Raw genomic sequence first — 53,577 nt, 5'->3', positions numbered from 1 at the left:
TAGTTGTGGATGGTTGGAATATATCAAATGAGAGGGTGGTGGATGCCAAAAACATTGTAAGCTTCAAAACAACATATGATAAAGCTTATAGGGGAAGACAAGACATCATGAGTGCAGTTCTCATCCTGCAACTACACTTAGATAATTACAGATACGGCACAATAATGTATTTTTTAAATAAACTAAATTTACTATGTTCTTTGGCAGCCAAAAACAAATACTCCCATCAATGGTAGTTAGGACAACATATATAATCTACTAAATAGTGCAAGTGTGATTTCTTTTGTCACAGCTGAGAATTAGTTACAAGATTCATTTGTCTCAACTAGCCAGTACATAATTTGGAAAACATATTAATGCCAGATGAAATCTGTAGTAAAAAAGTGAAACTCATACTTTGCACAGGTGACCTCCAAGTGTTTATTAAAAACAAAATACAGTACACTATGTGCCAAAAATATAATGTTTTATATTATTTACAACTTATACATTACCTCTTTGATCACAGTACTGTATGTTCACAGTTATTTAAATATATAATTAATTTTGTCTTGGAAAGGCTGCCTGTGTATGTATATATGTTTATACATATGTTTATAGGCTTATATAGAGATCTGCCCCCAGGATTGTTGAGGATCTGCCCCCAGGATTGTTGAGGATCTGCCCCCAACTCCACAACAGTTGACTAACTCCTGGGTACCAATTTACTGCTAGGTGAACTATGGTGCATTTTGTGAAAGGAAACGTGTCCAACCATTTCTACCCCACCCGGGATTCGAACATGCAATTCCTGATTGCGAGTTGAGAACGAACAAGTGAAATAACATGTGTACATGCACATACAAGGCAGAATACTGAATTGGCAGGGGGGGTATTCTTAACCCTTAAACTGCTAAGATCACTCTCAAGAGATAGATGACTGGTGGTGCTCCTGTCATCTGTAGAAGATTTAATGTGCCTCATAATATCCAAAATTCCCAAAGATTCTTTCCTGACAGCCTTAGTTGCCTTTCTGGGCACTATTACAAACACAGGCATCAATCATCCATTTATTGATGCCTATAATAGGTGCTATTGACACTGCAAAATTTCAAGGGTTTTTATGGACCAAGATGATATTTGTGATTAGAAATCTAATAGTTCACTTGAAAATTAATTCTCAGAATTTAACATTTTCAAAATTTCTTTACCTCACTACGACCAAATGTAAATGACTAGAATTTTGTTTCCAGATATCAAACAAAAATGTTTTATATAGAAAGGAAAAATAATTTTCATATTTTTTTTTTTTGCACACACAAGGAAATCAACCTAAAATAGGTACAGGTATTAGGTTTATGGGTTAAGAAATTAAATCTGCCAGAGATACATACTGTATCACCAACTTTATGAAATAAGTACAGTACGTACAGTATTAATTTATAGCAAATAAATATCCAGCTGGTCTATTATTCAGTGACAGCAAAAATTTTCATCATAAGTTTCACAATAATTAAACTCTACTGACGAACAAATGGACGGGGAACAAACATTTCACGACATCAAGAAACTTGAGTGAGAGATTCAGCCCAATGGTCATCATCCTCATCTTCCAACTTCTGATAGCAGCCGCGCTTCAACCTCACCAGGTCCCCCCACAAGAGTGCGCAGTTACACCTAGGGCAGAATCCATCCAAGGGGAGCAGCATCCCAGGGGTCTCCTTCTCTAGCATGTGGCTTGCAAGACATTGGATGTGGGCGACCAGTGGACACGAAGGAGACAGACATCTGGGAAATTTAATTTCAAATGTTTCAAGTATTTTTGCATGCTTATAATTACTGTATCTTCATTTAATTTCTAATCACATGTGTCTATAAGAAAACTCAAGACAACCAGCATATTGTGCTTCAATGTGATACAGCTAACCTATTCTTCTACTTGTGGCAATGCTGAAGGAGGTTTCAAATACAAAACACTGCTGTTTTACAGCAGTAGTGTACAGTCCCTTGGCTCCTCGGGACTGAACAGCTTCATTCTGTCTGACCTTCTGCATGACCACTTTAGCTCAAGTTCACCTGGTTTTGCAAATGGATTCTTGGAGGGTGTCCTTGGACCTCAAGAGCACATGCCGGCAGGTTCCTACTCATCCGAGTTAATGAGACTGCATAAGGTTTGTTGTGGGACTTAATGTTTCAAAGTTCTGCCCTTAGACTTGAATATGGCTCCTTGGATATCTACCAAGTTTGCACAGGTGGTTGTGACCTGGCTACATATTTTTGGAGGTCACACTATGGCCTATGTTTATGGCTGGCTGGTTAGGTTTCCCAGCCAGTCCATGTGTCGTCACCTCAGGGATCTTGCCAGGTTCGTTTTCTTTGTGAACTGGCAAAAGTCCCAGTTGGTTCCATCGCAAGATTGTACCTGATTATGTCTGATTTGGGATTCCTGGTTGACATTCCTTTTCCTGCTTCCTGTGGCTCTGCTCCACAGCAGCACTGTCATCGTCTGGTATTGGATCATTCTCGGACGAGTTATCAGTTGGTCAAGCAGATGTGGTATCTGCTTGACCAACCGATAAGGCTAAGGTTTGGCTCTGGGTACTGTTCTGGTTCATCAAGTTATGCCTGTTTTCCCCTGCTGCTTGAACCATTATATTTGGGTCCTTCCCACCCTTCATTGGGTCTTGCATCACTGGCTTCCTCTTCAGGCTTCCCGAGGCTTGGTTCCATAGGACTATCCTCCACCTCCTTGTGTGAGCAGCGTAGCCTGAAGAGGAAGAGGAGGCAGGTGAAGCAAGAGCCAATGAAGGGTGGGAAGGACCCAAATGTAATGGCTTCAGGAGCAGGGAAACTGGCAGAACTGGAGGAATTAGAACAGCACCCAGAACCAAACCCTACCAATGGGGTTATACGATATCTACTTGACCAACTAACAACTCATCCAGGGGTGATCCAACACCAGATGGTGACACAGCTGCTGGCAGAGAAGAGCTGCAGGAGGCAGGGAAAGGGATGCCAACCAGGAAACCTAAACCAGACATAACAAGGTCCAAACTTGGGATGGAACATGGGATTTAGGGTCCCGGTAGTACAGTTGGGTTTGTTCTCGACGCACAATCAAGAATACTGGGTTCGAATCCCAGGCAGGACAGAAATGGTTGGGCACATTTCCTTTCGCCTAGTGGTAAGTAGGTACTCAGGAGTTAGTTAGCGTGTTGTGGGGTTGTATACTGGGTGGGGTTAGTAATTCGACCTTTGGACCTCAATATAAGCTTAACGTGTATGAATACACTCTGGCAGCCTGTCCCCCAACACAATGAATTATTTACCCAGCTGGGACTTCCACCAGTTCACCAAGAAAACAAACCAGGCAAGATCCCTGGGCAGCTGTCACAGACTGGCTGGGGAACCAAACCAGCCAGCCATCAAGACAGGCCATGGTATGACCACCCAAAATATGAAGCCAGATCACACCACCTGCACAAACTTGGAGAATATCCAAGGAGCCATATTCAAGCCAAAGTGCAGAACCTTGAAACAGTAAGCCTGGCATCCCACAACAAACCCTAACTAGTCTTATTAACTCAAATGAATAGGAACCTGCCAGTATGTGTTCTTGAGGTCCAGGGACACCATCCAGGAATGCATTTGCAAAACCAGGTGAACTGGAGCTAAAGTGGTCATGCAGAAGGTCAGACAGGGAATGAAACTATTCAGTCCCGAGAGGCCGAGATTGTACAGTAGATCTGCCAAGTTCCATTTGGGAATCGGGAAAAACTGAGACACCAACTGAAGAAATGAGTTCAACCATGTTGCAATGAACATGTGGTGCTGAAGGGTGGAATCAATCCAACATTCCTGAACCTAACAGAGTAAGGAGTAGACCAACCTCACAGAAGACCCTGGAAGATGATCCAGTAAACTCATGAGCCATGGAAACAGGCAAAACAGGCCAGAAGTCCCCTCACAGCACTGTCAAAAGGGTGAATAACAAAAGGGCCTGCATAAAGACCCACGAGCAGAGCAACTCTCCTGCAACATATAACTGCAACATATAACTGCTCACTGCACCAGTGAGCAGAGGATGCAACAGCCAAAGGAAGTTCAAGGATCTGAGAATCCGACTCCATTGGAGGGCTTGAGGTTATCTTGAGATGATTTCAGGGCTTAGCGTCCCCGTGGCCCGGTCATCGACCAGGCCTCCTTTTTATTACACACCCCCCAGGAAGCAGCCCGCAGCAGCTAATTCCCAGGTACCTATTTATTGCTAGGTGAACAGGAGCATCAGGGTGAAAGAAACATTTTGCCCATTTGTCTCCACCTCCACCGGGGATAGAACCCAGAACCTCAGGACTACGAATCCAAAGCGCTGTCCACTCAGCTGTCATGCGCCCCTGACGCAGGCGCAGGGGCTACCCCAGCCAACAGCAGACAGGGGCCTAGACCTTACCAGACTGCCTCCAAGCCAAAGGGACTGAACCTCTCTGCAACAAAACCTAAACGAGAGGCCACACTTGCCGAAATAACCTAAGATACAGCATCCTCAAGAAAGAGATGAGACGAAAGGAGGGAAGCAGACAAAAGTGTTAAGGACCATGCCAAATCTAAAACCCCAAGCCAGCATAGTTTGCTGGCACATGAAACGAGCCACTTTCGCCCAAAAGATGGGGGCAAGCAACTTGGACAGAGCCACTGAAGCTGAAACTGTAAGCAATAACAAAGTGACTACACCGAGAATAGATGCTAGAATGTCCAAAGCCACGAATCTGATTTGAAAACAGCTCCACAACAGCTCAAACACACATGACAGCTGTCAAGTGTGTATGAGCCCTGTGGTTCTTCACAGTAAGGGCTCCAGAGAGCACAGATGGCTGTACACGGAGCTGCCACTTGCCCATGTCCTTGGGGAGCACTGGCGCAAACAAGCAGTCCTCAAGCAGTGCGTAAGGAGCATCACCTAAGAAAATTTGAAAGATAGAACTCATTTCCTGCCAATGAAGCATCCAGGTTAAGCAAAATCCATGCCAAGCCTCCAAGAAGAGAATTGTCAGCCAGCCAGGATGAATCGGGTACCTTTTACCAAAGCCAATAGGCAGAGGCAGACCCAAACTCAAATGAGGCTGAGTCCATCAAGAAAGCAAAGTCTGCCCACTCCACAGAAGGTGAAAATGCAGGATGACAGAAACCTCCAAAAATAAGCAGATTTAGTAGAACTTGATTGCACACAGAAGTGCACCCAAGGGGAAGCAGTTAAGTAATCGAGCTCAAACATCACAGGGGTATAGAAAAAATTCTCCTTGGAACAAAAGAGCCTCATCAGATTGAACCAAAAACCAGGAGTGGTTGAAGAACACCCATGTACCCTCCATGGGCTCCTCCTCAGACCCAGAAGCGAGCCATGATAGCTGTGGGGCAGAGCTGCATTCTGCGCTCAGTGCCTGAAATATGATGGCATTGTCCTAAGGAGAAGGATTCGAGCCAAGTCTTGGTTGTGAAGGCAAGGGCCGTGCATCTTCAGCAGGAAGGAACAACTCAACTGCCTACTACGTTGAATTGGATGGGCCACCCCTAGAGGTGGCCAAACTGCTCCAAAGCTAAACCATGACCTGACTCTAAAACCTCAGACGCTTTGGAGCCGGACCTGCAGGAGAAGGGAAGGTGAAGATGAAATATTGGGTAAACTATGCCAGTAGGAGTAGGAAGAGGAGGGATAGACCAAGTCCAGGTGGAATACATCAACTGTGCTAAATCTGGATCCCTAAATACCCCAGGGGAGCCACATCAGCGGTATCCAATCAAACTATGATGGAAACCATGAATACGAGAAAAATAAGCTTCAAAAAGCTGATTTGAGGCAAGCTCAGCTAACAAAGAGACTCAACGAGCACACACTTCTCAGGACTCGGGTTCAAAGATGTCACAGACTCAACAGCCAGCATGGTTTAAGCAGCCCTCAAACTTGCACGTAGCAAGTGCAGATTTAATGGGTCAATCCATGATGAGCAACACCACAGACCCAGAGGGAAGTTACCAGGGTTTGCACGCAACTAATCAAGCAGGATACCAAGGCACTAGGGATGCTTGCCAAAACACAAGACACCAAACACAATCAACGGATAAACCCGGCTATGGAAAGTATCTATGGCATGCCGTTTGAACAAGCGGGTGCATAACCTAGTCTAGTTGTCTGCATTGCTTCACTTATTTTCTGGATGCTTTCTCCGTGAGGGTGACGGTAACAATTCCCTGCTCTCTACGCCTCAAAGAGCTGCCCAGGTTCTGGCTCTGGTCCCTGATACAGTAGGTCAAACAGGAATCACATGACTGTTGTTAATTCAGTAGTAGAATGTTGTCCCAGTGACAGCTTTAAGAAACCTCCAAATGGCTCCCCCAGGAAGGTATATTGCCACCCAAAAAATGGTACGAAACCCATTGCCTTGTATATTGACTTGTGAACCTCTTGTTGAATCACTTGTGATATAAAAAGATAATTGATATGTATATGTATTTGTGTAAATGATTGTATATATATATACATGTGTATGTAATGTTAACAATTGTGTAACTAGTTTCAAAAGATTGTCACTTGCTCAGCTAAATGAACCATGGGGTTCAGTTCCTGAACTGATTATATGCCTCTGTAACCCTTTCCACCACTGCCCATGGGATAGGTATGGGGTGCATAATAAAGAAAGAATTTGTAAATTGACTCCTGCACTACACTACTATGACACCATTGATATTACTTTTATGAAGCCATTTCATATTTATCATGAAGATTAAAGTATAGTATGTAATTTTTTATTACTAACCTCATTTTATCTGACTGTGTCACCATGCGCTCACAGATAAAACACATTTCATCAATCTGCTGCAGAACCTCGATGATGTCTTTTGAGGCTGTCACCTTAATAGGTTTTACAGGACCATAAGCCACTGGCATGTGCAGTGGTGGCTCCAGCCCTACCTGGAAGTGAAATAAAAATAGCAATGAGGATACCAATAAAATCCACAACAGCCAATGTAGTAAGAGCAGCGGTCGCCAACCACTGGTCCGCGAGAAAATTTTATTTGTGTATTGTATGTACTGCATGGTTAACTGCATAACCAACAAGTCCAACATAGGCGGGCAACTAGACGAAGCCGCTTGCAGAAAATGCACCACCACAGACTCTGCAAACAGCAACGAACAAAAAGGAGACAAAAATCTAAGAGCACCGGCTGTCGGCACGTGAGGTGAGAAGCGAAAAACAGACACACACCGCTTCTTCCAGAATCGGCGCATACAACTTCAACAAGACAGGCTATGCCCAAGCTGCCGAGGCGAGCGCACTGGACACCCAGCTTCTCTACATCCTCCTCGAGCCAGTCCGAAGACAGCTCCAGCAAGGAAAAAGAAGCACAAGACCGAAGCCAAAGGTGCGCAAATCCTCGGCCACCAGGGATGCCAAAATGGAGGGAACCTGCACGTGAAACTGCCCCTGGCCGATATCACAAGGAAGCACAGGGGCGAACAAGAATGCACTGAGGTGCTCAAACTTGCCCCCCAGGTAAACCTGAATGACCGTAGTCAACTCCCGCCATTCAAGGATGCAGGTCTGACAGAATGTATGCCACGCCCCCAACAAAAAGAAAGAACAGTCTGCCAGCCAGGAAGACTCCGGCACCTCGTAACACACCTAGTAAGGAAAAGAGGAGCCAAACTCAAAAGAAGAAGGATCCATTATTGATGCATAATCCGGGTTTTGCAGGAGGTAAGCCGCAAGGGCCTCCCACGGCGGGATGCAGGAAACCGAAAACCTCCGGAAGGAGGGAACCGATGAACCCAAGGGAATCCGGAACCAAACCCTGGGAGGAGTTGAACCCATATCAAACTTGCAGAGGGAGGGGGAATAGGAAACCCCTTCCCCTGTAACAACAAGCCCCGTGCCAAGGGTACCAACAGCCAAGTGGGGTCAAATGGGGACCCAAGCCCTCTCCCCGAATCAAATCCTCCCCAGCCCCAGGATCCTTCACGTCATGACCCAGAGCCGTGCCGTCCTCCAAACCCTCTGTCTACAGAGAACAGGCAGAGTTCAACAAATAAGCAGGGATGAAGGGGGTCCTCTGGTGCGATCCAAAAGCTCAGGCAGGAGGAACAGGCTTGAATGCTTCTGCCGCTGATCCAGAAGGGGCTGTCCCCGAAGCCGCCCAAGTCTTACCACCAAAAAAACCCTGCCTCGACTCCGAAATCCTCAGACGTTTGGGAGCCGGGAGCAAGGGGTGAGGGGAGTGGGATGAACCACAGCAGGGGAAGACAAGGGAGGGAAGTATGAAACCAGTCAAGACGACTAACATCCCCAAGTCCGGGTCACTATAACCCAAACAGGGCAGCCGCGGGGCATCCGGAAAGGCAACCAACCGAGCACATCACTGCAAACTAAATCTCGCATGCAACGCTGAAGCTGCCTGCACCCCGAATATGGACTGGATGGAACTGGAGTACATGCAATGAGCACCACTCGCAAGACTCCTGGTCAAAGGTGTCATCGACCCAACAGGCAGCATGGTGGAGGCAAAGACAGTGAATGTCACCCTGAGACAAGGGGACAGAGCAACCTTAAAACTCACATGAAGCGAGGTGGGACTCGGAGGTTTCCTTCATCGGACCAATGAGCCCAAATGGAGGATTCCAGAGACCTTGGGCTGACTGCTATGGTTAGCAAGGTACTGCTATGGTTAGCAAGGTACTGCTAACCGGTTATCCCAGAGCTACCAAGCAAACAAACTAAAAATTGAACCCCTGCGACGTGCAAGTCATGGGGGAGGGGGGTGCCTGGAGAAAGGCCACCAAAAATACAAGACCTACAAGCCACACAAGGCAGACTCCTCACCAGGCAAACAAAACAAAAAAGAAAAGAAAACCCAGCAAAACCACAACGTCCCCAGGGGAACAGAGCTGGCCGCACTGTGCATATCAGACAGGTGCACAGTACTTTGCGCCCCAGCCAGCGACGATACTACCTCCTACCCAAGGTCAAACAGAGGCAGGAACAACCCCAACTGACCCCAATGGTGGGCATTACCCAAGCAGCAAAAGAAACTTACGGAGGTAGTTCCTGAACGGCTTATGGAAGATAACCCTAAATCGCAAGGGAAGTACTTACAGGGCACCTAAGGAAGGGCACCTAGGGAAGGGGACCCTAGGTGCATTCAGCCCCAGTACTTCAGGAATTACTCCTGACTTGCACATTACCACACAACACCACAAGGCACAGCACTGCTCAAGGATTGGAGCCAGAGTCGATCGACTGCCACCCAACACAACAGCCTCAGAACTGGGGTTAGGTAGCCAGCACAGGAAGTCTGGGACCCCCCCTTCCCCCTCCTTGGGAGGTGGGAGTTGTGCAGACAGCAGCGTGGTGGCTGAGGTGATGTCATGTCTGTTTGCTTATTTTGTGATTGGGGAGTTCTGCTAGCTTGTTCAGCTTTCGGTTATCAATTTTTCACCGGCTGTAGTTTGTTTTGGGATTCCTACCTTTCTGGGTGCCTGATCTGGTGGGTGGCAGATATAGACTGCTTCTAACTACACAGAGCTATCTATAGGCCATTGCTCCTAGTGCCTCTGAGGGGAGGGCCAGGTTCTGGCACTGGTCCCCTCTAGGCTTAGAACTCCATCGATTGACTGTTGCCACAGTCTAATATATACACATCAGCCCGGTATAGCTCCAGGAGAGCTGAAGGGGGTGTCCACAAAAACATTATTTGCCTTAATTTCAAATACTGTACAGTGGTACCTCGGAATACGAGTGTCGTTGTATAAGAGTTTTTCGGAATACGAGCAGGATTTGCTTGGAAGGCGAGGTGTTGATATGCGTACAGGCTGACCTAGCACGTGGTGGCACGGCGATCGCCCATCAGTTTACCAGTGCCTCGTGCCCAGTGACTATCCCGCCTAAATTCTTCACCAGGATTTTCAGTGGTCTGTTGGATTTTTGCCCATTTGACCATAAAAGTTGTTATTATATATCTTACCATGGGTCCCAAGAAAGCCAGTGGTAAGGATCAAGGCAAGAAAGCGCATGTGAGGATGACAATAGAGGAAAAACAAAGAGATCATTCGGAAGCATGAAAATGGTACACATGTTGTTGAACTTTTGCAGGCAGTATAACAAAGTCACGTCAACAATATGCACTATACTTAGCAAGAAAAAAGACATTATGAGTGCTAAAGTGGCAAAAGGCGTAAGAACAATCAAAGACCACAAATACTTGATGAAGTGGAAAAGTTGTTATTAATTTGGATACACAACAAGGAGTTAGCGGGTGATAGTGTTTCAGAGGCCATCATTTGTGAGAAAGCCAGGGTATTGCACGAAGACCTTGTAAAGAAAACCCCTGGAACGAGTGCAGATACGATAGACTTTAAGGCAAGCAGGGGATGGTTTGAAAAATTTAGAAAAAGAAGTGGTATCCATAGTGTTGCGAGGCATGGGGAGGCTGCCACCTCAGACAAACCAGCGGCTGAAAGATTTATTGAAGAATTTAAAGAGTTTGCAGAGGCTGAGGGATACCTATCGCAACAAGTTTTTAATTGTGATGAAACAGGACTGTTCTGGAAAGATTGCCTAAGAGGACATACATTACCAAGGAGGAAAAATCATTGGCCGGACACAAGCCTAAGAAAGATAGGTTTACGCTTGTGCTGTGTTCAAATGCGAGTGGCAGTTTGAAAATTAAACCCTTGCTTGTGTACCATTCTGAAAATCTAAGGGTGTTCAAACAGTATAAAGTGCAGAAAACCCAAATGTGTGTGATGGGGAGGGCTAATAAAAGGGCATGGGTGACTAGGATTTTTTGTTCAGAGTGGGTGAATGAAGTGGTGTGCCCTGCCATAGAAAAATATCTGCAGGAGAAACATTTGCCACTCAAGGCCCTGCTTCTCCTCAACAATGCTCCTGCTCATCCTCCAGGCTTGGAAGATGAATTGTTGCACAGATACAGTAAATTTCTTACAGTAAAGTTCCTTCCTCTTAATACCACTCCTCTAATTCAGCCTATGAACCAGAAAATCCTAGCGAATTTTAAGAAACTTTATGAAAGGGCACTTTTCTGGAAATGTTTTGAAGTGACTGAAGCCACAAAACTCACCCTCAAAGAGTTCTGGAAAGACCATTTTAACATGTGTAGTGCTTTAAACCTCGTTGACAAAGCCTGGCAAGAAGTGACTCAAAGAACCCTGATCTCTGGCTGGAGAAAATTGTGGCCGGAATGTGTGACAGAACTAGACTGAGGGGTTTGAGCCTGTAAATGATGTGCCTATTGTTGAGGAAATTGTTACTCTGGGCCGGCAAATGGGCTTGGAATTGGATAGTGATGATGTGGAAGAATTGGATGGTGATGATGTGGAGGAGTTGTGGAAGAACACAACGAAGAACTGACCACCGAAGAACTCCAAGCCCTTCATAAGGAACAGCAAGAAGACCCACCTGAGGATGTTTCTCCAGTGGAGGAGGATGAGGCAGTACAGAATGTCCCTTCTGCAACCATTAAGAAGTGTTGTCAGATGTGGGAAGAAATGCAAGCTTTTATTGAAAAGACTCACCCAGAGAAAGCTGTAGTAGGGCGTTGCATTAAGCTTTTCAATGACAATGTGATGCCCCACTACAGACACATCTTGCGAAGAAGGGAAAAACAATCTTCCATGGACTGATTTGTGGGAAAATCGAGCAGTGAGCCACAACCAGGACCTAGTGGTATGCAGGCAAAACGTGCCAGAGAATGCACCCCAGAGAGGTCCTCACAGCCTGATGTTATAATGGAAGGGGGATTCCCCTTGCATACAGTAACACCTCTCCTCACCATCTTCCATACGCCTACAGCATTCATCAGCAAGGGTAAGTAATAACTTGAACATAGTTTTGTAGGTTTATTTAGATGAATTAGGTATAAAATTTAGTTTGAAGTGAGGTTTTTGGGTAGTCAGGAACGGATTAATTCATTTCCCATTATTTCTTATGGGGAAATTAGCTTCGGTTTACGTGTTTTCGGAATACGAGCTGTCTCCAGGAACGGATTAAACTCTTAAACCGAGGTACCCCGGTATATGAATTATAGTTTTGAATAATTAAAATGTTGGTTAATTTACTACTACAGTATTAATGTTGATCATAACTTACAGGAAAGTCCCTTGTGTACTCCTGCTTCAACCACCTAATTGTAAGAGGAAGACGAGACCATGGTTTTGTACGCAACATGTGAGAACAGATTTGCAGGCAGAAGTCATACTTATTCTGTTTCCGTGGTTTTTCGCAGACATTTCGTAAGCGACGACTCCTGTAAGGATGCTGCCAAGCCCATTCAAACTGAAAAGTATACACAATTCTTTACTATAATATTACCCATTATAAATGCAATTCAATTTACCATGTAAATATGTATGTTTAATTGAAGTCTCAAGGTCAACAAATTTTTCAATTTTTTTTTAGCATATAGTATATATAATTGCTCACCACCTTTACAAAAACTTTACCATTATAGAAGAGTCAAATTAGCATGTAATTAGTGCAGAACTGTTAGCCAGACCAATCAATAGTGATATGCTCAATCAATAATTTTATCCTCATCATCACTACCCCATTTCATATTTTCTCGGGTTGATGAAGCATCAATCAAGTCATACAAGCCAATAAAATAAACTGGATGAATATAATGAAATGCCATCTTCTAATGGGGTCCCAGTAGCTCCCTGAGCTTAATTCTAGATCAAACAAGTCTTAGCCCAACACATCAAGACTCTGAGACTCAGCTGTCGCCCACTAGGAGCCAGAACAGAATCTGGCTCACTAGAAGCCAGGAGCTCCTCAACCCTACAGCCAGAAGCAAAACCTAGGAGAAAACCACCCCATCACCACACAATGTAAGGTCTAAACTTTATATACCAGTCATTACAACAATACAACAACCTTTCTTTCCAGCTCACTAACCCTCCATCCCCTACACTTTCTTTCATACAAACCATTATATCATTCATAAGGATCCCGCCTAGTACCCTCGGGTTCGTTCTCGACGCACAATCGAGAATTCCGGGTTCAAATCCTGGGCAGGACAGAGATGGTTGGGCATATTTTCTTTCACCTAATGCCTCTGTTCACCTAGTAGTAAATATGTACTCAGGAGTTAGTCAGCTTGATGTGGGGTTGCATCTGGGCAGGGTCAGTAATTCGATCTGGTTGGGGAGACCTCGATAAAAAACCTAACATGGAAGAGGAGTTCTCCAAAGGTCATCTTCGTTCGAGGTGAAGAAAAAGAAATAAATGACTGTAGAATGTATTACACTTATTATAAAACTTACACAACGTTTCGAACCTACATGGTTTATTCTCAAGTGATAAGAAAATACAAGATGTGTTAGATTTATACCAGTAAGGGATCAGGTGAAGACAAGTAGATCTATACAAATGGGACAAGAATAAAGGAAAAGATAAGGCGTAAAAGAAAAAAGGCGAAAATAGGGGACAGAGCACTTACAAAGATTAATTGGGTGTAGTAGGCCTATTATGTTGAGTAGTGTCTTCTATGTTGGCATCTTCATGTTCCGGTTTTGTTCTTACTCTCAAGGTGGGTAGAGTGAATAGTTCCGTAATTTGAGTATTTATGGTAGGTTGTTCTAATTTTATATGGATTGCTTCAAGAATTTGTAATCTTACATCCTGGGTTTTATCTATTTTTCAAGTGTCTTTATTCAACATTTTTCTTGTTAGGGTGATGTCATGAGCTTGTCTCGTGTGATTTTAGGGGGAACCCGATTGAAGATGACAGGTCAAATGCCTCATTAGCTTGGTCGACATCATACCTACGTACTTTGATTGAAGGCTACATCCTTCGTGGGGGCAGATGTACATACAGTATATATACCATGTTTGACTGCTGTAAAGGGTTCTACGTTGACTCTGGACTGTTTTTAATAAGGAGGTCAGTAGTTTTCTTTGTTTTATAGAATATGATTAGGTCTATGTTTTGATTAGGAGTTATACTTTTTCAATGAATGGCTTTTCAATGTTAGGAGTTATATTCAATGAAACATGTTTAAATAAATAAATATTAAATATACATACACATACACACACATTTATTTATTTAGTTGAAAATGACAAAGTTTTAGATTTATGATTCTAGCACACATCTTCTTGATATTCCTTATGTTTTTCTTCAATGAAGCAGGAAGATTAAAAATTAACTCTCCAAAGTTCATTTTTACTTATTATTTGGGTCCGATGCCTAGTGATACGTTTTGTAAGATCTCACCTCACATTCTCAAAGACAAATTCTTCTGTGTTTAATCCTGATTATATCCTCTAGTGGTGAGGTGGTAGGTGCCATGGATGAGACATACATGGGGTATTAAATGAATGGGATATTTAATGAATGTGGTATTAAATGAATGGGATATTAATGGGGTAGTAAAGTAAGAGTGTGACATGCTGGCAGTTTATGCTCTTCTGGCCGCTTCCGTTCCTGCTGCAGGATCATTTGGTCCAGCTTCTGCATTGGCCTGGGGTCTTATATAGCCATGCAGAAAATCCCATGCTTATATCTAGCTTATATAGCTAAAAGCCTATAATAAGTGGGTAAAGTGTAACTGTGTATTAGCTGGTTATTGAATGCTGGTCTAGATTTCTTGATATGCAGCACTTCACTGATGTCTAATCTCCTATTGTCATTGTATCTATCAATTATTTCAGTGTCGCTCGTCAAAATATCCCTGGTGATCGTTGTGTGTGGCAATTATATGTTCCTTATATGTTCCACTAGTTTCGAACATCAACACTCCAACACTTTACCGTCACAATATGCTTATTCCAAGTCCATAAATGCCATGTACACTTTTCAATTTTTTTCACATACCTTCTTTATGAGCTATTTCTATGCAAATATTTGATTTACACACCTGTACTGCTAAAGAACCCCACCTTTGTTGTCACTGATCAATTTCTCAGTAATTCCCCCCACCACGTTTCTGCTATACATTTTACCATAAACACCTAGTAAACAAACACCCAGTTGGCACACACTGTACATGCCTCTATATTTTTATGAAGAACTGTAGGGGTGAATAAAAAAATAAATTTTGGTTATAACAATCTTAGTTCATTCATAGCTAATGTATGGCAGTTTGAGTGCATACTTACACGTAGAGCAGAGATATCATTGGGAAATCCATGGACAATCAACACCATTTCCCTGAAAATAGAATGCTTTTATAATAAAGTGTTAATAAAATAACACAATAATAATTATTTATAATAACTATTTCTTATGCTGCTCCATAATGTTACAGGTGCTTTGTTATTCAAACTACTCTCATTCCAAAGTACAGTACAGGACTGTATATTGAGCCCATCCTCTGGAGTTGTCATCACAAAAAACCAGCGTTGAATGTAATGAAACGTCATTTTCTGGGCGAGTCCCGGAGGCTCCCCGGAGCTATCCAGGCTGAATGGATATGTGTAACTTTCTGGCATCAGTCAATGCATGGAGCTCTTTCCTACCGGGGACCACGAGCCAGAACCTGGCCCCCCTCTAGAGAGGCACGAGGAGCAATGGCCTATAGAGACCCCCAACTCAGTGTCATGGTACACTAATTAACTTTCATCAACAATTTATTGTTTTTTATAACGTACTAAGTATCTGTACGCAATTATATATATATAATATATATATAATAAAAATAATAAATATAATAAAACTATTTACTGTAATTATCCATCAACAAAATACATAACCAACAGAAAAGCCACTTACCATGGGCCCTTATAACTCGTCCTGATAGCTCCCCCAGCTTTACGACCCCGATTGTGCTGTTTGATGCGGCGGTTAGGGTCCCTAGTAAAGCCAATGTATGTAGAACCACGATACTTTGGGTTGATGCAATACAGCAAATATACTCCATAAAAATCCTCCACAACTTCTACCCCTTCAGCCATTCTGAAATAATTATAATATTGCAATAATGATAATCCAGTTCAGTAATACATTAATATCAAAGAACCCATTTAACTAAATTTAAATGAATAAAGTAGCTTACTAAGATCTTTATAAACAGATACACATCACCTTTTATAAGATTTAAATTTATTCCGATATCGATATTGATAATGTCCTGCTTTATCACCCAATAAAAAGATCAATACTTCAATATCAATACTTAATATTTTTTTAAGATATTAGAACTTTTCAAGACAATGCTTTAGAAGACTTGCTCACCTTCACCAGGGTAATTCAACTGAAGTTCAAAATGGAAATGTGCATTTTTACTGGGTAAGAAACTCTTTAAAATTTCAGCATATAGTGTCTATTTAATAATAATAATAATAATTCATTGTTTCAGGGACCAGGAAGCCAGAGTGTATTGATATGTTAGACTTATATCAAGGTCTCCCCCCCTCTCCAAGGTTGAATTACTGACCCCACCCAATTAACATATACACAAGATTGCACAATGTATGAAGTTTAAGAGAAAACTAAGTACTACCTAATAAACTCCATGTAACCTACCTTATCCCTAAATTGTCTACCCATGTCTTGCAATTTTCAAACAATACTGTTTGTTGACCAAGTTGTATAATTGCTGATTTCTGCCATGTTCCCCCCCTTTTTTTCCTTTTTCTTCACAATTTAAACTTTAATCTCAATTAGTATTAAGCTTTGGTCTAAGAGTTTTTTCCCCACACCTTGCCCGAAATGCTATGCGTATTAGTGGCTTTAGGTATTTTATTTACTTGCTCTATCTATAAATACAACATTATGTTTGTAACTCATCTTCTATGCATGTACTTTATCTGAATAAACATTTTGATTTTTGAGTGATTTTGATTTTTGATTTGAAGTAACATAAGTGCTATATAATACTTCTATAAAAATTGTGTAGTATTGGTATATACAACTACAATATATATATATCTTTTCTATATATGGTTTTTTACGAACAGGATTATAAACCCATGGAACTTCCTACCCGCAGAAGCTGTAAATGCCAAAGCTCTGTTAAGTTTTAAAATCCAGCTAGAAAGAATAATCAGGACAAATGGAGGGACCTGTGACAAGCCACTGGACTCCTGTCCTCATCGAGGCCACTAAAATGTTAGTTGCCCTCATGGTAAATTCATGCAACATACCCATCAGGTAAATGACTGTATATTTGAGTCAAATTAGACGGTTATTTACAAATTATAAATATGGTTACACACACAAACTCGGGAACATGTTAACTTCTGGGATGCTAAACTCTCCATCAAAGAAAAATATTATAGGACAGTGAATAAAATTTGCATCTATCATATACTACAAAAATCATACAAAAGAATGAAGCAAAATTCAATATTGCTTCCTCTCTTGCTACATTAATGCTTCATAAATATAACTTAACATATAATCCCTTATGTCTTCACCTCAATGATCTTACCTCAACCCACTTTATAAGGTAGGCACTATAAGCACCATTGAATGATGGCCAATGGAGGAAATCTGTAATTGCAAGAACTCATCTTCGATACAAATTCCATGGAGATTCAAGATAGAAACAACAACTGAGCAGCAGATGCTTCAGCATGTGAGAAGGACAATGTCTGGACTGCTACCTAAGAGACAGTGCCCATCAAAGGGACATCAGAAATGCATTATATGTAGTAGTGAATAATATGTCCCACAATGAGCTAAGAAAGGGGTCAGTCTAATTACCCAAAGCTACCCAAACTTACTCAAAGATACACAAAGCTTCCTAGCATTATGTTAGTAATGAATAAATATGATATATTTATTCATTATAATGTTGGTGCTGAATGTAGAACATGAAAAACATATTTTTACTATGAAAAAGTATCATTTTATAACAAAATTAGACGAAAATAAGAAGCTGACGAAGCCAAAGCAAATCAAAGGTCCAAGCGACAATGTTTCCTGGCATATGAGCGTCCTGTACCTACCTAACCTAACCAACCTACCCAAACATAATCTAACCTAACCTAACTAAACCTAACCTATCCAAACATAACTTAATATAACCTCTAGGCAACAACATATCTTGAATAATTTGTTCATCTTGGATAAGTCACTCCACAATATTGTCGCTTGGATCGTCGACTTCCTATGGTGTCTCATGCCACTTAATTTCGTCTAATTGGGTTATAAATTTATATTATTTTGGAGTAAAAATATGTTTTTTCAAGTTCTGCATTCAACACCAACAATATAGTGAGTAAATACATCATATTTCTTCATTACTTATGTAATGCTAGGAAGCTTTGGGTAGCTTAGGGTAATTAGACGGACCGCTAGGAAAGCACTTTGATAAAAACATCCATTATCAGGGACAGGAAGCTATGCTTAGGCTTATCAATGTGTCCCAGGTCAACTATTGACCCCCCCTCCCCCCCACCAGGTGAAAGAAAATGTGCCCAACCATTTCTGCCCTGCCTCAAGAATTAAACCCACGATCCTCGATAATGTACCGTTGGGGTTAGCAAGATGTCAATCCCATTTCACTTCATACAGAAGCGTTTCAAGACGCCTTGTTTTCAATTGATCAAAACCATATTTCCCTAAATTTATTTGATGACCATCATCTCTCTAGTGGCCTCAGTAGAGACAGGAAGCTGGCAGCTTGTCAAAAGTACCCCTCCCCCATTAGGGTAGGATATATTAGCTATAATTAGGCCGTGTTAGGCTTTACTGGATTAGTATAGGTTGGTTATTAGGTTAAGTTAGACAGGTTTTAGGTTTCACAGGTACATTCAGGTAACATTGGGGAGCCGGTCGGCCAAGCGGACAGCACGCGGGACTTGTGATCCTGTGGTCCTGGGTTCGATCCCAGGCGCCGGCGAGAAACAATGGGCAGTTTCTTTCACCCTATGCCCCTGTTACCTAGCAGTAAAATAGGTACCTGGGTGTTAGTCAGCTGTCACGGGCTGCTTCCTGGGGGTGGAGGCCTGGTCGAGGACCGGGCCGCGGGGACACTAAAAGCCCCGAAATCATCTCAAGATAATCTAAAGATAAGGTTTTAAAATCGCTTGACAAACCGGCTTGTGTACGATGTGACTAGTATCCATTAGTCTGTTCACTTAAGACAGTCAAGCGGGAGACATCTTCCGTCACGCAGGGTGCAGTCGCACCTCCACAGATCTCCAGTATCAGCTCTTGATACTGGTAATGGTTCAAAAGGGCCACCACTTACGGGCTATTCATGCCCTTGCCACCTTTTGGATGTCTTAATCTTCATCAATCAATCAATCGAGACAGTCAATGCCCAGCCGCGTCTGGTACAAGTGACACAATATTCAAAATTAACGCTGCTGTTCTACCTTCTTTCTTCTCTTCTTGTTGATAGTAGGTGCAGTTTGCATGAAGGGTTTGTCCTCCCGATGACTGCACCAGTACTGATGTTGTTGGACGCTTTTATGTTGAAGACGATCGGAGCTACCAAGGTGCTTGTTGCTTTGTGCTGTAGATAGAGGAACGGTGATTAAAACAGAGGTGTGTGTTAGAGGGAGACTTGCCGCACCGTAGGGCGGTGTGTTGTGTTTATGGCGTCAGCTGATCCTTGGTGTTGCGACGAGGTAGTTGTTTTCTGTGTTTAGCTGTTGGTGGCGCCAGGTATAAATGTGGCGCGGGTCAGATGTGACCCAATTTGTTGGTCGATTGGAGATATTTAGCCAGTGCTCTGACTATTTGGTATTTTTCTTGTGACGAGTGGTCACCGCCTCCTAATATATGCTCGATGGTAAAGGGTATTTTAAGTGCGATAAAGACTTGTTTGAAATTTACTCTGGCACTATAATGTCGGAAGCAGTGCAGGAGATAGTGTTCGACTGTTTCAGGCACCTGACAGTGAGTACAGAGTTCGTTGATGTCTGTTCTGTACTTAGAGCTGTGTGCTGCTAGTTTGGTGTGTCCCAGCCTTAATCTGGTCATCGTTACATCAATTTCTCTGCTTTTATATCGGACATGTTTCCAAGTTTCCCATTTCTTTTTAATGGACCCATAGTGCAAAGGTGAGCATAACGTTTTCCAGTTTGTTGCAAAATCCTGGGAGATGGTATCTTTGAAGGCTCCTTTACGTGCAACATGGGGAATTGGATGACGGGTGAGGTGAGGCGTGTCGTGCATTGCTTTGGCTAGTTGGTCTACAAGTTCATTATGGAGAATACCACAATGTGCTGGGACCCATTGGATAGAGGTGTCATAACCGTTCAATTGATGTTTGTGAAGAAGTTGAAGGCATGGGTAGACAATCTCCTTGCATGTTTTCGAAGAGTACGAAATTGCTTGAATCGCGCTCTTGGAGTCACTACAGATTGTATATATCCCAACTGGTAATGTTGTGATGATTTGGAGAGCTTGATACAAGGCATATAATTCCGCTGTGAAAATAGATAGTTGGTTTGGTAACCGCCATCCCTGCTTGAGATGGTATTCCGGTATCCATACAGCGCAAGTGACCGAGGGTACGTTGTTCGTGAAGATGCGAGACCCATCTGTGTAAATCTCTGTGGTATTTGGGTAGCAATTTTTCATTGTTGAGACAAAGACTGAGGCTATGGCTGAGTTTGGTGCAGATTTTGGAATGTTGTCCTCGAGTTGTATTGCTGTATTAGGAGTTGTATAAAGCCAAGGTGGAATGGGGGGAACAGGAGGTTGGGTTTCACAGTTTTGAAGTAGGGAGAGGTCTATATTGAGGTTATTTGTAGCCCGTGTGAGGAAAGGTTGCGAGTGAATGGTTGGGGAGCGGGGGTTATATGGGTTAACTGTTGGGTTAATTTTTGATCTGTATGGGTGTGTCTGGTGAGCAGTGGTGCAGAGTGACAGATAGTTGGCACACATAATGTCTCGTCTGGTGGTTAGGCTTGTGAGGCCTGTTTCCCCGTAAAGTCCGAGGATTGGAGTTGAACGCATTGCGCCACATATAAGTCGCATGGCATTATTTTGTATGACCTCGAGGCTCTGTAGGTTAGTGGGCGCCGCCGACGCATATGCCTGGCAACAATAGTCTAGTTGGCTGCGAATGTAGGTTGTATAGAAACGGAGCAAGATTTTATGGTGTGCTCCCCAGGTGGTGCCAGTGAGGGCTTTAAGTATGGCGAGTCGAGGTTGTGTCGTCTGTTTAAGGTGTTGAATGTGTGCTTTCCAGGTAAGTAAGGGGGAGTCTAAGCGCATGCCAAGATATTTATGTTCTCGTACGTGTTGGATGGGAGTGTTGTGTATTGTGAGGGTGGGTAGATGAAGTAGTCTTTTTTTAGTGAAAATCTGATAGCAGGTTTTGGTAGTACTGACTTGAAGGCCCCATTGTTGTGTCCAATCTATGAGGTGGTCCAGTGCTGTTTGCATTGTAGAGACTGTATTTGGTAGGGCATTGTCTGAATAATACAATGTTAAATCGTCGGCGTACGCCGAGAGGTGAACAGGATGGGTGTTAGGCAAATCTGCTAAGAATGCGGCAAATAGGGTTGGGCTTAGTATGGAGCCTTGTGGGACACCTGTTTGTATTGGGATGCCATCGGAAAACTCGCCTTGTATAAAGACTTTGGAGGTCCGGTTTGTGAGATAGGACTGTAACCATAAAAGTAATCTTCCCTGTACGCCTAAACGTGCAAGCTTTGCGAGGAGGCAAGTATGAGGAATGCTATCAAAAGCTCCTTTGAGGTCTAGGTAGACAACAAGACAATATTTACTGCTTCTGAGAGAGGTGCGGATTTCATGTTCAAGGCAGAGTATTTGATCTAGCGTGGAGCATTGCGGTCGAAATCCAGCTTGGAGTGAAGGTATAATATTGTTATACTCTAGGTACCATTGGAGGCGAGTATGTACTAGCCTTTCCATGACTTTACTGAGGCATGATAGTAGGGAGATAGGTCTGTATGACGCAGGTTGGGATGGGTCTTTTCCTGGTTTAAGGAACGGAAGAATAATGCTGGTCTGCCATTGTGAAGGAATATTTCCGTGAGTCCAGCATAGATTGTAATAGTTTAGAAGAGTGCTGTGTGCAGTCGGTGGAAGATATTTGATGAGCTCATATGGAATTCCATCCTCTCCAGGTGCCTTGCCAAGAGGTAGGCGGTTTAAGGCCAATCGTAGCTCGCTTAAGGTGTACACGTTGTCGACGCCGAGCATGGGCAGCGGTATGGCACGGTCAATTTCTTTTCTGAGAGAGAGTTCTTGGGCATGAAGGAAGGGTGTTGAGAGGGTAACTTTAAGGCATTCAGCGAGAACACTTGCACGCTCCTGAGGTGTTTGACAGAGTGAACCGTTGATCATCAGGGGGAACGAAGGGAATGTTGGGCGACCTTTAATGCTGTTAAAAGTAGCCCAGACTTTCGAGTGCGGCGTTGTGGGTGTGAGGCTATCACAGAATGTTGCCCATGATGCTCGTTTTGCTGATAGTATGGTTTTTTTGGCCGCTGCTGTAGCCCGCCGGAGATTGACCCAGTTCTGTAGGGAGGGTTGACGTCTTTGTTTTTGAATGGCTCGTCGGCGTAAAGCGACTGTTCGTGCACATTCCGCGTTCCACCACGGTTTAAGTGGTTTGTTGGACCTATGTCCTGAAGTTTTCTTAAGCATTTGGGTGGCTGCAGAATTTATGGCCGAGGTGATTGTGGACAGGCGCTTGTTAGGGTCTACTTCATCTGTGTCTGGGAGGCGGACAATATCAGCCCATTTTTTCTTGTCTAGGTACTTTATGTTCCACTTGGGAAGCGTAAGCGGGTGGGTTGGTGGGTGAAAGTTAGTAAATTTTATTATGAGGGGTTTGTGGTCACTACCAATATCTGGTCCAGTATGAAACTGTAGTTCATGTTGAAAGTGTGCAGAGCCAAAGCAGATGTCCAGTGAGGCTTCATAATTGGTTCTGTAGTTAAAGTAGGTTGCAAGGTAGGGCGGCGAAAGAAGAGTATATGGTGTAGTGTCCAAGTAGTTGTACAAATCGGTGCCTGCAGTATTTTGGGTACCTCTACTCCATGTGGGGTGGTTAGCATTGAGATCACCTGTAACAATGATCGGGTGTCGTAATTGGTTAAGATAAAATTCCAGTTCATTTGAGTTTATGGTGCCTCCAGGGTTGTATATACCCAGAAAGGATATGTGTGTACCATTATAAGGTATTAGGCATGCTAGAACTTCTAATTTACCGTTCACAAAATACGTTAGTGTTACAGGTTTACATGTCATATTACTTCGTGTTAGAAGGAAAATACCACCCCCCATACGGTTGGGTCTGTCCAGTCTCTGCATCTGAAAGTTTTTAAATACGGGATTTTGTTTGGGAGTGAGCCAGGATTCGGTGATGAATGCTAAGTCCGGTTTGGATGAGTAGAGGAATTGTTTAAGTTCTGTGAGGGATGTTTTGATGCTTTTTGCGTTCCAAGTCATGAAGGTTAGGGGAGCCATTTAGGATGTTTGGGTTGTGGATGTGTCTGTTTTCTTTGGTGCGCTCATAGTGGTACGAGTTGGATACCTAGATGTGGATGGGGGCTGTGTCTTACTCTTGGTACTGGTGGTTGGGGTTTGTGGCACGTCAGCCTGGGGAGTGGTTTTGGTGAGGCGCGCTAAGGAGGTAATTAGGAGTTTTTCCATCATCTGATCAAACAATGTGTGTCCAGCATTGGTAGCTTTATTTGGGCGGATGTCAGTGTCCGTAACTGTTGATGGGGGGTCTGTTGGGTCAGCCTCAGGGGTGGGTTGTGGTACTTGGGCAAAAAATTTTGTTAGGAGTCGGTCCAGGGTCTTTTCCAGTGCATTTTCGATGCGAGTGACGATCGTTTCAATAAGATCATTTTCGAGGCGAGTGACGAGAGTTTCAACTAAATCAGGATTCAGTTGCGCGTTTTGTGAGAGGTGGTTGGACCCTGGGGTTGCGGGATTGTCGGAGACAGGGATATCCGGTACAAGCGAAGGTTGTGGTTGAGTGTGAGGTAGAGGTTGGTGATGAGCTGAGGAAGGTTTTTTTAATGCGCTGCTGTATAGCAGGTTGGTGGTAGGGGGAACCTTCATTTTCGCTGCTGCTGCTACGTAAGAGGGACATTGTTTAAATGTGATGTCATGCTCGCCACCACAGTTTGAGCAGGTGAGTGTATCCGATGCACAGGTTTGTGTGTAGTGGGAACCAGAGCATTTCCCACATTTTTTTTATTTGATATCTTTAGTGCAGCCCTTCGAGGTATGGTTAAAACCCGTGCATTTAAAACATTGGGTGGGACGCGGAACATACACCTCTAGTTTGTGGAGGAAGCCGTTTAACCAAATCCTATCAGGGGGAACGTAGTCCAGAAAAGTAAGCAGGGCGGTGCCTGTATCACTCAGTTCTCCGTTCGTTCGTCGCATAAATTTTTTTATTTCATAGAGTGGGATGCCATTTGTGTCGAGTTGTGCCTTAATGTCTTCTGCGCTGATGTCTACAACATGCCGGATTACATATTTCACTAATCTGTCTCCTAGTGGTTTATAGCACCTAACTTTGTGACCACAGATGTCAGTAATGTTTGAAATCTCCAGTTCCGCGCTGTGTTTGTGATCCACTGCGATCAGGTTCTTTAGTTTGTTTGGTCTGATATCGTGCACGTCGATTCCGAATTTGTGGGGAATGGCATTATATAGGATGCTTTGTGCCCTACTATTTCGGAAAATATTCTCATTTTCGCCCTCAAAAGCAATGATAAAGGTTTGTAACTCCGAAGAGCTTGGCCTACCTTGGTTGAGCGGTGGGTGTGGATATTGAGGCCGCGTGGCGTCGGCCTCATTTCTGTTTACCTCTGATAAATGGCGGCGCTTTGCCTCCAGTCTGTTTGCCTTACTATGGTGTTTGCTGTCTATGAATTCTCCTTCGGGGTCCTCTTCTATGACCGGGTGACGTTCAGGATTCAATTTTGTGGTATGCAGTAATGGTTTTCCAACATCTTCTAAGGTATCGTCGATGGTTGTACGAGAGACGCCATGTGCGCCTCCAGCCGCCGCCATGACACCGGCCACCTCCGCGGGAGCTCACTCAAAACACACCCAAACACGACCGCGTCCAACACGCAACTCCGCTGTTCTACCTTGTTATTGTTGTTGTTGTAGGCTAGGGGCAGCTACAGCACTAGGACGCACCCTCGCCAATCTTGCATGATCTTTAAATTCACCTGAACACGCGAACCACCGACCATACAGACAGCCAGTCACTCTACCATCTGAGCCACCAACCCCCTACACCTTGACAGTTTGACTACCATTCCTCCCATCCTAAATCCTTATCCTGATCCCTTCCAAGTTGATACTAGACACTTGGTACAGTCGATGGATCGCACACATATCTCTACTATTTCGGACACAAAATTTGTATAAATTTCGTATATATATATAATTGCTCAATATTAAAACCACAATATAGTGTTATTACCAGTTAAAATCTTCGACTTAACAGGCATATAGTTATTAAAAGACGTTTAATGATGTGATAGACATAATCCGGTGTTCGTAAGAACGACGCCCGCCAGTTAGTTTAGTTCATTTATTATGCACCCCATCTTGTGGGCGGTATTGGAAAGGGTTACAGAGGCACATAATGGGCTCAGGGACTGAACCCCACAATTCATTTAGCTAAGCAAGTTACAATCTTGATGAGCTAGTTACAAAATTCAATATAAGTCGTCACATCAACAATGGGTTCGAGATCGACCTCAAGTACAGATTCTAAATTAAGCAACTGCCCGCCAGCGTAAACACTACACATACAATTGCCCACAAACAAGATCGAACGCACGAAACACAATATTGTGACCAGTTTTGGGGGTAAACTCCCATTACATTTATTGTGTGATAGTTATACTTGTATAAATTAATAATTATTAAAGTTAAAGGCCTAAATATGTAATATTAATTAATAAAAACGAAGTCAAAAGCCAAACGCCTGTCTTTACATGTCTTGTGGGTTTTGGGCGCTCTTGTACTTTATTTATTTATATATATACAAGATGTTACATTGGGTTTGTGAGGGTACATAGCATTGTGTTTACATTCTTGTAAAGCCACTAGTACGCACAGTGTTTCGGGCAAGTCCTTAATAAAATAGATAATATTAAGTAGGTAAATTCTAGCAAAATTTATAAAATGTTAACAGGTACATTGTAAAAAAAAAAATGAGAGAGATTAGTAGGTATATTGAAGCACATCGATAGCTCTGATTGATAGCATTGACAGCTTGATTTATAATTTGACAAAGATTAAGAGGCACAATAAAACATATTGATAGCACATGTAAGATGACAGCAATGATCACAATGGTAAAGTTGTTTGGCTTAGGTACATGAGAATTAGGGGATTGTGTAGCACTAGACACAGTACGAGTTTAAAACACTACGTATTCCAATTTCTTTCTTTATTATGCACCCCATACCCATCCCGTGGGCGGTGGTGTAAAGGATTACAGAGGCACATAATCGGTTCAGGAACTGAACCCTCTAGTTCGTTTAGCTAAGCAAATAACAATGTTTGACGCTAGTTACAAAATTATCAATGTTGTATACACATGTACACACCCTCATACATACATGTACATATATATATATATACGTATACACATATACATACACATACATATTTAATCACCCACACAAATACACACATCAATAATCTTTGTGTCACAAGTGACACAAAGAGGTGTCACAAGTGACATTACAAGAGGCTCACAACAGTCACTATACAAGGTACTTAACATCTATAGTGAGTCACACAGTTACTAGTCTTGCTGCACACCCACCCAACTGGGCGGCAGCTTTACAGTCATGTGCATGCATTACCTACAGTAAGCAAATTTTGGATACTTCGCTAAAATTTCGGGCAGCACATCATTATGAATGAAGTACTTAAACATTTCTTGGACACTATTAATGGTGTTATCTCTAAATTCCGCAATTTTTTCACATTCCATTATATAATGACGCAAAGTATGCGAATAGTTCTGCTGACAGAGTTTACATTTAGTCAAATCTACATCAGCAGATGTTACAAACTCCCAGAGGTACTTGTAGCCGAGCCTAAGCCTAGCAGTGGTAACATCTAGAAGTCTGCTAACATTATTGGATGACCCATAGACGTGCGGTTCTTCATGCATAATAGAATGATGATAGATGGAGTAACTGGTGTGAATTTCACTTTGCCTCAAGTCTCCGAAATTTAGTTGATGTTCCTGGGGTATTGCTGCCCTCAGGCTGCTCAAAGGCAGTCCAAGTTGGTAATCAATTCCCTCTTTACGAGCAAAAGTCTTGGCTAGCTCATCAGTTCTGTCATGCATTCGGAGACCAATATGGGAAGGAATCCACAGGAGACAAACTCTGACTCCATCATTGATTATTTCACTATATCTGTGTCTAGCTTCAGAAATAAGCACGTCACAGTTATGCCTTGGGGAGCTGAGGGCAGTCAAGGATGACAAGGAGTCACTTACAATTAGCGTGTCAACTTTGGATTCATATACGCGCTCTAGTGCAAGGATTATGGCAACCAATTCTGTTTGAAGAGTGGAGGCCCAGTTACTTAGACGCGCTCCACACTCATGGGAGATGGAACCATCTCTCCCTGTCACAACAACTGCACTTCCAGCTGCACCATAGGACTGATGCAAGGATCCATCAGTGTAAATAATCTGGGAAAGGGAGCGCTCTCTGACTAAAGCATCAATTTGGCTTAAGGCATTGTACTTTGCTTCTTGTCGAAGCAAGGACTGTTCTTTAATCCTTGCGTATCGATATCACAGTAACCGCAGCAGGAACATGCTGTGATCGTTCAGCGGTGTTAGTCTTACACCGTCCTCTTACAGAAAACGTAACTTTTCGATCGAAGGCGTTACATAATCCCAAAAATTGCCGTACTAGAAAATGGAAGCGGCTGGCGAAAGTGACGTTCTGTCCCATTTTCTGTTTTTGGGGGCCTCTGGCTTAGTCTGTTAGGTTAGGAGAGGACACTTACAGAACCTATAGTAGCTCTTACGGTATAGTAATGCACGGTATGGAGTGTAAGAACCGTTTTCTTGACGTTTTGAAACCTTAGGAGGACGGGCTGGTTAGTCGGGCCAAAGTCCCTTATCTGGCAACACAGAGCAGTGTTCAGGGCGAGGCATTATCGGCTTTCCTCATAATCAACAGTGTTTCATAAGCCTCTACGTTGCATGTAAATAACGCCTTAATAACTTGTTTTATAAATTCACAAAACTATTTCTCGATGCCGAAAAGCAAGAAAGTGTATTTACGATTTTGTGTTCATTAGTTCGTGTGTTCTAGAGAGAAATGTTACCAATAACTGAAGAGTTCCCCCAGTTACCCTTTTGATAAGGTCGCATTCTACGACAAGCGAAATGGTTCGTCATGATTACTTGGCATATGTTGCATACGCATTTTTTATCATGTTAATGAACCTAAATCTCAAATACACTCAGGGGAAGGAGTGACTGAGTGCGAGTCCATAGATCAGGGTGGTGACGCGAACTCCCGAAAGTGCAGGAGCTGCTCGTAAAGTAGAAAAGTGTGGAAAGAGTGGCAGCGAGGGGGGCCAGCGTGCGCATCTGGCACTATCTGGCCCCGTGCTCCTGTGTCAGGTATTAGCGTGCAGCTCCGCCTCCCCTTCACACACACACGCGTAGCTGAGTGCACACGAACATGCACACGCGCGCGTGGTGTGGCATTCCTTTGTGGGTCTAGTGACGGTGCTCTTGTTTATACTATAGTGACGGTGCTCTTGTTTATACTATAGTGACGGTGCTCGTGTTGGTACTATTGTGACTGTTTTTGATGGTACAAAAGTAACTGGACTTGTGACGATACTCGCCCAGAATTCGACTGTGATGACTAATAATTAATATTTTTTACTAAAATATAAATTGATATTTTTACATATTTATATATTATTTCTTTAAAATGTTTATTAATTAGACATTTATAATAGTTTTTGAAAACCTTATGCGTATCCATACAATTATAAACAAGAGCGAAGATATACGCAAGTGAAGTGTGCTTGCTGGACGGTGCTTTGGTGAAAGAATAAGTCTACTCTTTAGTAAAGCGCGGGGATTGTCTCTATCGCTACCACCACCATCATCACTATAACCACCACCACTACAACCACCATCACCACAACCACCATCAAGAGGCTACGAGCAACACACAGGCACCACGACCCAGCAGTGATTGTAAACAGTGAACATGTCGGCCGGACTTGACAACTTTGGCTACCAGAAGGAGGTGAGTGCGTTTTCTGTGTCAGACACACAGGAATGCATCAGTCACTCGACTGAGGTACATCATCCATCCACTAATACACACAGTTATTCAACCAGTCTGTCCATCTTTACAAAATTGCTAACTTCGTCTATCTGTAGACGTGATTCGTCTACAGATAGTCGTCTGTATCGTCTATATGTTAACTACCGTTGTGTAGCGATGCGGGAATTCTGTATTTGATTGAACACTATTGAATTCAATAAACTTCAAGATTTGATATTTGATCGTTGAAGCCTGTTGCCAAAATACGCTCCACAATGTTACATTATGGAGCGTTAATGTAACAATTATGAATTATAATTTTGCGCATGCTAGGCGTTAAGAGGGTCAAACTTGGTATGTTTACCAGTGCTATTTAGTCGTAATGGTTTGGCACTTTCCCCTCCCTTGCTATGTTTATACAAAGGGAACATTCATCTGGTTATCACTTATCCCAGCTCTTGTTTATTCTTGAGAAAGGAACTTGCGAAGAAGCTATATGAGGCTTATGCATTTTATGAATCATTTAAGAGTATCAACAGACCGGCCACATCTGTGTCGGCGAGTTTGTAATGTACGGTATTGAGTGCTTGTACGGTATTGAGTGCATGCACGGTATTGAGTGCATGTACGGTATTGAGTGCATGTACGGTATTGAGTGAAGTTAATTGAGTTTGCTTCTTACCAAATGTGCGGCGTTGTTGTGATTTTTTTCCCAACCCAAATTGGCGGTGAATACTGTAATCCAGTATAGATCTGATTCGCCACTACGATATACCCCCCAGCTGGGCATGGTCTTTGCCCATTACCTTGGGGTATTCTCGCTTCTAGGGCACGTGAGCGCCCAACACACTCGCCTCTAGGATAAGTTCCTGGGAAGACTAACTGTTCACGACAACTTGGAAGGTTCGGTTTTCTAAGCAGTTTTCAATTAAATGAACAAGATTCCTGCCTATACACACCAGACGGTTGTATCACTGCTGTAATTAACTCATTCATTCCGCTCTTATTTAATGCGCTTAAATACCATTGATGTATCTATCAATGGTATAATTATTTAAAGTATCAATGGTATAATTATTTAAAGTATCAATGGTATAATTATTCAAATTCTCTTAATGATAAAGTAATTTAACCTTGCACATGTGATGCAATAATTGATAAGATGTTATCATGATATGGATGTACCCTCTTAATTGTTGCTTCACAGTTGCTGGTTGTAATCTTCCTGTTGCCTCACTGTTGTAGGCTTTAATTCCTCTGTTGCCTCACAGTTGTAGGCTTTAATTCCCCTGTTGCCTCACAGTTATAGGCTTTAATTCCTCTGTTGCCACACAGTTGTAGGCTTTAATTCCCTTGTTGCCTCCAAGTTGTTGGCTATAACCCATCCTGTTGCCACCACAGCTGGTGGCTGTAATCCTCCTGTTGCCTCACAGTTGCTGGCTGTAATCCTCCTGTTGCTGGTTGTAATCTTCTCTGCTGTCTCACAGTAGTTGGCTGCGACTATTGTGTCGTATCGTACACCAGCTGTTACATAACACATGTACACGACAATTTATGACCCTGTATACGACCATCGGCGACCGTGTCCACCTCGTAGGCCCCTCCGAGCCAGGCAGGACGCAAGAAGACGCAGAGCGGCTTGTGTCAGGACGGCGCCGCGCCAGCGTTGCGTCATGCTACTGCGCTAACCTTGTCCCGCTGATAAGGCTGTCATATGAAAGACAGCTTGGCGAAGGCCTCGAGCTTTCATCACCTGATCTCCACTATCAGTATTCATGCTTTATTTTGGAATGTGAATACCCAAAACACAGTACGCGCCTTGTGGCCCGCTGGTTGGCATTGGACAAAAGCATGCCAATTACCTGTGGTGATTGATTACCTTGATTATACTTATCAAGGTAACCTCAAGGTGGTTGAGTAGTTAGGAACCCTCAACACTGCATCCCAGCGGGCGTGTTATCCAATAGTGGCATTGGTTTTTGACGTTGAATCAACGTTAAATCCACTTTCATAATACGTTGAACGGAACTTTTGGATGTTGCGCTTTCTAGGAGGTAGTGTAACAGACCTCTAACCTGGTCCACAGAGGACAGACCAACGTGTAGATATGCTCGTTAGCATCTGCGGTAGAACAAAATTAATTAATTAAAACATTAAATAAATTTGCTGACTGCAAAGGGAACTTAGAGTTACCTGACGTTACCTTAGGGGTTACTTTGCGATGATTTCGGGGCTCAACGTCCCCGCGGCCCGGTCCTTGACCAGGCCTGGTTGCTGGACTGGTCAACCAGACTGTTGGACGCGGCTGCTCGCAGCCTGACGTATGAATCACAGCTTGGTTGATCAGGTAGTGCTTATGGCACATTATGGATAACTGAAGTTTAACAATGCCTTTATTGTCTAGACATAGTGTCTCTCCATCAGACATATAAACTAGATGGCTTAATGGTAGACATTTTGAGTATCTTTGAAGTTCGATCTATGTTACATGTGTTGGGTGTTAGGAGTGATTTTGATCCGGGAGAGTCTCTGTCTGTTGAGGTAGAGAACTGAGGGTGCCACAACCCATCCTCCTGTTTAGATAGTACCTATTGTGACTATCATCAATAGTCACAATTCGTACGTATGAAGCTAAAAAAACAAACAAATATTCCTAGGCCTGGTATAGCACACATATGTACTATATTAGGCTTCAGATATCATGCAATAGGCCTAGGAAGGTTAGGTTAGTTTAATTTGTCAAAGCAAAAATAATAGTTTTCCGGTTTGTCCAACCCAATGGTTCAGATTTCGACTTTCTAATTTTGTTGTACGTCAATATATATAAACTATGGCCCTCATCGTTACTATAAGTACTACCAAAACACGACGATGCAACCCGTTCAACGGTATAGGTTAAGTAATAATTGTAATTACGAAGCAATAAGATGCTTATCTTAACATACTAAGAAGGTTAGGTAAGGTCAGTGTTTTCTATGAAGCTTTTCAAGGTAAACTAGTATGTTTAGTATGTCACATATGCACGTATTTAATAAGTCAGTATTGACTGTAAGAAAGTGCGAGAACGGGTTAGACGATGGGCTGGTAGATGTGTATAACCTCACGATATGATCACTTTATTTTACTTAACCTTCAAATTGTTTTCTAATACTGAGCTTTACATTGCGCCAATATCTGTCTTACAGCTCTTATGGTAAACAATAATTTCTTTTTCCCAATACATATATCACCTTTCAAACTGTAAGCTAAATGTTACTCACTTTATCGAAAAAAATATAAGTTTGTTTTAGACTCCCTTACACCTGTTTAGTCCAGCCATTGTGTTGATGAGTTGTATAACTTGTTACGAATACAGTTTGTGACTCTGATTTTGGATAGGCAACATCTTCTGGAATTGCAACACAGGGGACTTACGTGTGTTACAAGATAGTGTATAACTTTATGTCGTAACACACGCACCAGGCAGGCTGAGGGATCAGTAACAACGAGAAGAAAACAGACGCATTATTTATTATCTTACAACGAGGAAAATGTCTCCCCCACGTGACTACTAAGATAACAAGAGGTTGGGGGAGTGGGGGGAGGGACAGACGATCCCGGGCACCGCCGGGTCCCCCGCCCCCTCCTAGTATAAATATATCACAAAGCCACTTCAAAACTCTGGGTCATATCTTAACCCAGAGAAAATTTAAAATTTTATATAACTGAATTTTTCACATTCCTTCATCTAAATCGTAGATTCGAGTCGATTTTCCTCTTAAATGCACTTAGTGCGCCAGGCAGAGGCTTAGGGCTCGCGCGGGAATTTCCCTGCGAAAAAAATCTCAAATAGCAATTATTGAATAAATTTAAATTAGTTCGGTAAGTCCTTCGTCAAAAAATGTTACTTAGCCCGGGTGACAAACAAAACTATCCGTATATCCGGTCCAACCACTTGGGCTGGACGGTAGAGCGACGGTCTAGCTTCATGAAGGTCGACGTTCAATCTCCGACCGTCCAAGTGATTTGGAACCATTCCTTTCCTCCCTACCCATCCCAAATCTTTATCCTGACCCCCTTCCAAGTGCTATATAGTCGTAATGGCTTGGATATCTTCTTCACGGGAGACATCTCCCGTCCCACAGGGTGCAGTCGCACCTCCACAGATCTCCAGTATCAGCTCTTGATACTGGTAATGGCTCAAAAGGGCCACCACTTACGGGCTATTCATGCCCGTGCCGCCTTTTGGGTGGCTTAATCTTCATCAATCAATCGATATCTTCTTGGTATGACGTCTTGGTGACCTCAAGACGTGACCCTTGACTACTCTAGTGTCCCCCCCCCCCCCACAGAATGGCGAGGTGGTCATTCCGGTGGAGAAGTCGTGGGTGGCGGGGGAGGAGCGACTCACCTACTCCTGGGAGAAGGTCAATGTCTTCGCCTCCACCTCCAAGGGCTTCGGCAAGAAGAAGGTCACCCAGGAGAAACACATTCTTAAAGATGGTGAGTAGAGACGGTGTGGTGTAGTGTAGTGTAATGTGGTGTAGTGAAGTGTAGTGTAATGTGGTGTAGTGAAGTGTAGTGTAATGTGGTGTAGTGAAGTGTAGTAAAGTGTGGTGTAGGTGTGGTGTGAGTGTAGAGGTGTAACACTACCCCGTCTACCTTACAGTGGCAGGGATCTGTCGTCCTGGGGAGCTGCTGGCCATCATGGGCGCCTCAGGGGCCGGCAAGACCACTCTCCTCAGCGTCCTCACCTTCAGGAGCGACCAGGCCCTCAAGGTCACAGGTGAGTCTACTCCTCTCTACCAGGTGAGACCTCGCGGCCTGCAGGTCACAGGCGAGACCTCGCGCCCTCAAGGTCACGGGTGGGCATTGGGGGGGCTGTAGTGGGCAGTACACAGAGAACCATCACACACTCAGCCCCACTGGTATCTTAGCTGGGGAAGTGGCAGTACTGGTGTGGTCTATACGGCAGGTTAGATCTACGTCGACAGGTAGCGCTATGATACAGGGAACAATGTTCCCATTGTTCCCTGCATCCTGGTCATGTTCCCATTGTTCCCTGTACCCTGGTCATATTTCTACTGCAAAATGAATCTTAGGTCACCGCTGTACCCATGTACCTCAGTCATGTAAACACTGTACCGTGCACCATAGTGATCTGCCGCTGTACCGTGCGGTTTCTCCCGTGCAGGGTCGCTGTACGTGAACGGTCAGCGCGTGTCACCGGAGGTGCTGACGAGGAGGTCAGCGTACGTGCAGCAGGAGGACCTCTTTATCGGCACCTTCACCGTCAGGGAGCAGCTCCTCTTCCAGGTGGGTGTTCCCCCCCCCCCCCCTCCCTCTCCCTCACCTCTCCCACCCCTTCCCACCTCTTCCTCCTTCCCCTTCACCTACCCCCTGCCCTTCCCCCACGGGCTGCCCCCTCCACCTACCAACATCAGTATAGTTGCGGAGTTTTGTTTTAAACGTCTTTGGCTTCAGCACGGATTAACTTGGCTACTTTGCATGTGCAACACCATGTTATCCTTGCAACCAAAGGCGTGCACGAGACCACGGTGACGCCTTCTTCTTCTTCTCCCCCCCCCAGGCACAGCTGAGGATGGACCGCTCCATCCCCCAGGCGCAGAGAGTGTTGAGAGTCGAGGAGGTCATGCAGGAGGTGAGTCAGGGGTCATGACGGGTGAGTCAGGGGTCATGACAGGTGAGTCAGGGGTCATGACAGGTGAGTCAAGGGGGTCATGACAGGTGAGTCAAGGGGGGTCATGACAGGTGAGTCAGGGGGGTCATGACAGGTGAGTCAGGGGGTCATGACAGGTGAGTAAGGGGGTCATGACAGGTGAGTCAGGGGGGTCATGACAGGTGAGTCAGGGGGGTCATGACAAGTAAGTCAGGGGTCATGACAAGTGAGTCAGGGGTCATGACAGGTGAGTCAAGGAGGTCATGACAAGTGAGTCAGGGGTCATGACAGGTGAGTCAAGGGATCATGACAGGTGAGTCAAGGAGGTCATGACAGGTGAGTCAAGGGATCATGACATGTGAGTCAAAGGTCATGACAAGTGAGTCAGGGGTCATGACAGGTGAGTCAAGGGGTCATGACAGGTGAGTCAAGGGGTCATGACAGGTGAGTCAAGGGTCATGACAGGTGAGTCAAGGGGTCATGACAGGTGAGTCAAGGGGTCATGACAGGTGAGTCAGGGGGTCATGACAGGTGAGACAGGGTTATGTCATGTGTGAGGACGTCATGAAGAATGTGTCAGAACATCACAATAAAGATGTCAGCGACATAATAACTATATTAAGCTAAGACCCTTAAGGTGACTGTGGATTCCCAAGATAAAACAACGCGTCTTATCAACACATGGGCCGGTATGGTGGCCATCTTATCATGGTTATCACAGCATGTTGACGTGCCCGTGTGTTGTGTTGTGTTGACGTGCCCGTGTCGGTGCTGTGTTGACGTGCCCGTGTGTGTGCTGTGTTGACGTGTCCGTGTGTCGGTGCTGTGTTGACGTGTCCGTGTGTCGGTGCTGTGTTGACGTGTCCGTGTGTCGGTGCTGTGTTGACGTGTCCGTGTGTCGGTGCTGTGTTGACGTGCCCGTGTCGGTGCTGTGTTGACGTGTCCGTGTGTCGGTGCTGTGTTGACGTGTCCGTGTGTCGGTGCTGTGTTGACGTGTCCGTGTGTCGGTGCTGTGTTGACGTGTCCGTGTGTCGGTGCTGTGTTGACGTGCCCGTGTCGGTGCTGTGTTGACGTGCCCGTGTCGGTGCTGTGTTGACGTGTCCGTGTGTCGGTGCTGTGTTGACGTGTCCGTGTGTCGGTGCTGTGTTGACGTGCCCGTGTGTGTGCTGTTTTGACGTGCCCGTGTCGGTGCTGTGTTGACGTGTCCGTGTGTCGGTGCTGTGTTGACGTGCCCGTGTCGGTGCTGTGTTGACGTGTCCGTGTGTCGGTGCTGTGTTGACGTGCCCGTGTGTGTGCTGTGTTGACGTGCCCGTGTCGGTGCTGTGTTGACGTGTCCGTGTGTCGGTGCTGTGTTGACGTGTCCGTGTGTCGGTGCTGTGTTGACGTGCCCGTGTGTGTGCTGTGTTGACGTGCCCGTGTCGGTGCTGTGTTGACGTGTCCGTGTGTCGGTGCTGTGTTGACGTGTCCGTGTGTCGGTGCTGTGTTGACGTGCCCGTGTGTGTGCTGTGTTGACGTGTCCGTGTGTCGGTGCTGTGTTGACGTGTCCGTGTGTCGGTGCTGTGTTGACGTGTCCGTGTGTCGGTGCTGTGTTGACGTGTCCGTGTGTCGGTGCTGTGTTGACGTGTCCGTGTGTCGGTGCTGTGTTGACGTGTCCGTGTGTCGGTGCTGTGTTGACGTGTCCGTGTGTCGGTGCTGTGTTGACGTGTCCGTGTGTCGGTGCTGTGTTGACGTGCCCGTGTGTGTGCTGTTTTGACGTGCCCGTGTCGGTGCTGTGTTGACGTGTCCGTGTGTCGGTGCTGTGTTGACGTGCCCGTGTGTGTGCTGTGTTGACGTGCCCGTGTCGGTGCTGTGTTGACGTGTCCGTGTGTCGGTGCTGTGTTGACGTGCCCGTGTGTGTGCTGTGTTGACGTGCCCGTGTCGGTGCTGTGTTGACGTGTCCGTGTGTCGGTGCTGTGTTGACGTGTCCGTGTGTCGGTGCTGTGTTGACGTGTCCGTGTGTCGGTGCTGTGTTGACGTGTCCGTGTGTCGGTGCTGTGTTGACGTGCCCGTGTGTGTGCTGTGACACATGTGCTTTCTATCTATAATGTGGACGAGACCACGTGTTGATTGCTTGGGTATAGTTCTGTATATGCTATAGTTCTCCATGCCTGCACGTCTCGGAACAAAGCTCTAATCTCCGAGCTACTGAGTAGTGGATCACTATAATTCCTCTGAGCTTCAGTAGTAGTCAGGGAAAAGTCGAAAATTCCAGCTAGGCAGCAGCAGCTGCTGCCGGAAACTTTCCTTATTAACATTACTCAATAGCTCGGTCGATCGAGCTTCGGCCTCACATGCCCGGGGGTCCACGGTTCGAGTCTTCTAGAACCCAGGTGACTGGAATGTTTATTTCCAGGGAAGTTTGGATGAGAGTTTTATTATTCTCCATGATTAATGATGCCTCTGGTGTTGGCAGCTGAGTCTGGTGAAGTGCGCCAAGACGATGATCGGTGTGCCGGGGCGGCTGAAGGGCATCTCCGGAGGGGAGACCAAGAGGCTCGCCTTCGCCTGTGAGGTGAGTGTCTTACACCCTTATGTCCCCGCCCCCCTCCCTCCCTCCCTCCCTCCCTCACCCACCCCCCCTCCCTCCCTCCCTCCCTCCCTCACCCCCTCTCCCCACCCACGACCTCCTCCCTACCCTCTTAACTGATCGAAACCACGTTTTATTTATTTATTTATTTATTTATTTATTTATTTATATATATATATATATATATATATATACAAGAAGGTACATTGGGATTGTGAGGATACATAATATGGTAATTACAATCTTGTACAGCCACTAGTACGCGCAGCGCTTCGGGCAGAAACGGGTTTCGGGCTTCTTTTACTTAAGAAGTACACTGGGGCGTGTACTCACCTATTTGTGCTTGCGGGAGTTGAGCTTCGGCTCTTTGGTCCCGCCTCTCAACCGTCAATCAACTGGTGTACTGGTTCCTGAGCCTACTAGGCTCTATCATGTCTACATTTAAAACTGTGTATGGAGTCAGCCTCCACCACATCACTTTCTAATGCATTCCGTGTGCCCCTTGTGTTAAATAAACTGTCTTTGTCTATCCTATCAATTGCTTTGAGAATCTTGTATGTGGTGATCATGTCCTCACATACATGATGCGTAGATCATTGTGTGTGTGTGTATGAGCAGATGTAATATAGAACAATCGGGTTCTGGGGGAACCCCGGGGACCGGGAAATAGTGATACTATAATGAAAATATAAATATTTTTTAACTGTTTCCTAATTATTGCTTCATTATTTAGTATTATTAACCTTCGCCGCAGGTGTTAACGAACCCGGCGATAATGTTCCTGGACGAGCCCACCTCCGGCCTCGACTCCTTCATGGCGCAGAACGTCGTCCAGGCCTTGAGAGGGCTGGCGAGCAAGGGCAAGACTGTCATTACTACCATCCACCAGCCTAGCTCGGAGGTCAGTCCTCCACCTCCTGCTCCACCTGTGTGTAGTCAGCCAGTATGCTCCACACTTGGCACCGCAGTCAGTATACTATGGGGAGGGCAGCTCTAGAATAAGTATGGTACGGGGCCATGGGGGGGGGGGAGATTAGTTCACTGGAGAACATCCAGTAACGGTGCCATTTCGGGCTTGTCCCCTAGGGGCAGCGTCCCCTGGGGGGCCAGCGTCCCCTGGGGGCAGCGTTCCCTGGGAGCAGCGTCCCCTGGGGGGCAGCGTCCCCTGGGGGCAGCGTCCCCTGGGGGGCAGCGTCCCCTCTCTATTTGTGTTTTACGTAACTGGTATTTGCAGGTGTTTGCGCTGTTTGACCGCGTGCTCCTGATGGGGGAGGGACGAGTGGCCTTCCTGGGCTCCACCTCAGAGGCACTCCACTTCTTTTCTGGGTAAGTCGAGTACCATGGGTTCCTCTCCTCTACTGTCCTCTTTCCGGTATATCTCGACTCACAATTGAGAATTCGAACCCTTGTTCGAATCCCGGCCGGGACAGAAATAGTTGCTCGCGTTTCCTAACACCTAATGCCACTGTTCACCTAGCAGTAAATAGGTAACCTGGCGGTAGCCAACTTGCTGTGGAGCTGGATTCTGGGGAAAGTCAGTAGTTTGGCCTTTGGGGAGGACCTCCATATGAGCCTAACATGTATATTATATATATTATATATATATATATATATATATATATATATATATATATATATATATATATATATATATATATATATATATATATATATATATATATATATATATATATATACTGGCTGCCTGTCCCCCGACACAACTATTATTATAATTAGTCACTTTTGATTTTCACATTTCAGTCTGAAATCATTTATGACTGAGAAATTAAAGAGCGAAACATCATGTAAAACAAAACTCTAAGCTAATAACAGGAAGTTATTGGCTTATAGTTTAGTCACTAAATCGTGGTTGCTCCACCTAGGCTAGGAAGGCACTGTCCCAAGACCTACAATCCGGCGGATTTCTTCATCTCGGTGCTGGCCATCGAGCCCGACAACGAAGCCGAGTGCCGCAAGTTCGTACAGAGCACCTGCGACGCCTTCGTCAACAGTAGCGCCGGACTCCAAGTCTCTAATCTAGTCGCCGAAAATAAGAATTCTCTCTCGAATGGCACCGCCGTTTCCTCCAGCCACGTCAAGGTGAGGCAAGTCGGTGGGGAAGGGGCCGTGTGGTGACGGGGTCTATCTTTGTGTGGTGAGGAGCTAGGTCATCTTTGTGTGGTGAGGGGGTCTATCTTCGTGTGGTGAAGGGGTCTATCTTTGTGTGGTGAGGAGCTAGGTCATCTTTGTGTGGTGAGGGGGTCTATCTTCGTGTGGTGAGGGGGGTCTATCTTTGTGTGGTGAGGGGGTCTATCTTTGTATGGTGAGGGGGTCTAATCTTCGTGTGGTGAGGAGCTAGGTCAATGTGGTGAGACGCAAATTACGTGTAGTGAAGAGCGTGCTTAGTGTGGCAAAGAGTTTGCTTAGTGTAACAAAGAGCTTGGTTATTTATTTGGGATAGATAAACTTTGGGATAAAGTTTAAAGTTGGGATAGATTTGGGATAAAACTTGGGACCGTAATGGCCAGTCCTGGGGTGAATAATAATGAAAGACATATAATCAACTATAAACAATATTAAACTTATGTTGTTAATTTTAACAAATAAAATAAGTGCAACAAACGCACAAGTTCTAAGAATAAGGACGTCACCAAGTGTAGTGCGCGTACCGTCCTTCTCTCAGTGAGACTGTTGCTTGCACACAGTGGACACTGACTGATCACCTTCAATCTCTCCCGGGTGGTGGTGACAGGTGGGCAAGTCGCTGTACAAGGCGGGGTGGGCGGAACAGTTCGCTGCCGTCCTCGTAAGGTCGGCGCTGGCCAACTACCGGGAGCCCATGGTCCTCAGGATCAAGGCCATACAGACCATTGTAAGTTCTCACATGAGTATCTCATCCTCAACATATATCGCTACACATGATGAGAATTGTCACTCATACCGCTCAACCTCCAGTTGTCCATAATTATATATATTATATTATATTATATTATATATATATATATATATATATATATATATATATATATATATATATATATATATGTATATATATATATATATATATATATATATATATATATATATATATATATATATATATATATAATGTCGTACCTAGTAGCCAGAACGCACTTCTCAGCCTACTATGCAAGGCCCGATTTGCCTAATAAGCCAAGTTTTCGTGAATTAATGTTTTTTCGACTACCTAACCTAACCTAACTTTTTCGGCTACCTAATCTAACCTAACCTATAAAGATAGGTTAGGTTAGGTTAGGTAGGGTTGGTTAGGTTCGGTCATATATCTATGTTAATTTTAACTCCAACAAAAAAATTGACATCATACATAATGAAATGGGTAGCTTTATCATTTCATAAGAAAAAAATTAGAGAAAATATATTATTTCAGGAAAACTTGGCTTATTAGGCAAATCGGGCCATGCATAGTAGGCTGAGAAGTGCGTTCTGGCTACTAGGTACGACATTATATATATATATATATATATATATATATATATATATATATATATATATATATATATATATATATATATTTATATATATATATATTTATATATATATATATATATATTATATATATATATGCCACATGACACTATCAAACTTACCCCTCATGAGAAATTTTGGAAAATCATTGACTCGACTGTGACTTATTAATAGTGTTGCACCAAGAAATCCCATTAACGCGATGTATCAATGAGAAAAGCAGTAGGAACCGTGAGGAGGATTCGAACCTATGTGCTAGGAACTCCCAGGCAAACGCTCTAGACCACTACACCACGACATGGTCACAAAAACATTGCAACCTGGGATTCAACTCAATCCTGTAGGGTTCTTGAGGCTTACACTGAAGCCTAACCAGGATTTCACACAATGCCCCTCCCCCCCATGGACTCCTGGAGCCCTACAGGACTGAGTTGAATCCCAAGATGCATTGCTTTTGACCATGTCATGATTTAGTGGTTAGAGGGTTTGTCTAGAAGCACCCCAGGGTATGGGTTCGAATTCGTCTCATGTCTTCAACCGATTTTCTCATTTCTGTATTGTTATCGTTATTTTTTATGTTGTCATATTGTGAAACGTTAGGTGCTCATGACGCCAAAATTAAACAATAAAATCTACATCTCATACTTTGGCCGTAATAGGCAAATCTATGTGTTCTTGAGCAGTCCCGGGTACCCGGCCATACTGTGTAAACTACCTGCTCCCACAACAGCAACACTCCCATAACTACATGAGAGAGAGAGAGAGACGGCAACAACACTCACCCCATCACTCCCACACTATATGTCAGTGAGTGAGAGAGAGAGAGAGAGAGAGAGAGAGAGAGAGAGAGAGAGAGAGAGAGAGAGAGAGAGAGAGAGAGAGAGAGAGACAGAGACAGAGACAGAGACAGAGACAGAGACAGAGACAGAGAGAGAGAGAGAGAGAGAGAGAGAGAGAGAGAGAGAGAGAGAGAGAGAGAGAGAGACAGATCTGAGGTTCACCTTACTGAACCTTAACACAAACCTCCCTCTTTCTTGGACCATTTTCGCCACTCACTGCCCCGGGCTCCTGTGGCTGCTGATGGCTGGCTACCTCTCAACCCTCCCACCGGCGTGTCCTCCGTCAGTTACTCTCCGTACTGATCGGCATCATCTACCTGAACCAAGAGGTCACCCAGGACGGCGTCACTAACATCAACGGCGCCATCTTCCTCCTGCTGACGCAAATGAGCTTCACTAACACCTTCGGCGTAGTTAACGTGAGTGCCTGGCGAATCCCTGGGACGCGAGTTCGTTCCCGTTGTATAACACTATTGTTTCATATATGCTTTGGCGTTGGGCTTGGTTTAAGGCCTGTTAACCTCTAGAGATTTATTTTGGCCTCGACACGTGTTCACTGACCAACCCGAGAGTTTACAATGTAAACTTACAATGTAGTCCTGGGTTTACAATGTAGCCCTGGACAATGTCCAGGACTAAAGTACTCTCTGTGTATATACACAGAGATGCAGTATACACCACTCGATATATTTCTTGTATTATTGCAAGAACAAATTTAATGTTTTGTGGGAGTAACTAAATACAAATAACAAATGTAGATGCGTTATCTTTTTTCATTGTTTTATCCCGTGCCATGAAGGCCAGAACACAAACATTCTTAGAATTAGCGAGTTTTTATGTATGAAAACCGTGTTTTTCTGGCTTTTTATCTTATTTAAATGTATGTTCTCAGTAGTTTCAATAGTTTTATTAGCAGAAATCCATTCTTTGGATTTCTCTCAATGCAAACACTTAAAACGTCAGTCACACTATAACCCTGCCTATTGTAGTCAATTAACATATAACGCAGCCTTTACACTAATAATTCAAATAAAATGATCCATTTCAAACATCTTTTACATTAACGAACCGAGTTAACATTTATTCTAAACATACCGAGACATGCGAAGCTGGCACATCAGCATTCATCAGTCATTATGATATACTAAAACGACAGGTAAGGGAACCAACAGTCACCTCAGACAACACTCCTTGCCATGACAACCAAATGAACTAACTTTCATGTTTCACCTTCATCTTTTCTCCCATGGAACTCCTTGCACCCCTCCAGGCGTTCTGCGCAGAGCTGCCCGTGTTCCTGCGCGAGCATTTCAACGGCATGTACCGCACAGACGTCTACTACCTGTGCAAGAACCTGGCCGAGCTGCCCATTGCTCTCCTCCAGCCCGCCGTCTTCACCGCCATCACCTACTACATGATCGGACTCGAGCCTCCCGCCCAAAACTTCTTCATTTGCATGGCCATCCTCATGCTGGTGGCCAACTCTGCTATTTCTTTCGGTGAGTTCTCTAGAGCGATATGGTGGTGTAGGGGTGGGGGGAAGGGGGTGTGTGTGGCTTAGTGAAGGGGGAAGGTTAGTGGTGTAGGGGGGATGCTAGCAATAATGTGGGAGACTAGCGTGGTGCTAGGAGAGACTAGCCTTCTCTCGTGAAAGATTATTGTGAAAAAAAACGTAAGGGAAGACTGGCCTGGCGATCTCCCTCAGTTAACACACACCTGACAATGACGCAGCGTCAGCTGTTCATCTCGAGGCTATGGGTGTGCTTACACTGCCTTACTGTGGAAAGCAGAAATATAAATATATTCATATAACTAGACTAAAGTATCCTAATCGGTCGATTGACTGCTGCCTCCTTCGGAAGTTATAGTAGACATTACCCTTCGTACTCAGGTAGTGGGAGGGGGAAGGGGGTGGGGGTCAGGCGTGGTAGAGAAGGGGTAAGACGGGACCAGCAGGTCCCATACTCTCCTCACAGTTCTCTACTCGCTGACGCGGAAGCAACTGGTGGCATGTTTAGGGTTGGTCAGTGTAGTAATAGTGTCATCTTATCCCACCTTCGTATACTGAAGTGGTTCATGCCTTTCACCACAGACAGTATGTATATTATGTTTGCTATAAATGTTAATGTAATAGAAACATGGATTAACAAGGCAAACACAAAACAAAAAATAAGTATGATTCAGGTTACTAGAGCAAAGGAAACCTTATTATGTTTATATAATATGCACTGAATGGGAATAATATGAAGACTAGGGGGATCTTAGTGGTGTTGCTGGGCTCAAGCATGCCAATATTTTTATTACTGGAGAATCTCAAGTAGTTTTTAGTACCATACTCCAGTATGTTAGTGGAATGTCGACTGCTGTTTGCTCTACATCCAGTGGGAGAGATGCCCTCATAACTCACACCTCGTATGGTGCAACACTCTCCTGATATTTTAGTGCTGGTTAAAGTATGAATTCAATTGAAATTCTTTATTATGCACCCCATACCCATCCCGTGGGTGGTGGTGTTAAGGTTTACAGAGGCACATAATTGAGTCAGGAACTGAACCCTCTAGTTCGTTTAGCTAAGCAAATAATCTTTTGACGCTAGTTACACAATTATTAATGTTATATAATACAACTTAACGCTGTACTAACATTACAATTTTTTATATGAACCTTGATTTACCATAGAGATTTCCAAGACTGGTAACAAATTTTCTTATAATGAGAGACCATTTACCATCTCTCGACAACGGATAACTGTCAATGTACCAGACGTTAAATATATTAGTAAAAAAAAAGAACTAATGCTAATCATAACCACGAATGAATGTTTATCTCTTTCCTGGCTCCTTGACTTGGACGGGTGGATAGAGCGGCGGCCTCCCTTCTAGCAGGGTCGGCGCTCGATCCCCGATGGTTCAAGTGGTTGCGCTCCTTGTCCTCATAGATTGATTGATGAAGATTAACCTAAGAGAGTAGCAGGGGCATGAGTAGCCTGTAAGGTTCAAGTTCAAGTATGTTTATTGAGACAAGGAAGAAATACATCTCAAAAGGATAGAGTAGCTTAGGCTATTTCTACCCCTTCCCCCCCCCCGCCTGTAAGGTGTCCTCGTATGCAGGCGAAGAGTCACAATAACGTGGCTAAAGTATGTTGACCAGACCACACACTAGAAGGTGAAGGGACGACGACGTTTCGGTTCGTTCTGGACCATTCTCAAGTCGATTGTCACCTGTCGACTTGTCACAATCGACTTAAGAATAGTCCAGGACGGACTGAAACGTCGTCGTCCCTTCACCTTCTAGTGTGTGGTCTGGTCATCATCAATGTCCTCGTATCCCTTCCAAGTTTATGTAGACATGCTGGCTTGCCGTGTTAGCTACCTCATCCCTTTGTGTGTATTTTACCTCAATAAACTTATTTCAATTCTTGCCGTGTTCTCCCGACAGTGACCTGACCTTCTCTCTTCCTGTGACAGGGTACATGGTGTCGTGTCTGGCCACGAGCGTCCCAATGGCCCTGGCCATCTCCGCTCCTCTCCTGATTCCTCTCATGCTCTTTGGTGGATTCTTCCTCAATGCTGAGTAAGTAGAGCATATTAGCGGTACAAGAGGAGTACTGTAGCACAGTGGTCTAGGTCTTGGGTTCACAACCGAGGGACTCGCGATCAATCCCCCGGCTAGGACAGAAACGGTTGGCCTCGTACCCTTTCGCCTGATGACTCTGTTCACCTGTCAGTAAATGTGTAACCAGGAGTTGGGTAATTATAGTTGGTTGTATCATCCTGGTCAGTAGGTGCCCTAGGGGACCGCGGGAAGCATATGTACAGGCTTCCTGTCCCGACAACAGGGAAAAAGGGTTGGGAGGGGAAGTAAAAGAGAAAATACTAAAAACAACCGAACAAGCGACTCAATGATGTGCAAATAACACACTGAAAAGTAAAAAATAATTCCTAGAAGTACCGTATATTACTCACTACAGTTAAAGGGGGGGGGGGGATGGAGGCCTGTTAGGCTTATCGAGGTCCCTAGGGCATCTAATGACCTTCCTCAGGGTACAACCCACAACAGTTACCCATAATCCAGGTATCTATTTATTGCAAGATGAACAGGAGCTTCAGGTGTAAGGAAACGTGCCCAAACGTCTCCATCCTGCCCGGGAATCAACAAACTGCAATCCGTCCTCCTGGAATGCTAGTACTTCTTGTAGCTAATTGGTCGAGAGTACCAATGTGTAGTATTGGAGCTTAATAAAAAAGTTTCCGGTTTGTCCAAATTCAACAGTACAAAATTTAACTTTCTGGTGGTTCACTACTACTTAATAGGGGTCGACAAATACCAGTAAGTACTTTCATTTTAGGAGGTCGGGCTGAGAAATTCAATGGATACATCAGAGCAGAGATTTTGTATTTAATACATCCCTTTCTGTGAGTGTTCTCTGAGGCCAAGTCCCAGAGAGCTGTGGGTAGTCCACCATACATTTGTATTAGAGCTTCTTGCTTGTCACATCTCTTATTATATATAAATGAATCTAACTCATCCAGTCTTAGGATAATATTTAGAATAGATTCTTAGTTTTCTCAATACAACACGATTTTATTACATTTCAGCACTTGGTTGGCATACATCAGTTATTTAGGATTAGTTCCAATTAATGGAAGGAATATATACACTGCGAGGTCTACTCAGCTTCTCAAGGGATATATATACTGAGAGTTTACTTTTCCTGGACATTGTTCAGGGCTAATGTATACTTGCTTGTTGGTCAGTAAGCTATTGTTGTGGCCTTAATAACCTTCAAGTTATTGATAGGCCTTAGCACAACACTCAATTAATATTATGGATTTAATAAATTTATGGAAACAAACAATCGTTTGGATTCTTCACCAGCGATGAGGCTATATTTATTATTTTACTGTTACTCAGTTTTATACATAAAACTAGTGTATTTTGGATCAGAGTCCATCGCCAAAATTATTATGCACAAATTCATGTTTTTAGGATTAAAAACACGTGTGTTTTAAACAATAAATGTTATTGCAAAATATTTTAATTTTAATCATACAAACGAAGAGATTAGAAATTTGCAAAGCAAGAATGAATATATCCAAACTGTGTTCTTAACATGTTAACTATTGTATAACAGTTTGTTATTTGACAAATATGCTTTTCCTCTGGGACAACTACTGCTCTTCCCCAGCATGCAACCCCACAACTGTCTATCAACTCCCAGGTACTTACTTACACATATTGTACCCTTGTACATCCTATCCTCTTCTCCACAGATCGGTACCCGTATACTTCGTATGGATCAAGTACATCTCGTGGTTCAACTATGGCAACGAGGCGTTGATGATCAATCAGTGGTCCGATATTGACAATATACCGTGTGAGAAAAACAACACACTCTGTTATCACACAGGACTGGATGTCATCGAGAGACTTGGATACAACAAGGTAAGTTGTGCTCATTCTCACAAGCAGTCACAACAAAGTACAAAAATGAAGCCTAGTATTTTTTCTGTTTACAGGAGACGCGCTGAAAGAGTTTAGCAAGTATAAGCTTTGATTGTTAGAATACTCTCAACCCAAGACGCTAGTGAAATCGTATTCAAATCTCTGACACATGAATGTAAAATTTATTCTCACAATTAATATTTAACACGTCATCAATTGAATATTCAGTCAGACCTGACATTGATTGAACTTTCTCTCATTGAATGAATATTAAATTCTTTCTCTCACTAAATAAATATTAAATCCCTTCCAACACTAAACTAACATTCAATCCCTCACTAAACTAATTATGTCAGGGATATAATAAGGAAAAATAGGGAAATATGATTATATGGAAAAAAGGTAAAGTAATACTTTATGAAATGCAAAAGCATTGGATTCTTTTGTTTTTGTTTTTACTAATGAATCTTAGGTGTTGTATTTGTCCAGATGTATTTGTAAGAGGAAACATTGTATAATAAGAGGACACAATGGAAAGAGGATACATTGTATGGTAAGAGGATACAGTGTCTCGTTAGTGGGCACATTGTATGGTTAGTGGGCACATTGTATGGTTAGTGTGCATACTGTATGGTTAGTGGACACACTGTATTGTTAGTGGACACATTATATGGTTAGTGAACACAATGTATGGGAAGAGGACACATTGTATGATAAGAGGGCGCATTGTATGGTTAGTGAGCACATTGGATTGTAAGAGGACACAGTGTATGGTTGGTGGGTTTGGTATGGTGTGGGTATATTGTTTGGTAAAAGGACACACTGTATTGTTATTTATCACAAGGCATAGTTAGTGGACACATTGTAAGGTAAGAGGACATCGTTGTATGGCTAGTGGCCACATTGTATGGTTAGTGGCTACATTGTATTTTTAGTGGGTATACTGTATAGTAACAGGGCACACTGCATGGTTAGTGAAGACACTGTATGGTAAGAGGAAACATTGGCAAGAACTAAAATGTATTGTAAAACTATTTGTAAGTAGGATTTCATATGGAAATATCAGCCCATCCTCCAATGATAATAGTACCTATAACAACTATTTGGTCAAACATAAAAAAAAATTGTTGTTAGGTCTAAATTAAAGTTCCCGTTTCGTGCAATTGGATTAACCCAAATGTCACTTTAAAAAATGTTAAATAACTAATGAACTTAACCTAACCTGTCCAAAGCCTAGATAAATAATCCTGGATCTAATATACGCTATATTAGGCCTAGTTTAGTTAGTACATATATATTTTATTCTGCGCCTAAAAAATGTAGGTTTTCGTGCCCTCTACAAAATTAACAGTTCAGAATGTGGACTTTATTGGCTGTAACAATATTTTTGTACGGTCGAAAATATAGCTGCTGTAAATACAATAATTTTGATGGATGGGTTGGGAAATATCCAATGACAGCTGACTGGGAGAGAGGCCGGATGGGTTTCCGTATACAGCCCCTTTAATATGTAGGTTAGTCTAGATTAAAGAGGCAAGCAAGGAAGAAGAGTTTATTCTCTCTGAAAAGGTCTACAATCAGTATCAGTCAAATTAATTCGTAACAACAATCAATCATTTACTCTTTTATTCTATGGCCAACTATCACTTAAATATGGTGACACATTAATTTAACGCACCTTCATTAATTAAAGGAGCATGTATATGATTAGCGTTTAATAATTACGAGCCACTTTGACAGTGCTGAAGTCATTCACAGAAGAGTGGGTGTTAATCTTTCCCTAAACCTTCAGGACAACTTGGGGCTGGACATTGGTCTCCTGTTCGCTCTGATCATCGGGTTCCGCTTCATAGGCTACCTCCTGCTACTGCTCAGGACCAAGCGGAAGGCGGTGAAACCATATGAATAGGAGATACCGCTTCATAAGTACACCAACATGTATAAACAAGCATAGAGCTTTATCTGCATACATAATCTCCCACGTGAGTCTTTACCCGCAAATATAATCCTGCATGAGACTGCCTGCTCCCGCATTTATAAGCCCGGCGCTTGAAAACTCGCAGCATGTGTAGCCACAGTAAAGTTTCACCCGCATGTATAAACCTGCATGAGTTCTCGCGTATGTAGGAACCCGAATGTGGCTTTGCATGAGCGTTCATCTCCATATATAATCCCACATGAACCTTCACTAGGGAGTATAAACCAGTAAGAGGATTCGCCTACATGTATAACCCCGCACGAGTGATCATCTCAGATTTCACTTTGGTGTATAATCCTGCATGTATAATCCCGACTTAAAGCTAAACTATTCTATGTTTTTTCATAATAAAATTTTAACGAACATCTTTTGCTAATGTTTATTTTAATGTAAATAAATTATTATTCGAGGAGAAGTTCACTTTGTTTTGATATCCTTCAGAGTTTATGGACACTAAGTAATTAATTTAACAATTAGTTTAGTACACAGAGGAATCACAAACGTGATATATCAAAGAACAAATCCACAGGAGCCTTAATGAGGGTTCGAACCTGTGCGCTGAGTGTTTCCCAGTACGTGCTCTAGTCAAATGTGCCACGACATGGTAAAATAATTGCAACCTGGATTGCTACTGCACTCACGAGGGTCCCGAGGCTTTCAATGAAGCCTAACGGAGGTTTCTCACAATTTCTCTCATGCACACGGCTCTGTCGACCAGTAGTACTACCTCTTGCGTTCCTTCTTCAATACGCAGAGAAATCACATTATATCACGTTAACGCGATTTCTCTGCGTATTGAAGGAGGAGTGTCAGAGGTAGTACTACTGGTCGACAGAGTCCGAGTGCCAACCCGTTCTCGCAAATTCGTAAAGTCAATATTGACTTATTAACTACGTGCATAGGTGATATACTAAACATAATAGATACCCTTAAAAAGATTCATAGAAAACACCGACCTTACCTAACCTTGTTAGTATCTTAAGATAAGCATCTTATTGCTTTCGTAATTACAATTATTACTTAACCTATACCTATTATAGGTTAGGTAATAATTGTAATTACGAAGCAATAAGATGCTTATCTTAACATACTAAGTAGGTTAGGTAAGGTCGGTGTTTTCTATGAATCTTTTTAAGGGTAGCTATTATGTTAAGTATGTCACCTATGCACATATTTAATAAGTCAATATTGACTTATTAAATTTGCGGGAACGGGTTGCCGAGTGCATGGGAGGGGGGGGAAGAGTGTGTGAAACCTCGGTTAGGCTTCATTGGAAGCCTCGGGACCCTCGTGGGTGCCGTAGCAATCCAGGTGGCAATTATTTTACCATGTTGTGGAACATTTGACTAGACCGCGTCTGGAACCCTCAATCAAGGCTCCTGTGTATTTGTGCCTTAATTATTTTAGTTTCGAAAATAGTTCGTTTATAAATTACTAGATGGGGGTACCCAGCGGTACCCGGGTCGACCCCAAAAGGATGTGCTACTTATGTGTTGGGAGACCCCCGGAATGCAAAATTTGCCATCTGAATATGTACCTTGCATGTCAATATCTGAATTCTGCAGTACTATGAAAACTATAAATCGCTATGATTTCGGCACCGAACTTTTCATATCCATAGACTTAATGAAAGGTGCCATGGGGGGTCAATCCATCTTAAAGAGGAGTAAGGAGGCCGACTCCGATCCACATATCACCAAACAAATATCAATCGCTGCAAAGTTTCGCGTTTTAACTATTCCTTCTGGCTTACAAAGAGTAAACTTAACAATAATTAACAATAATATGCATAGCCTATGAGTTAATGAAAAATAAAACAGACTAATGCACAATGAAAGCACATTAACGTGATGTATCAATGAGAAAATCAATAGAAGCCATGAGAAGGATTCGAACCCGCTTACTTGGTTCTCAAACAAACGCCCTTTACTACACCATAGTAAAGGCAATGTAATCTGGGATTCCACTGAATCCTCTAGGGTCCTTGAGGCTTCTACGGAAGCCTAATCAGAGTTTCACGCACTGACCCCCCCCCCCAATGCACTGCACTCTGGCTTTAGTAGTTCTACCTTCAACGACTCTTATCAAAACGAGAGGCGTTTTATTTGGCTAATGACAAGCTCACACATTAGCCAAATAAACTGCTTTAAAACCTAATATTTTAACCTTAGATATGAATACAAACATATGCGACTGGGCTGATAAAAGTATTTTAATAATTATGCCAAAATTGCTACCTAAAAAGTACCAAATTTGACAACCAGTACCATCTTTACAATTTGAAACTTATAATTGTAGAGTAAAATATAATTAGATATACATTACTTACCTCATGCTTACAAGTATAACCGCTTCCCCATTATCCACTTGTTTATACCAATGCTCCTGTTTGTAAATAGTTGGCCAATATTGGAATTTTATGTATTAAATTAGCATTTTAACGTGTTTTCCCGTTTTTTAGTGCCTTCTGTATGCGTAATACTCCGTTGTACTTCACATTCACAGTACTGTATTTACAAAATGCCCCATCCTGCAGGCTGGGTCCCTATTACTTCGAACGACCCACTCGCAAAATTCTCCACCAAGGAATGTTTTGTTACACTTAACACTCACTATTATTTTTGCTCGCAAGAGTCGCCACCGACCCGCCTGAGTCGCTCTCACTATCGCAGTTTTGGCTTCGTTTCCGACTCATTATGATGGGGTTTAATTACAAAAACCACCACCTAGCAATAAACCAACAGCTCTGAACACCGCGCGCCCGTGACTGGTGACAGCCTAGCAGGTGGCGTAGTCGTGTGACTGGTGACAGCCTAGCAGGTGGCGTAGCTATATGACTGGTGACAACGTAGTTGCTAGCTGTGAGACTGACTGCCCTCACCGGTGTCTACGTCAACGCCTCACCAGTCAGACGTGGTCATTACCGACAGTCATACAATCACTGAAGTACCACTTCAATTAAACTTATGAATGATAATTGGGAAAATTAAATAAATCATGATTCTTTTTGTTGCATTCGAATATTTGTAATTTTATATCTTGATTTTTTTTATCAAAATAGATACATTAAAAAATTTATCAACGCTTTGTATGAAAAGTACCAAATAGCAAAACATGTTCCGAATTTGGTACGAAAGTACCAAGTTCGACAGCCCTGTATAACCAGCCCGTCCTCTCGACCATTCCCAACATTACTAAATTGTTCGAACCTAAACCTAACCTAACCGAGGAACCCCGAACAGAAAACGGGACTTCGTCAATTTTGTGAGCCGATATGATTTTTAGTACATCAGTTTTTTGGCCTTAGGAAATGGGATTATACGTCAAAATGGGATCTAGTATTTAAGAGGACGGGTTGTTTACGCTCAAATATAAGAGATTCACACATAAGGAAGAACGCTTGCAGGAACATTGTTCGTGATGTCATCAGTTCTGCGCCAGCAGACTCTGACACAGCAAAGGGTTATCCTTGCTGACTATTTTAGTCTATCCCCTTAACCTGCTGCACACATTATCTGGATTCTATTCTGAGTATTTTACCAGCCACTCTTTACCTAGTAGTTTTCGTGCAAGATCTGGATCATACAAGTTCAGTAAGTTAAAAATTTGCCATTATTGAATTTCGACAAACCGGAGAAGGTTTTGTATTTATGTTGCTAATAAAACTAACCTAACCATCCTATTCCCAATGCACGTTATCTGAAGTCTAATATAGTACTTATATGCGCTATACTAGGCATAGTAATATTGAAGTTTGCTCTTTAGTTGCCTCGACCTTTGGAGGAAAAGGGGGGGGGGTGAGGTTTGTGGTACGCTCGTATTCCCTCATAGGGGGAGTAGCACCCAGCAACTGGGTAGCGAGCGGGTTTTTATGTTTTTGGTTAAAAGAAAATAAAAAGAAATGAAGTTGCCATTTTTTTGCGAAGATTGCAAAATGGAAGTAGAAATGTTTGTTTGGCTAGAATATATTTATCTAAAATTCAAGACTTTGCAATATTTTAAACATCAACATTATAAAGTGAAAGGGATGAGACAGTAATAGATTCTTTCTGTAAGACTTACGCACATGATGATACATATTGACACGCGATGACACATACAGACACAGCTTAACATGATCTATTGATATCTAATATGATCGTGATATGATCTATTCTTGGCATTTGTTGAGCAAGACGACAGTGTGAAAGACAGTAAGATACAAGAATACTTAGAGGAACAAAGAATGGTAAAGAAAGGCCGAAAAGTAATTATCAAGAAAAGGCAGAAAAAATGCATGCTATTAAACTTTAAAGCGAGATAAAACATACACCATATTAAATCTATAAACTTACTACACTTTTCAG

General features: G+C 43.3%; 2 protein-coding genes across 9 annotated transcripts; one reads left to right on the top strand and one right to left on the bottom strand.

Annotated features, from left to right (window-relative positions):
- Positions 1 to 396: 396 nt before the first annotated feature.
- Positions 397 to 25,249, bottom strand: slx1 (Nuclease slx1). Of its 7 annotated transcripts, none has more exons than XM_069338358.1 (6): positions 25,041 to 25,249; positions 15,763 to 15,945; positions 15,150 to 15,201; positions 12,138 to 12,323; positions 6,792 to 6,946; positions 397 to 2,746 (listed from the first exon to the last, which is right to left on the bottom strand). In XM_069338358.1, exons 2-6 carry the CDS (start codon positions 15,942 to 15,944, stop codon positions 2,599 to 2,601), a joined length of 723 nt encoding a protein of 240 aa, XP_069194459.1. In that variant the 5' UTR covers position 15,945; positions 25,041 to 25,249; the 3' UTR covers positions 397 to 2,598. The 7 variants fall into 7 exon arrangements, with proteins under 7 accessions (XP_069194459.1, XP_045601761.1, XP_045601762.1 ...); XM_045745805.2 differs by having other exon boundaries at positions 397 to 1,767; positions 25,041 to 25,200; XM_045745806.2 differs by lacking the exon at positions 25,041 to 25,249 and adding an exon at positions 19,517 to 20,486 and having other exon boundaries at positions 397 to 1,767.
- A 3,321-nt stretch (positions 25,250 to 28,570) lies between these two features.
- On the top strand, positions 28,571 to 49,641 carry LOC123760277 (protein white). Of its 2 annotated transcripts, XM_045745802.2 has the most exons (16): positions 28,571 to 28,666; positions 28,921 to 29,216; positions 33,569 to 33,719; positions 33,886 to 34,002; positions 34,411 to 34,532; positions 34,807 to 34,878; positions 37,349 to 37,447; positions 38,217 to 38,363; positions 38,697 to 38,788; positions 39,346 to 39,562; positions 40,215 to 40,334; positions 42,096 to 42,227; positions 43,079 to 43,307; positions 45,276 to 45,381; positions 47,082 to 47,253; positions 49,046 to 49,641. In XM_045745802.2, the coding sequence occupies exons 2-16, from the start codon at positions 29,178 to 29,180 to the stop codon at positions 49,160 to 49,162; spliced, it is 1,932 nt and encodes a 643-aa protein (XP_045601758.1). In that variant the 5' UTR covers positions 28,571 to 28,666; positions 28,921 to 29,177; the 3' UTR covers positions 49,163 to 49,641. The 2 variants fall into 2 exon arrangements, with proteins under 2 accessions (XP_045601758.1, XP_069194457.1); XM_069338356.1 differs by lacking the exon at positions 33,569 to 33,719 and having other exon boundaries at positions 28,593 to 29,216.
- Positions 49,642 to 53,577: the final 3,936 nt, after the last annotated feature.

The sequence above is a fragment of the Procambarus clarkii genome, chromosome 39, assembly GCF_040958095.1.
Source record: "Procambarus clarkii isolate CNS0578487 chromosome 39, FALCON_Pclarkii_2.0, whole genome shotgun sequence".
Taxonomy (NCBI): domain Eukaryota; kingdom Metazoa; phylum Arthropoda; class Malacostraca; order Decapoda; family Cambaridae; genus Procambarus; species Procambarus clarkii.
Note: the sequence above shows the minus strand (reverse complement) of the source record. Positions and strands in the feature narration are given on the sequence as shown.

What these genes read in the sequence shown, in the direction of transcription:
- slx1 (XM_045745805.2), bottom strand. Translation starts at nt 15,944, where the DNA reads ATGGCTGAAGGGGTAGAAGTTGTGGAGGATTTTTATGGAGTATATTTG. An exon ending in AGTACACAAGGGACTTTCCT is followed by an intron (nt 6,947 to 12,137) that starts GTAAGTTATGAT and finishes TTTCACTTCCAG; the next exon opens with GTAGGGCTGGAGCCACCACT. An exon ending in ACACAGTCAGATAAAATGAG is followed by an intron (nt 1,768 to 6,791) that starts GTTAGTAATAAA and finishes TAAATTTCCCAG; the next exon opens with ATGTCTGTCTCCTTCGTGTC.
- LOC123760277 (XM_045745802.2), top strand. Translation starts at nt 29,178, where the DNA reads ATGTCGGCCGGACTTGACAACTTTGGCTACCAGAAGGAG. An exon ending in TCCACCAGCCTAGCTCGGAG is followed by an intron (nt 38,364 to 38,696) that starts GTCAGTCCTCCA and finishes TGGTATTTGCAG; the next exon opens with GTGTTTGCGCTGTTTGACCG. An exon ending in CAACTCTGCTATTTCTTTCG is followed by an intron (nt 43,308 to 45,275) that starts GTGAGTTCTCTA and finishes TTCCTGTGACAG; the next exon opens with GGTACATGGTGTCGTGTCTG.